This window comes from Trichosurus vulpecula, chromosome 1 (genome assembly GCF_011100635.1).
Source record: "Trichosurus vulpecula isolate mTriVul1 chromosome 1, mTriVul1.pri, whole genome shotgun sequence".
Classification (NCBI taxonomy): Eukaryota; Metazoa; Chordata; class Mammalia; order Diprotodontia; family Phalangeridae; genus Trichosurus; species Trichosurus vulpecula.
In genome coordinates, this window is record NC_050573.1 from 127,674,355 (window position 1) to 127,746,443 (window position 72,089).

The 72,089-nt window shown below is 35.7% G+C and overlaps 1 pseudogene; it reads left to right on the forward strand.

Moving 5' to 3' along the window:
- Positions 1-40,987: 40,987 nt before the first annotated feature.
- On the forward strand, positions 40,988-41,095 carry LOC118835136 (annotated as a pseudogene).
- Positions 41,096-72,089: the final 30,994 nt, after the last annotated feature.

Here is a 72,089-nt window from a genome sequence, read left to right on the forward strand (position 1 = left end):
TGAACGTTTAGTCATGCAAAACATATTACTGTATTAGTCATGTGGTGCAAGAAAACACATACCCAAAGGGGGAAAACATGCTAAAAATGCAGAAAGTAAAAAATAATGTGCTTTGTTCTTCATTCAGACTCCATCACTTCTTTCATCATGAGTCCTTTGGAATTTTCTTGAATCATTGTATGCCGGAGAATACCTAGATCATTAATAATTGATTATTGAACAATATTCTGTTACCATGCACAATTTTCTTCTGGTTCTGCTCACTTGACTTTGCATAAGTTCAAATAAATCTTTCCATTTTTTTTTCTGAAATAACCCTACTCATCATTAATTTCCATTACAAATGTATAATAAAACTTGCTCAACTATTCCCCAAGTGATGGGCATTTGCTCAATTTCCAATTCTTTTCCACCACAAAAAGACTTGCTATAAATAGTTTTGTACAACCTGGGCTTTCCCTCTCCCCCTCTTTAAAATTTCTTTGGGATATAAAACAAGTAGTGGTTTTCCTGAATCAAAGGTTATGCATAGTTTTATACACCTTTGGGCATAGTTCAATTTGCTCTTCAGAATGATTGTATCAGTTCACAACTCCAACAGTGCATTAGTATCCCAATTTTCCCACACCCCTTCCCACATTTATTATTTACCTTTTCTGTCATATTACTAATTTGATATGTGTGATGTAGTACCTCAGAGTTGTTTTAATTTCTCTAATCAACAGTGATTTAGAGCATTATTTTCATATGCCTATAGACAGGTTTTCCTCAACTGAGAACTATCTGTTCATATCCTTTGACCATTTATCAATTGGGGAATGACTTGTATTCTTATAAATAAAATTCTTAGTTCTCTAAATGTTTGTGAAATGAGGCCTTTATCAGAGACACTTGCTATAAAAATTATTTCTTAGCTTTCTGCTTTTGTTCTTATCTTGGTTGCATTGGTTTTGTTTGTGTAAAACCTTTATAAATTTAATATAATCATAATAGTCCATTTAATATCTATTAATGCTCTTTCTCTTATTTGGTCATAAATTCTTCACTCCTCCATAGATCTGCCAGGTAAAATATTCCTTGATCTTCTAATTTACATATGCTAATGCACTTTATGTTTAAATCATGCACCCATTTTGATATTTTCTTGATATATGGAGTAAGATGTTGATATATATGTAATTCCTGCCATGCTGTTTTCCAGTTTTCCCAATAGTTTTTGTTAAATAATGAATTTGTGTTCCAAAATCTTGAGTCTTTGCATTTGTTTTCAAATGACACTATTTTGCACCCCATACTTTATCAATTACTTAATGTCTTTAGGATGAGAGAGTTTTAATAAAATGGAAATGCCCCCATTCACATCCCTGCTTTTATTATCTCTTCCATATTGAAGCAAATATTGTACTAGTGTATTACAGTGCCTCATTGCACATTAAGAGATGATGAGTACAATATATGAATTCATTTGTTTATAATCATTAGGGAAGATGAGAAGGTATAGATGATATGGAATGCACCACATATGATGATCATGGCTTGTAATCACTTTCATTTGCCCAACTCTGCACACTGCCTCCTAAACTAGGTGCAGGTGTTGGCTTTAATATGCCCAAATGAAAAAAGAGTTAATGATAAATCTTTGCATATTCTGAGATGACTCCATAAGCAGTGCTGAGCTTGCCAAATATTTCACTTGTGGTTAAGGGGGAAGAAAATGAAGCTGCAGCAGCTTGCCTTTGATGTCCTTAATAGCAAATGAAAGCATGAAAATAACAAGAAATGAAATAGAATTAAAAATAATTGTAAAATAAAAGAAATCATGAGCTGCCACTGTTATATCTTATTGTTACTGAACATGCAATGTCTTTATTATAGTCACCTATAAGAGCCAGCTCAAGAATGCTGGAACTACAGAAATCCCTGATAAAATAGTAGTCAAGAATATGTCCTACTCTGGCTTATGAAGAAAGAAAGTCATCTCAATGCAGAAAGCACCTGAAAAATGTATTGTGAAAGGCGGTCATCAATGTATACAAATAATGCTGGAGCAGGATCAGGAGACCTGCATTTTAATTTTGAAAGCCACTAATAGCTATGAATACTGGGCAAATTGTTTATATCTACAGGCCTCCATTTCATCAAAAATAGAGTGAATGTAGTTCCACTTGATGTATGAGGAGGACCTTTTAACCTTAATATTTGATGAGCCTATGATCATTTATTTTGTGATTAGAAATGTGAATCTTTTCAAAACACTGCATAAAAAGAGTAACTTAGCTACCACTGTATGCAGTTCCTGTTCAGATGCCTCCCCTCCTTAAGGACTTTTTATTCATAAGGCCAAATGACTTTGCTGCTAAACTTAAGGCCATATGGAGGAGGATTTCAGAGGGTCCATAATAGGCATTCCAAGTCCTTGGAAAGTGATTAACCTAAATAGGTTCCAGATCATCTAAGTTTAATGTTGTACCAGAGTATAGATTTCAGGAAGTACATGTGACCCAACAGTAGTCCATCCAGGCTTTGTAATGAAAATTATACTAAGAAAAACTCAAAGAAATAGACATTTGGTGGCATACATAGTGAGCATTTCTTGGCTCAGCTTCTTTAAATGCCATAATCTTAGAATTAGCCTTCTAAGTCCTTGACAGTTCCTGTGATAATAGTCCCTTTTGATCCATTCTTTTCAATATGACCTCTATAATTAAACTTCTTGGTGGCAACATGAGTAGCTTGAAAGTGAACAGTAAATGAAACTCATCCTTACATCTTGAACCTGAGTCAATGAAATCTCACTTACCTTTCTTTACATACACACATATATACATTTACAAGTAAATGTGGTGCAGTGGATAGAGTACTGGGCTTGGAATCAAGAAGCCTCATCTTCATGTGTTCAAATCCAGCCTCAGATACTTATTAGCTATGGGAACTTTTTTGGGAACAAATTACTTAACCCTCTTTGCTTCAATTCCTCATCTGTAAAATGAGCTGAAGAAGGAAATGGCAAGCTATTTTGGTATCCTTGCCAAGAAAATCCCAAATGGTATCATGAAAAGTTGGACACTACTGAAATTACTGAATTGTAAAAATATGTGTATATACACAGACATATGCATATTTTGCTTTTTTGTTCAGCTTTTTTGAGACTAGCTATCCCTATCTCACTTAGGCTAAAAGTGCAGTGCCAACTAAAGATGCAACCCCAAAACTTAGATCGGCATTAAAATTTTGACAAATGTTGGTTTTCAAATCTGGGTTATTTACCCTTCCTTCCACAGCCTGGCAGATCCCTCTCTCAATGGGTACCAGATTTAGTTTATACACTGAATCATCTTAAGCTTACTTCAACTTAGAACTTCTAAACTCAAATAATCTACCAGTCTCAGCCTTCCTAGCAACAGGTATTATAAGCATGTACCAATATGTCTGTAAGGCAGTTAGGTGGCGCAGTGGATAAAGCGTTGTGCCTGGAGTCAGGAAGACTCATCTTTGTAAGTTCAAATCTGACTTCAGATACTAGCTGTGTGACCCTAAACAAGTCCCTTAACCTTGTTTGACTCAGTTTCTTCATCGGTAAAATGAGCTAGAGAAGGAAATGGCAAACTATTCCAATATCTTTGCAAGGAAATCCCAAATGGGGTCATGAAGAGCCATGGGCAATTAAATAACAACAACATGCCTCAAACTTCTTTATCATAATAAGATCTCAGTATTTTCCTGATACCTATTATTCCAAGTATCTTATAGCCTGCCTTTGAATTATTTTTATTTCTGTCACCAAGATAACCTCACTAATGTCTTGATTACTGAGGATGTTTCCCAGTCTGGTCAGAAACTGACACACGAACAGCATTTTGGGAAGGTTCCAACTTTCCCTTTATCAACAGGCTGCTTTAATTACTTTCTCCACCCAGAGAATTTCTTTACAAATCTGCCTTTTCTTCCTTCCACCTTAATTTCGCTGAGCTCTATTCTTATTATTTAAGTAGATGGCCTCCATTAGAAAATTCCAAGGACATCTATTTTTTTCTACCTGTGATTCTACTTCTAGTAAAACAAACCATATGGCCAGGAAATGGAGCAAGTAAATCTTGGCTTACGTTAATTATTTTGATACAGAAGACACCACTGTAATGTCTTTAGGGAAAGCAGATAGTGGACAGGAAATCAAATCAATTCAATTCAACAAATATGAATTCAGGGCTTACTATTTAAACTGTGAGTGATGTCATGTACCTGTGATCCTTTCTACCAAGGAGGCTGCAGTTGGTGGGGTCTTGAGCTCAGGAGTTCTGAGCTGTGGGGTATAATATTGATTGGCTGCCTGACCAATCTAATTAGCTACTTTATGTTGTTAAGAAATGAAGTCTCTTGAATAAGTTAAAAGCAGATAACATGAGAAGGGAAGGAGTGCTAATAATGGTACTATAAGGAAAGGTTTCATGTAAGGGGTGGCTACTGTTCTGAGTTTTGGACAAACCTGGGAATTGTAAGATGGAAAGATGACTAGGGAGTACACCCTAAGTATGTGTCAATAAATGCAAAGTATAGGTTACATTTACAGGAATTATAGATTTCTAAATACAGGGAATTTGTATATATCATTTCTCCCATGTGTCCTTATCAGTTGAGCATTTACTACAATTTCAACTATGCTTAACATAAACACTATACATTTTAAAATAACCTGAAAGGATTATTTCATTTAGTAGCTGGACCACATATGTAGTAACCGCAGAGCTAGTCTTCTAAACATATTTATGACTGCCATCTCTAATTCAATGACTTTAAAAGATCAGATTTTAAGTGAATTTGCTTCATGATATTCACAACATGATTTAAAAAAAGGAATGAATAATTAATTCTTGGTCAAATCACATGAAGATCTTACAGTATTTTAAAACATTGCTGATTTTTGTAAATATGGCCAATTATTATCACTTCTCTGTCAGAAACAACATGGTAAATAATACGGAAAATTGGAGAGGTCCTAATTTTCTCCAAGTAGTTCAAGTTAGCCTAGTTTATTTCATAATTAAATGAGCCCAGAAAAAAAATAATAAATGCCACACTCCACTAAGTAGAACTATACTTTTATCTACAATGTGTAGTTAATAAGCCCATATGAATATGATTATACACTGCTCTGGGTGTTGTAGATAAAAAAGAGGCTATATAAGTACTAATTATAGATGTGCAGATTGCTGTAAATTTCTAAACCTAGCAATCCTTTTAAAAAATGTAATGAAATCAGTGATTCTTCTTCCACAATTGTGCGGTCTCCCATATCACCACTCCAATTGAAATTGCATTAGCATATTCATTTAAGTCATCTTTTTGAAGAGTTGATAACTTGATTTTATAACTTGGAGGTTAAAATGTGTTATGACCATGCATAATTTGCAGAAATTATATTTTTAGCATTCAGTTAAAAGCACTGTTATTCATCAGAAAAAAGTATTTAAAAATGAAATATTTAGACTCTTTGCCATGTTATTTTGTCAACTTTGTAGAGTAATTACATTAGCATTTTATAGATATTGCATAGCTGAATGACATTATCATGCAGACAAAGAGTTCTATTCATTTCAATGGAAAGTATTTGGAAATCATGGGAGCGTGTTACATTATAATTAATATAAAATGACATAATTTAAAATACAGATCCTAAGCTATATAGGTACCATATCTCATAAAATGATACTGAAAGCTTATCAAATACTTACAATAATTTATTTGTATCATCTTCATTCCATTTTAAAGTCTCATTGATTTTATAGCAATCAGTTGGGTCACACTGTCAGAAACTGATTAAAGGCTTTGGAATGGTAACAAATGTATTTGTACTGAACTCTTTTTAAGTAAATATGATACAGATTTCTTGCCCCTTAGAAAACATCCTATAACCTTTTTTGCCTAGACTATTAGAATTGTAAAATATTAGAGTTGAAATGAATCTTAGAGATCATCTATTTCATTCTTATCATCTTCTGCCTTACTCCATTTACAGATGATCAAATTGAAGGTTGAGAGGCAGCTTGGCACAGCAGGGAAGAGCTGGCTTCAGATAGAGAAAAACCTATGTTTAAATTCAGCATCTGTTATATATTGCCTAAGTAATTATGGGCAAGTCCCTCAAACTCTCACAGTCATAGCCAACTCTAATGGAGAAGGGAATATGCATCTATCTAGTATCCACTTTATGCCAGGTAAGGCAGCTAGGTGGCATAGTGGATAGGACACTGGGCTTGGAATCAGGAAGACTCACCTTCCTGTGTTCAAATACGGCTTCAGATACTTATTATCTGTGTGACCCTGGGCAAGTCATTTGACACTGTTTGCCTCAGTTCCTCATATGTAAAATGAGCTGAAGAAGAAAATGGCAAACTACTCCAGTATCTTTTCCAAGCAAAACCCGAAATGAGGCCAAGAAAAGTCAGTTATGACTGAAACGACTGAACAACAAAAACAATAACAATGTGCCAGCCCTATATACTGAGTGCTATTTCAAAAATAGTATCTTGTTTAATACAACAACCCTATATCATTAGTGTGTTATTTCTCCTATTTTATATTTGAGGGAATTGAAGCAAACAGCTTTAGTGAATTGTTCAGGGTCACAGAGCTAGTCATTATCTGAGGCTAGATATAAACTCAGATTTTCTTGATTCCAGGGTCCAGAGTTCTATCCACTGTGCTAGCTACCTGCCTTACCTCTAAGACTACATTTTGTGAATCTATAGATTATCTCTATTGCTGGAAGGTTTCCGCTTTCAAGGAGTTCCCTACACCAATGTAATCATAGATTGGGATAAAAAAAGTATGAGGCTTGATGACTTGAGAGTGACTTGTGAGAGATCACAGAATTAGTGAAAGGTGTTCCTTTAAGAGGAATGGATGGACAATATCTCATCAATTATATTTTTCTCTTATTCAATGGGACTTTATTTAAAATGAAATTTTATAATGGTTTTCCTCCAAGTATTATAATATGATTCTTTCTTTCAATATCTTAATTGCTTTAATTCAAGAAGTGATTTCCTCTGATGGTATGTCAGCAGATATTTTCCTAGTAAAATTCCCTTGTGATTTATAATTGGTCCTATTAGCTTTTATCTTTGTTTTCTGATGAAAATCTTTGGTGTTGTGATAGCCTGCCCTGCTTTTGTTTTGTTACAGTTTGCCTTGTTTTGTTTCCCTGATAGGTCAGTCATTTTTTATGAATCTCTGGCCCTCACAAAGGGGCTTGTCCCTTATTTTAGACACTAGCGATTCTCAGAGGGTGAGTTTTAGCTCATTACCTCAAGTTTTCCATATATACCACTAAATTTTGTTTATGTAATGCAGGTATATGTGGCTTGGCCCACCAGGAAAATCTTTGAGACAGCAAACCATTTTATATGATCATAGATTTATATCTGGAAAGTGCATAAAAAGTCATTTAGTCTGAATGCACATTCTGTAGATGAGGAAACCAAAACTCAGAAGAATTAAATGACTTAAAATTAATTGTGGTAGAATAGAGATCTGAACTCAGGTCCCATGGATTTGTGTTTAGTGCACTTTCCATAATACCATACTGTCTTTAATTGTATATGTCTTGACAATACCCAACTACAGAATTACCTGCCATACCAAGAGTGTCTCTGTGTCAGTAAACTCATGGGTCAAGATGTTAATTTTTTGTTGTTGTTTTTTTAATGTGTGAGCACCAGTAAGGAATATACACAAACTATATAATACAAAGTGGACATAAGCAAATGAATAAAATTCCCAGCTAAGAAGAAGAATAAATTCTTCAAGGAAAAGAAATATTTGAGTTGAGTATGGGAAGATGGAAAGGTTGTTCATTGGGATTCTAGGTTAAGGGAACATAAATGATGGTGATGTTAGTAGTATGTCAAAATAGAAGAGTATAGTGGAGGGATAAAACATATTGTGGACCCAACTTTCAGGAGTTATTGTATTTTCTCAAGGATGGCAACGCAATATAGTATGAAACAGAAGGGGCCTTATACATAGCCCCAGTTTGGGATCACTTGGGGAAGGAATGACACAGATACTACAAACTAATTTATAATTGTGGACGATGTTAATCTGAAGCTCTTGGCAAATTGTTAGGCTTAATAGAAGCCAAGTCCATCAATGAGCAATGAATACAATTAATAATGCTATTCTCTGTGTTTTTCTCATATCTGCTGTGTAGTACACTAAGTGTACCTGGCAAACTAATGGACATTTTACTGATACAGCATAGAGTGTATATTTGACAATACCCAATGCAAAAAGACTCTGATAAGGGTATTGTGAACAGTTTAGAACAGTATAAAGTGAAAATAATATTGGCCATACATTTTTCACAGGTCTTGTGAAGAAATCTTTAGCAGTAAGAAAAACAGTAGAGGTTCTTAATTGAGTAAGACTATGGACCCCCTTCTATGATGTTCATCACTACCTTTATAATTGATGGAAATGCTATATTTCAGTTAGAACCTGGTAACAACAGAGATGTATTTTTTCCCATCTGTGATCATGTACTCCCTGAAATCTATCTATGATCTGTGACCCAGGTTAAATGATCTAAGAATTTTTATCTAGGAAGATTCAGTGGCCCTTTTTGTAGTTTGTGATAAAATAGCAGCAATAATTATATCAATTGGCAAAACTTAGTTTAAGAAATATTATATAAAATTGTGTTATTGTATTACTAATGTATTATTTTCTTCAAAAATGCCTTTCTACTCTCATAAAATGGCTTCTTTCCTGCCCTTCTTAGCAATGTCAAAGTAAGTAAAAAATATTTATTAAGCTCTTATTATTCAATGCCATACACCAATCTAAACACAGGGAAAGGAAAGGAAAGGAAAGGGACGGGAAGGGAAGGGAAGGGAAGGGAAGGGAAGGGAAGGGAAAGGAAGGGAAAGGGGGAAGGGGAGGGAAGGGAAGGGAAGGGAGGAGAAGGGAATGGAAGGGAAGGCAAGAAGGAAGAAAAAGAAAGAAAGAAAGAAAGAAAGAAAGAAAGAAAGAAAAGAAAGAGAAAAGAAAGAAAGAAAGAAAGAGAAAGAAAGAGGAAAGAAGGAAGAAAAAGGAAGGGAAAAAGGAAGAAAGAAAGAAAAGAAAGAGAAAAGAAAGAAAATGAAGAAAAACTCACCAAAAAACAAAACAAAACAAAACAAAACAAAAATCCTGTCCTTGCTCTCCAGGAGCTCACAATCTAAGGAGGAAACAACATACATTATGTACATATGAATATATTCAAGAGAAATTGATGATAATCTCAGAGGAAAGGCAGTAAGATTGAGGATGATTGGGAAAAACTTGGTTTTAAAGTGAAGCTTGAAGGAGGCCAAGGAAACTGAGAGATAGAGATTTTATAGGAGAGAGTTCCATGCATGGGAGGCAGACAGTTAAAATTCCACTTTTCATCTGATACCTTTCCATGTTTCAAATCCATGGAATAATATGCCTTGCTCAGGATAAGTTCATCTTTTCTAAACTCACCATCATGCTGCTAACTGAACCCTAAATCTATTCTCCCTCCCTCAGCCTCCTCACCCCTGTGATTGGAGGAGTGGAAGGTAAAATACAAAACTCCTACCAATGCTTTCCTTTATAGAGGGAAGAAACTGGATTTTCAGCTTCCTCTTGTTTGCATCTGTTGTAGTAACTGGTTTCAGTTCTATCGAAAAAGATGCACTACTCCCTGCTTTCCTGTCTCCTTTTGTGTGTTTTCTTCACCTTTAAATTGTAAACTCCTTAAGGGCAGGTACTTTTTTATTACTTGTATCCCCATCACAAAGCACAGTGCCTGGCAAATATTAGACACTTAATAAATGTTTATTGAATTGGATTGAATAGGATTAAAAAATGACCAAAATAAGGAGATTGAGTTCTTTTGAAAGGAATAATGAGATCAGTGTCCCTGGACCCCAGAGAATGTGGTTGGAAAAAAAAATTATAAACAAGAAAGTCTTGAGAAGATTGAAAAGTTAGGAAGGGAGAAGGTTGTGGAAGACTAAAAAATTATAGGAAATAACATTTGGTGTTAGAGGCAATAGGGAGCCAAGGGAATACATTGAATAGGGGTGAGGAGGGTGACATGATCAGACCTCATTTTAGGAATAGCACTTTGATAGAATGAACTGGAGGGGAGAACTTGAGTCAGAGAGACCAGTTATCAGATTATTGCAACAGTCCAGGCATAAAGTGAAACAGGCCTTTACCATGGTGGTGACAGTGATATTACAAAGGTAGAAATGGCAGTCACTTAAATGAGAATAGAATGGTAACACAGGATATTGTAATGGCAAGCAGTGTGGGACTTTTTTGTTGTCTTGTTTTGGAGTGCTTCTCAGCACTAAGGCAATTAAGTGCTTTTGATGAATCTTGCCTTTTTTTGAATCAGTCATTGATTGGAAACAATATATACTATGTGGTGCCAGTGATTAAAGATCTTTCCCATACCCTTTTGCTAAGTAGGTGCTAAGCCTTAGGCCTACAACCTTTTGCTAAGTAGGCATTAAGTGCCAGAGCCCTAAACATGGTATATATGCTCTGAGGTTGGCATTTTGCTTTGGGGGGCACACTCATTAAAAGATTGTTGGTGTGGAGATTCTGGGTAGTCATTAAGGAGCCCACCCCCTCGGCTTTGAAAACCCAGATGTTGGTGCTTCTCTCTCTGGTAATTGTGAATGTATTGCTATGGTCAGACAGAGAGAAGCCTGTCTGTTGACTTGTGTTGTTTGCTCTGTTTACATAATTTCTGCTGGTAATTTGTTTGTATTTGATCTGAAGTTGAGGGTGTTGACTTTTTCCCCTGAACTAAGTGAATGATATATTTATGTCTGATTAAAGTGAGATTTTAAACCCCTTTAAGTTGCTTTCCTTAGAAAAGCAAATCAAAGAACTTGAGTTAGCAGCCCTCCTCTATGCTTGTGTTACTGGTCTTATACCCCCACAACAGCTACTATCAACATTGTTGTTGTAGTTATACCTTGCCTACATAATTTCAGATAATAGAGATGGTCTCTGAATGGGTAATAGTACTGAGGGAAAGTTTATGATTATGAAATGGGTAGGGCCCTATTGATTCAATATTGTAGTTATTTGTATACCATAGACTAAGTAATAGAAACAGTTTTCTATTAGGGCCCTCTCAGACCCAGAAAATTGCTTCTTCTTAATAGAGCTTCTAGTTAGGGAGGAAGATGTTTTGGAAGTGGAACTATGTCCTTCCTGTGACTAGTTCTGTTTGACCTAGAGATTACAGAAGAGGAGCAACCCCTTTATGGAGTTCTGAACCTCAAGCATAATGGGCACTACCCACAGGCCTGGTAGTTAATCCCAGTCCTGCTCTTCCTTGGATCTGTTCTAGCTTTGAGCAAAGCTAAATAATGGAGATTTGGCTTTGCATTCCTTTTCCTTTTCACTTTAAAGATTTGACAAATCCATATGGCGTCATGTCCAGGAATAGACTAATAGGCTTAGAAAAGATAATCTACTGTCATTTTATTTACAGGAAAAAAATGCTGCTATATGCACTTAGTATTATTGCCAAGGAGTCTATTTCCATTATTTAGCATTCATTTTCTTAGATTTCTGTGGTCATTGGTCGGCTAATAGTACTGCAACTTTTAATAATTCATGTGCTTTTTATTTCACATTTTACTAGATTTTTAATGTTCATTTTCATAACTTATTTGTTCCTGATAGGAAGTTTATTTTAATTTGGGAATTTTCCTGTTGCTTCAATGACGATGGTTAAGATAGATAGCATTAAACAATATTTTGTGGGGCTTCAGTTTTGCAAGAACACTATAATCTAAAAGTGTCCCAGGTAGTCTGGTCTACAATAGATTTATTCATGTGACAGCCCAACAACTTGTGGAATCTGGGTAATTCTAAACAGGCTACTTAGAAGAATATTTAATCATATATATTTATATGTAGATCCACATCACATGTATCTGTATATACATATATGTTATATTTTTTTTCTGTGATAAAATAGTCATCCTGAGGTCTAAAAGGCTATTTATATGAACAGAATATCATGCAATCCCTCAAGAAGCTTAAAGTATGGCTTTGGTGAAAGACTATGTGCTAGGCATTAAAGAATCAATTTTGTAAAGTTTTGGGGAAAAATCTAATTGTCAGAAAGTTGGGCACAAGAAGTTAATTTTTAAAAAATCCTTTTTGGCCACACTATTTCAATAAAACCATCTTCTAAGATGTGATCAGCTAAAACATATATATGTATAATTATTAGACATTGAAATATAAAAATAAATAATGATTCCTTGTCCTTTTTAGAACTAAAAGTACTTATTAAATTTTAAACAAATAAAAGTTGATTCAGAAGATCTAAAACTTATTTTAAATTCCAATTGAAACTACCGGAATAAAAGAAACATAGTTGAAAAAGTTTATCAACCAGTAATATAAAGCATCAGATAAATTAGAAAGCTTTAACAAATAACATGATAGTTGTCTATTTACAATCTCATCTTTTATGTAATTATTGTGTTTAACCTTTCCTTAGGTTCAAATGATCATGCATACTTTCATATCCTACTTTCCATCACCCATACATGATCTATTCTTCTGGATTAAAAGCTTCCTCTTTTTCAACATTTTTATTGATACCAGTGCTCACACTTAGACTTGCCATTTAGTATATACTAGACTCATTATATGATGTGGTCATCTTCATTTTGAATTTTATATGTATAATGAGGCTTTCATACATCCTGAGATTTTCTAAAATGGAGAAAGGTACAGAGAAAACCTCCTTCTGGGAAAAGAAATTCTGTTTTCCCCTATCATATAGTTGGAGCACATTTTTCCATTGTATATGTATATAAAAATGGCTATGTCTCCAAAATAGTAGACAAGAATCTCTCTCTCTCTGTCTCTCTCTGTCTCTCTCTGTCTCTCTCTCTCTCTGTCTCTCTCTCTCTCTCTCTCTCTCTCTCTCTCTCTCTCTCTCTGTGTGTATGTGTGTGTGTGTCTCCCCTGTCATACTAGAGCATCTTCTAGATATCTTGATTTTGTTTGCATACCAATGGAGTACGTATTCAGTCCACTTGTTATCCCTTGCTCTTTCAATATGACCTGTCTTTCACCTCGTGATTGGGTAGCTTGAGTGAATAATATTGGAGAAATTCAGCCTCTACATGTCCATGCTAACATCATTCTGATGATATACTCAAATGATTCCTCTTGTGTAGCTCTTCATTGTTAATTTGGCACTACCTATTCATCGCCATCTAGAATTTCTACATTGCCCTTTTGTGGATATATTTTCAAGGTCAATAACTATAAAAAATCAACAGAATAGACAGAGAGAAGCTTGAGGTCATTGAAGGCACTGCAGTTTACCAAAGACAATAAAGTCTTCTTTCTTCCACCTTTTCAGTTTTGGGATAATTGAATATTTTATCTATAGACTATGTCCAAGATATATGTATTGGTTGTCCAAAACCATGAGCTGTTTATCTGACTACATATCATAGTTTAGATAATAGTCATATTTTATTTTTTTTTTCCCTATGTTGGCAGTCATGACAAACTTGAGTGATTGGGGAACTTATTTAAGAGGCTCTACAAAGATCTAGGGCTGGATGCAATTACAGACAGGAGCAGCTAGAAGATTATCTATCTATCTATCTATCTATCTATCTATCTATCTATCTATCATCTACCTATCTATTGAGAGAAGTATAGATATAGATATATGTACATATATGTATCTGTATATAAATATATATATATGCATATATGTCTGTATATATACATATATATATATACATATATATATATACTATGTGTGTGTGTGTGTGTGTATGTGTGTGTGTGTATGTATATGTGTGTGTGTGTATAGATAGATAGTTTAGTTCTTTCATTTTGAATCTGTCCTAGACAATCTCTGAGATGGTAGCAAGTAGCTTTGGTGAGAATATATCTCCCTGTTTTATAACTTTTTTGGATATAAATAATCAGAGGGCTACTGTATATATGAATGAAAATCCTATGGCATTTAAAAATAATTGCAGAAGGAAGGACTTGAAGGTGATGCAGGGATAGGGTTGGCTGATATTTTCTCAATCAATTCAACTCACCACATTCAAAGTTAATGAGAAAATGCTCAATCTATCAATCAGTCTTAGACATTTGATGTAGCATAAGAAGCCCTTTAGACTGGGGTGATATTGATTAATAATTAAATTTGGTTAAGCCTCATAATTTTTTCATTTGGTTCAATCTTCTTATAGTCATTTGAGATACTCTTTTATTTCTTTTTTGGAGAGGAATAAGTGGCTGCTGATTTTTACATTTGTTATTTCTCCTAGTATTATATTATCTTAAAATTAAATAAGCATGCTACCAACTCCTTTACTTAAGAGATTAATATTGACTAGCTCCTCATTTCTCACCGGGATTCACTTCCCTGGAACTTCTCTGAATTTTTTTTATCATACCCTAAGAATATCCTTATGAGGAAAAAAGACTTTATCATCTTGCGATGTACCATCAGCCTTGGTATCCCACCAACTTTTGTCTCTCTTAGTTGTGCATGGACCCGTGAACTCCAAAACCTCCATTTAAGAAGAGATCCCAGATGAAAACATTTCATTTCTCATCTTGCTACACAGGGACTTCTCTGACTTTTCCACCATGTATGTGCACCATGTTACTTCCCCACAAAAACCACCCTCCTGGTTTTCAGCTGTGTTTTGCATATTATCTTCCTCTATTAAATTGTAAGCTCCTTGATGGTGGGAATGCTTTTTATATTATTATCCTCCATCTTACTACAATGCCTGGCACATAATATGCGCTTAACAGAAATTTGTTGACTGATTGAAAGCTGAACTTAACCATTTTTTATTCTGTGGTATCCTTTCTATTTTTTTTTTCATGCAGCATGTTGAGGACTGTGATATTACAGAACAAATTTGATGTCATCATTGGCATTGGTGAAGAAAAGAGTTTGCTATAGAAATGTATAGAAGTCTTTTATCTAGCTGATATTGCATTTCTAGTTTTATTTTCAAATGTTTCTGAAATGGTCAGCTTAGTTGCATCTTTCACTAAAGGCTCTGAAAACTGACTTTGTTCTCAAAATTTTCTTTCTGTTTTGTGAATTGACACTGCTAATAATCTTCCATACAAATGTTCAAATGATTGACATTTTGAATTTATGTACTGTGACAGTTAATGAGATCATTTATTTAGGTGAAAATGTCAAGTCACTTCATTTATTATCCATATTTTTGCTTTGGTATAAGCTCATTTATTATTTTAAAGTAAATTGAAATAATTGAGGTATGTTAGAGAAAGCTTTAGGATCAGAATCTCTTTATTTCTCTGGTAGAGGGTAGTTTGAGGACATTGTTCCTAGGATTTAAGTTTATGCTGTATTCATAGCACTGTGTTAGGATCTGAAGAATATAAAATGTCCCTATATTCTTCCAGAAGAATATCCTAGATGAATGCATGAATGATTGAAGAAAATAACTCTTATTAAGTACCTTCTACATGCCAGGCTCTATGCTTACAGGTGGGGATACAAATATAAGAAAGCAAGACAATTCCTTCCCTAAAGGCACTTGGGTTCTAATAATAGAAGACAATGCATATGGAGAGAAGTGGTCAGAGAGAAGTGTTTTGGTATTAATGAGTTGATTACTGCTTGGGAAGCTAGAGTAGGAAGAGAGCCTGAGAAGTTGGGGAAGGTAGCAAGATTTGTATACTTTACCACCAGTAGGAATTCAATAAATGAATATGGGGATGTCTAAGACACATATAAGCAATGACATGTAAGTCATTCATGAGACAGAGAGTAAACCAGTTCAGGCAGAGCACAGAGTAAAAAGACATGAGTAATGTAGCTACCGGGCTACTACCCAAATGTGGGAACTCATTTTTCAGAAAGAACTACTTTCATTTACTAAGCCTTATGGAGACTTGGTCTCCCTCCCTAAAAAAGTCTACATTTACAGCCATCCTCTCTAGCACTCCCTATACCTTCTGTCACACCACCCAAAAAACTAGTACTGGACAGATTATAGGAATATGCTTTGCTGACCACTGCCACTTCCAACTCTCTTTACTTCCATCAGTTAGCAACCTCTCCTTCGACTGAAGTAGTATTAAGTCAAAATTTTCAACCCAATGCAAATCATAGTGGCTTTAAAAATAGCAGCTGCCAAGTAATTGTCTTTTTCTTTCTCTGGGAATATAGCACCTGATTCGCCAATCCTGCCTCCTCCCCAATGTTTGTCCTTGTACCAAAGGACTTCAATATTCACAGTGATGCTTCCTCAAATTCCCCAGCCTCTCAGTTCCTTAGTCCCCTAAATCCCATTCCCTCCTCTTTTAATATACCTCACTCCAAACATAGGAACAAATCTCATCATTACCTAAATGATTCCCTTCCTTAATTAGAAATTCTGATATTCCTCTATCTGTACATAACTTCTTATAATGTGATCCTTTCATGAGCAAAAAAAAAAAAAAACCTGAAGATGGGGCAAGAAGAGAAGGAAGCTATCTGGCTGGTACAGGAAAATAATAGAGAAATCCAGAAGGGTGTAGCCAATCATAGAAAAGGTTGGCCTGGGCTCCAGAAAAGCTATTCTAAACTTCAAGCCTCCCACACTTCCTGCCCCTACCTCCTTCAGCTGAGGCCTATAACTCTTACTTGAGGGTGAAATGTGAGGTCATTTGACCGAGGTTTTTTCTTCTCACATTCCTTTCATCTCAAAACCCTTAGTGTCATTCCCTTCCTTTTCCAGTTTTCCCCCAGCCTCTATCAAATAGATAGACATTTTCCTTGTCAAAGCCAACTTTTCTATTTTTGGACTTGATCTCATCTCTTCCACGTCCTAGCAGATAAAAACTGCAAGATTAATTATTCATTCATTCTCCTGGATCTTCAAATTTTGTTCATTTACTGGTTTGTTCCTCATCATCTCCAATATACACTATCCTAATAAAAAGAACCATATGCTAGCTAGATCCTACAATGTTCTCAAGTTACTGTATGCATCTCTTCCTTTTTTAGCCAAATGACTTGAAAAAACTGTCTGCTCTTGCTGCTTCCATCTCCTCTCCCTCAAATTGCTCAACTACTGGCAGTCTTACTCCTAATCTCATCACAGTATTGAAACTATTCTCTCCAAAATCACAAATAATCTCTCAGTTGCTAACTGCATTTTTCTCAGTCCTCATCCATTTTATCTGCTGAACTGGGTATTATCAACCACCCTCTCCTCCTGAATGCTCTTTCCTCTCTGTTTTCATGATGCTATTTCTCTTCTGTACCTCCTTTAACCTAGTGGACCACTTTTTCTCAATATCCTTTGCTGACAAATCCTTACATATTACCCCCTCAACTGAGAGTGCACCCAAAATCCTGTCCTAGAAGATGGCCGCGTGAAAACAGCATGTTACCAGAGCTTTCTCACAAGTTCTGAAAGATACCTATAAAAAAGTGAATCTGAGCAGATTTGAGAGAGTTAGATGCTGCTCGCAGTCTGAGTGGGGCAAATTTACAATCCAGGAGAGTCCATAAGGTCAACGGGGCATGCGGAGCTGCACTAGACAGCACCAAAGTGGAAGCAGCTGCTAAATCTAGCCAGAGATGGAGGCTAGGAGAAAGCTGGGCACTTGAAACCAGCAGAGATTCCCCAGGTCTCCCAACACAGTATAGGAGTCTGTTGAAGTGACAAGAGGCAGCAGTGCAATGCCACCAGCCATGAGACATCAACTCCTGAGGCTTGCAGCCCAAAGGTATGAAATGCATCTTCTTGAACTTCTGGGAGACACAATGGCCAGGTAAATGGCTCTAATCCCTCCTCCCCTGACCCAAAGAATTCCTCGGGAAAAACCACTGGAAGAGAGGAGACAGAAGTGGGGCTTCAATGGCCAAGCAATGGGAGCTCCTGAGTACCAGAGTGGGGCAGAGCCAGCAGGGGTTAACGCCAGGAGCCCAGACTTACCCTTGCACTACCAGGAGAAGTGCCAGACACCAGCACAAACAACAAATAGCTGAGGTCATTGTTGAAGGGCAACAGTACTGGAGAGCAGCCCCAGGGGAAGAGGAGACTTCAGGTAGCCAGACCCCTCCTACACGCCTCAGGAAACTGAAGGCTATAATACACAAAGCCAGTGACTAGACTCACAATCCTCAGAACAAGAAACCTGGGACAGAGAGCCCTGAGTCCCAAAAGCAGAAATTCACTGTAAAGTCACGGAAAAGCTAACCAACATGAAGAAGAACATGAAAAAACCAAGGACCATTGATTTTTTTTTGAGAAAGGCATGATGAAAATACCAATTTAGAAGAGGATAACATTGACACTATACCCATATCTGATACTTCAAAAGGGTATGTGAACCAGTCTGAAGCCCAAAAAGCATTACTGGAAGAGGTAAAGGAGGATTTTAAAACCAAATTAGAGAGGTAAAAGAAAGAATGGGAAAAAAGGAAAAAAAAACACTGACGAAATAAGTCATTAAAAAATAAGATTGGCAACATAGCTATGGAGATTCAGAATTTAAATAGAGAAAATGACACCCTGAGAGGTAAAATCAACCAATTTGAAAAGGAGACTCAAAAGCAAAAGGAAGACAGCAACTCATTAAAAATTAGAATTGAGCAAGTGAAAGCTATTGACTTGATGAGGCATCAAGAGTTAGTCAAACAAAATATAAAGAATGAAAAAATAGAAGAAAATGTGAAATACCTGATTGGAAAAACAACTAACCTGGAAAATAGATCCAGGAGAGACAATTTAAGAATTATTGGTCTACCAGAAATCCACTATCCAGCCAAAAAGAGCAATATTTTTGCTTTACTTTCATCAGATTTGGTTCAAGAAGGGAGTAACATACCTAGATAAGTATAGAAATCTAATTTGTCCTACAGGCAGTAGGAGGGGAAAGGGGGAAAAAAGGGAGGGGGGTGGTCAGAAGGGAGGGAAGAAGTAACAAGTGGAAAACGCTAAGATAGAGAGGGGAATTAAGAGGGAGGGTAAACTGAGGAAGGTGATGATCAAAAGCAAAACTTTTTGAGAAGTAGAGGGGGAAAGGGAGAAATAAATGTGTAAACATGGGGAAATAGGATGAAGAAAAGGACACAGTTACTAATCATAACTGTGAATGTGAATGGGATGAACTCTCCAATAAAACAGAAGCAGATAGCAGAATGGATTAGAAACCATAATCCTACAATATGCTTTTACAGGAAACACATTTGAAACAGTGGGATACACACAGGGTAAAGGCAAAAGGATAGAGTAAAATATATTGCATTTCAGCTAAAGTAAAAAAAAAAACACTTTGGAAAGGGGACAGGGTCAAGGGAGAAAATTCAATAAAGCGGGATGGGTTGGGAAGGAGCAAAATGTAGTTAGCCTTTCACAACATGAGTATTGTGGAAGGGTTATACATAATAATACATGTGTGGCCTAGGTTGAATTGCTCAACTTCTTAGGGAGGGTGGGTGGGAAGGGAAGAGGGAAGAGAATTTGGAACTCAAAGTTTTAAAATCAGATGTTCAAAAACAAAAAAAGTTTTTGTATGCAACTAAAAAATAAGATACACAGGCAATGAGGCGTAGAAATTTATCTTGCCCTACAAGAAAGGAAGGGAAAAGGGGATGAGAGGGGAGGGGGGTGATAGAGGGGAGGGCTGACTGGGGAACAGGGCAACCAGAATATAAGCCATCTTGGAGTGGGGGGGAGGGTAGAAATGGGGAGAAAATTTGTAATTCAAAATGTTGTGAAAATCAATGCTGAAAACCAAATATGTTAAATAAATAAATTGCATTAAAAAAAAATAAATAAAAAAAAATTGCAAAAAACATAAAAAAAAAAAAACAGGTATAGCAATCCTAATCTCAGACAAAGCAAAAGTAAAGATAGATTTCATTAAAAGAGATAAGAAAGACACTACATCCTGCCAAAAGACATCATAATCAATGAAGCAATATCATTGTTTAACATATAAGCACCAAGTGGTACGGCATGCAGATTCTTAGAGGAGAGGTTAAGGAATTTATAGGAGGAAATAGACAGCAAAACCATAATAATGGGAGACCTCAACCTCCCCCTCTCTGAACTTGATAAATCTAATCTCAAAATAAATAAGAAAGAAGTCTCATGGTTAGGCTGAGCTACTATAATAAAAATGACAATTTTACCTAAATTAATCTATCTATTCAGTGCCATAGAAATCAAACTACCAAAAAATTATTTTACAGAGCTGGACAAAATAATCACAAAATTTATCTAGAAGAACAAGAGGTCTAGAATGTCTAGGGTATTAATGAAAAGTAATGCTAGGGAAGGTGCCCTAGCCATACCAGATATCAAACTGTACTATAAAGCAGCACTTATCAAAACTACCTGGTACTGGGGGCAGAGCCAAGATGGCAGCTGGAAAGCAGGGACTTGCATAAGCTCACCCCTAGGTCACTCCAAAAGCCTATAAAAATGGCTGTAAATAATTTCTAGAACTGCAGTACCCATGAAATAGCAGAGGAAAACAGGGATCCAGTCCAGGACAGCCAGGAACTGGGAGCAGAACAGAGCAGAGCCCAGCATGAGCCGTGCCTGGACCAACCAGACTGGGAACCATGTGGAACGGACCCTAGTGCCCTGAATCAGTGAGCTGTGGCAGTTACCAGACTTCTTAACCCACAAATGCCAAAGATAACAGAGAAGGATAGTGGGAAAAGCTGTAGGGACAGAGTGAAAGGAGTATGCGGTTTGGAAACTACCCTGGGGGCGGTGGAGGTGATGCAGCTCTGAGGCTGCTTACAGAGCTACAGCTGCAGTTGCTTCAGTCCTCAGGCCCACGTGGTGGGAGGAATTAAGTGGTAGATCTGAGCGGGAGAGCAGAGCCAGCCTAGATCTGAGTCTGGTCCAGTGTGGTTGTTCTTGGGGGAAGAGTAGTACTGGTGTGGCAGAGTTTGCTGTGCAGAAATAGCTCTGAAAACAACAGCACAGCCCTCAAGCTTGGGACAATGTACTCTCTACTCTACAAGCAGTCCAACCCGATGAAAAACTCAAGGGTCAAGTAAGTTGACTGGGAACAAGGCCAGGCACCAAAAATGGAATCAGATTCTGACTCAGACTTTGGAATTGTTCTTTGGTGACAGACAAGACCAAAACATACAGTCAGACGTTGTCAACAAAGTCTAAGAGCCTACATGAAAAGCCTCCTAGAAAAAAAGATGAACTGATCTCAGGCCATGGAAGAGCTCAAAAAGGATTTGGAAAAGCAAGTTAGAGAAGTAGAGGAAAAATTGGGAAGAGCAATGAGAGTGATGCTAGAAAGTCAAGAAAAATAAGTCAATGACTGGCTAAAGGAGACCCCAAAAAATACTGAAGAAAATAACACCTTAAAAAATAGACTAACTCAAAGGGCAAAAGAGCTCCAAAAATCCAATGAGGAGAAGAAGCAGAATTAGCCAAACGGAAAAGGAAATCCACATGATCACCAAAAAAAATACTACCTCAAAAATTAGAATGGAGCAAGTGGAAGCTAGTGACTTTATGAGAAATCAAGATATTATAAAACAGAACCAAACGAATGAAAAAATGGAAGACAATATGAAATATCTCATTGGAAAAACCACTGATCTGGAAAATAGATCCAGGAGTGATAATTTAAAAATTATTGGACTACCTGAAAGCCATGACCAAACAAAAGAGCCTAGACATCATCTTTCAAGAAATTATCAGGGGAAATTGTCCTGATATTCTAGAGTCAGAGGGTAAAATAGAAATTGAAAGAATCTACCAATCGCCTCTTGAAAAATTTCCCCAGATAAAAACCCCTAGGAATATTAGCGCTAAATTCCAGAGTTTCCAGATCAAGGAGAAAATACTGCAAGCAGCCAGAAAGAAACAATTTGAGTATTGTGGAAACAGAATCAGGATAATACAAGATCTAGCAGCTTCTACATTAAGGGATCAAAGAGCTTGGAATATGATATTCCGGAGGTCAATGGAGCTAGGATTAAAACCAAGAATCACCTACCCAGCAAAATTGAGTATTGTGCTGCAAGACAAAATATGGATTTTCAATAAAATAGAGGACTTTCAAGCTTTCTCAGTGAAAAGTCCAGAGTTGAATAGAAAATTTGACTTTCAAACACAAGAATCAAGAGAAGCATGAAAAGGTAAACAAGAAAGAGAAATCATAAGGCACTTACTAAAGTTGAACTGCTTTGTTTACATTCCTACATGGAAAGATGATGTGTATAATTCATGAGACCTCAGTTATTAGGGTAGCTGAAGGGAATATACATACATACATACATATATACACACACACACACACATACAGAGGGCACAGGGTGAGTTGAATATGAAGGAATGATATCTAAAAAGTTAAAATCAAATTAAGGAATGAGAGAGTAATATATTGAGAGAGGGAGAAAGGGAGAGATAGAATGGGGTAAATTATCTCACATAAAAGTGACAAGAAAAAGCAGTTCTGTAGGAAGGGAAGAGGAGGCAGTTGAGGGGGAATGAGTGAATCTTGCTCTTATCAGATTTGACATGAGGAGGGAATACCATACACACTCAATTGGGTATCTTACCCCACAGGAAAAAAGGAGGAAGGGGGTAAAGAGGGGATGATAGAAGGGAGGGCAGATAGAGGGAAGAGGTAATCAAAAATGAATGCTTTTGAAAAGGGACAGGGTCAAGGGAGAAAATTGAATAAAGTGGGATAGGATAGGAAGAGGCAAAATATGGTTAGTCATTCATAACATGAGTATTGTGGAAGGGTTTTACATAATGATATGCATGTGGCCCATGTTGAATTGCTTTCCTTCTTAGGGAGGGTGTGTGGGGAGGGAAGAGGGGAGAGAATTTGGAACTGAAAGTTTTAAAACAGATGTTCAAAAAAAAGTATTTGCATGCAACTATGAAATAAGATTTACAGGCAATGGGGCATTGAAAGCTACCTTGCCCTACAAGAAAGGAAGGGAAAAGGCGATGGGTTGGGGAGTGAGGTGACAGAAGGGAGAGCTGACTGTGGAACAGGGCAACCAGAATATATGCCATCATGGAGTGGGGGGCAGGGTAGAAATGGGGAGAAAATTTGTAATTCAAACTCTTGTGAAAATCAATGCTGAAAACTAAAAATATTAAATAAATAAATAAATTTTAAAAATATGGAGTCTGTGAAACATAGACAATTCTCTTAAGACAAACATATTTGTGTTAAAATACTAACAGACTGCTTAATACTGCTATTCAAGACTGAAGAATTTTGAGTCATAAAAAAAAATAAAACTACCTGGTACTAGCTAAGAAACAGGGTCATGGATCAGTGGGATCGGATAGGTACACAAGACAGAGAAGTCAACAAATATAATAATCTACTCTTTGATAAGCCCAAAGAATCCAGCTTCTGTGCTAAGAATTCACTATTTCACAAAATCTGCTGGGAAAATTGGAAAATGGTATGGCAGAAACTGGGCATAGACAAATATCTTATACCACATACTAAAATAAAGTCAAAATGGGTTTGTGATTAAGGAATAAAGACTGATACTAAAAGCAATTTGGGAAAGCAAAGGATGGTTTACCTATCAGATTTATGGAAAAGAAAAGAATTCATGACACGACAAGAGATAGAGAGCATTACAGAATGCAAAATGGATAATTTTGATTATGTTACATTGAAATGTTTTGTATTAAAAAAAAAAAAAAACTAATGCCAGAAAGATTAGGAGGGAAGCAGAAAACTGGGAGAAAATCTTTACAACTAGTATCTCTGATAAAGTCATCATCTCTAAAATATACCAGGAATTGAGCCAAATTTATGGGAATACAAGTCATTCCCCAACTGATAAAAGGTCAAAGGATATGAACAGGCAGTTTTCAGAGAAAGAAATTAAAGATATCTATAGGCATATGAAAAATGCTCGAAATCACTACTGATTAGAGAAATGAAAATCAAAACAATTCTTAGGTACCACACCTCTCCTGTCAGATTGGCTAAAATGACCAAAAAGGAAAATGATAAATGCTGTAGAGGATGTGGGAAAATTGGAACACTCTTACATTGCTGGTGGAGTTGTGAACTGATCCAGCCATTGTGGAGAGCAATTTGGAACTATGCCCAAAAGGCTATAAAAATGTTCATACCTTTTGACCCAGCAATACCACATGTAGGGTTGTATCCAAAAGGGATCACACAAGTGGGAAAAGGACACATACGTACAAAAATATTTATAACAGCTCTTTTTATAGTAGCAAAGAATTGGAAATCAAGGGGATTCCCATCAATTAGGGAATGGCTGAACAAGTTGTAGTATATGAAGGTAATGGAATACTATTGTGCTGTGGGAAATGGGGATGATACGGACTTCATAATAACCTGGAAAAACCTACACGATACAATGCTGAGTGAGCAGAGCAGAACCAGAACATTATATACAACCACAGATATATGGATTCTGTGATGACTAACCATGATAGACTTTGCTCTTCTCAGCAATACAAGGTGCAAAGACAACTCCAAAGGACTCACGATGGTGAATGCTATCTACATCCAGAGAAAGAACTATGGAGTCGGAATGCAGATTGAAGCACACTTTATGCTCGCCTTTTTTTTAACCTTTTTTTTCTCGTTTGTTTCGTCTTTCTCATGATTTATTCCATTGGTCATAATTCTTCTTTATAACTTGATTATTGTGTAAATAAGTTAAATGCAAAGTCATATATAGAAGATATATCGGATTCCATGCTGTCTTGGGGAGGGAGGGGCAAAGGCGGGTAAAGAAAATCTGGAACTCAAAATTATGTAGAACCAAGTGTTGTAAACTATAAATAAAAAAATCTAAAAAAAATCCTGTCTTAAGTTTTCTTCTTTTTCCCCTCTATACTCATCCTTAGTCAACTCAAAAGATCCCACTGAATTAATTATAATCTCTATGTAGATGACTCTTAGTTCTACATATCAATTCCCAGTATGTCCTCTAAATTCAACTCAGTTCACCATTTGCTTATTGTTCCACTCAGACTTCCAGGAAACATCTTGTACTCATCACATATGAATTTTGAGTTTATCTTTTCCCCTAAATGCTCCCCTCATCTGAAAACTTTCTGTTCATATCCTTTGACCATAAGAGATTTTTAATGGAAAATGCTTTATTTTCATCAAAATATTGTATGAATAAATGTTTATTTCATTGTAAATTGTATTCCTTGTAACCTGAGCTTGGCCATGGGTTAGAAATTGGACAATGAGAAAGTCATAAGAATTCTATTGAGTTTTGTGTGATGACATAGCATGGAAGAATTTCAGCTGTTGTCCTGAGGGGAGGTAAAAAAATGCAATAAGAATACTAGAAAATTTGAGTTATCTCTGCTGAACCCAGGTTGATGCTAGAGTTGTAAATACCCTAAAGGGGGCTTTCTCACAGTTTCAAGGAAATCACAGGTAAAACTAGGGCTACTTATATCCCTAAATTGCAATCTTTGATAGTGTCTAAGAACTTCTCCAACCTAAAAGTTAGTCCTTGAAATAAGTATAGTGTATTCAGGAAGAGAGGGGGCCTTTCCCAGACCTCATCCAAATTAGTGGCAGTCTTTGACACCTTTTATTATCCAGAGACATTCTGCATTGGGAGGTTCAGGTCAGGGAACCCCCTACAACCAAAAGGTAGTTAAACTCCTAGGTGTATCTCATAAGAACAAGAGCACAATAACAGAAACATATCCTCACTCATAAAGAATTTATGAGTAGACTGAAGTTACATGCTTTTTCCAGCATCGTTTCTTTATTCACCGAACTATAGGAGGATTTTTTCACCCTTCAGCATTCTAGTTAGAATAATTCAACCCTTTGAATAAGGAAAAAAGTCTTCTTTTTCATCTCAATCCAATTGGTAATGACACATTCTATTCGGATAACTCTGCAAATGATGTTGAGAAAATTCCAATTAAAGAAGACATTATTTCCTCTGCTTGGAGTTAATTTTGGTTACAACAACTGTTTCTCTATTCAAGGCACATTTTTATCTAAAGCATGTAATGCCAAGGGATAATGATTGAGTTAATGATGGAGGGAGAACAGTAGCCAGAAATGTACTTACTTTGCCTAGTTTTGCCTTAGATCTGAAGTGGGTGAAATATTTTTTTTTCATATTTTGTTTGTGTTCTGTCACATGCAATTATTATTTAGGAAAAAATCCCTTTGAGCAAAAAAAAAATTGAGACTTTTACAAGAGAGAAAAGCGTAAGATGATTGATGTCTACTAAGCAAACAGCCAGGATCCCAAATGCAATTTTTTGGAGTGTGTATGTGTGTATGTGTGTGCTTGTGTGCTTGTGTGTGTGTGTGTGTGCATTTAATGGAATCTAATTGATTTCACTTGGGATTTACTATGACAAGGATTGTTCTCAACCATTTAATACTTTGCTCTTTTCGGTGGCTTTTGTCAAAGGTGAATAATGTTAAATCATTAAACACTGATAATTTATTATTTATTCTTGGCATAGAAATTACTACAAAAGCAAAACGAATCAGTAAAAAAGACAATTCTATTTTTCCCTATGGGACCAAGTGTGTTGAATGAGTACTAGTAAACCAGGTATATTTCCTCCCTGGCCTGAAGGGGAGAAGAATAAATCAGCTTGCTTTCCAATGTTCTTATCTCAATGGCAAGCAATAGCTAGAATTTTGAATCCAGAATTAGGAGAGACCTGAGTTAGAATCAAGAGATAGTTGGTTTTAAATTCTGTCTTTGATACTTACTAGCAAAATGACTTTAGGGAAATCATCTAAACTCTCTGAAATTCAGTTTCATTCTTTTGTAAATTATGGGTAATCACACATGCTACATTGTAGGATTATGGCAACAATCAAATCAGATCAATATAAGGTGCTATTGGGGATGCTAATATTTTGTTGAGTAAATGTATAAATATACATAGAGTTGTAAGTAAAGATATTGATAGAAATACATATATGTATATACACATATGTATGTGTGTGTAGACACACACATATACACATATGCATGGGATCAGGAAAACAGCATATAAGCACCCAAATTCAGCATGATATAATGTATAGGAAGCTGACCTCATAATAGGAAAGAACTGCTTTTATTATTGCATCTCATACCCACTGGCTTTGTGATACTGGGCAAAGTCATTTAGTCTTTCTTCTCTGTCCTGTATCTTTCTAACACAATAGTTATAGAGGAAATACTTATTTCTATAAGGACTTTCCTCAATGGAAATTCATATAACAATGCAATATCAGCTGAGTCATTTTATGCCACTAGAAAAGTTCATTATAAGATTAGTCTTATCTCATGCCCTCTTGACATCTAGAGAATGTAGCATTGCAATAAGACTATGAACTACTAATATTCCCACTACAATGACCATTAAAATTGATGATGCATCATTACTCCAATGAATCTTTTATTTTACTAATTTGAGTGTATCCGAGGGTGCCAATCTCCTTCTGAACTACTGTTGTCATGACTTCTTTTTTCATGTAGAGTCTGGCCAAATAGCTCAGAGGAATTTGCCTATGGCTAACATTCAGTGCCAACCATTGTAGATATTTTTAATATGGCTGTGATAATTTAGATATATTTAAACAATTCAAAGCATTCTTTCAAAATGACATTTAGTGAGCAACTACTATGTTCATTCAACTAAACTCCTCCTCTGAGAGCCATCGTTGTGGTGTGGAGGTGACCCTACATTCTGAAAGGTTATGCCAGCAAAACACTATTTCAGGAAGATTCTGCCAAGCTCAAAAGGTTTTTAATATTAACTCAATGAAAGAATGTATATTGTGATCTCAGGATTAGCTTAGAAAAGTTCATGAAATATCAACACCACATGTCCCAAAGGATTTTTTTTTAAATAAATTTCTTTATTTATTTTTAGTTTACCACGCACGGTTCTACATAGTTTTGAGTTCCAGTTTTTCTCCCCTCCCTCCCCCCTCCCTCCCCAAGACGGCATGAAGTCTCATATAACTGTCATGTATAACTTCGCATTGAATTAATTTATGCACTAGTCAAGTCGTAGAGAAGAATTTTGACCAATGGAATGAATCATGAGAAACAAGAAACAGAACCAAAAAAAAAAAAAAAAAAACAAAAACCCAAAAACCAAAACAAAAGAGAAGCAGAAAAGGCGAGCATGTAGTGTGCCTCAGTCTGTATTCAAACTTCGCAATTCTTTGTCTCGATGAAGATAGCATTCTCCATCGTGAGTCCCCTGGAGTTGTCCTTGCCCCTTAGGTTGCTGAGAAAAGCGCAGTTTGTCAGGGTTGGTCCTCACGGAATCCATATATCTGTGGCTGTGCACAACGTTCTCCTGGCTCTGCTCCACTCACTCAGCATTATGTCGTGTAGGTTTTTCCAGGTTGTTATGAAGTCTGCATCATCCCCATTTCTTATGGCACAATAGTATTCCATTACCTTCATGTACCACAGTTTGTTCAGCCATTCCCCAATTAATGGGCATCCCTTTGATTTCCAATTCTTGGCTACCACAAAGAGAGCCGCTATAAATATTCTTGTACATATGGGTCCCTTTCCCGCTTGCGTGATTTCTTTGGGATACAACCCTAGAAGTGGTATTGCTGGGTCAAAGGGTATGAACATTTCTATAGCCCTTTGGGCATAGTTCCAAACCGCCCTCTAAAATGGCTGGATCAGCTCACAACTCCACCAGCAATGCAACAATGTTCCAATTTCCCCACATCCTTTCCAGCATTTATCATTCTCCTGATTTGTTATTTTAGCCAATCTGACAGGAGAGATGTGGTATCTAAGAGTTGTTTTGATTTGCATTTCTCTAATCAGCAGCGATCCAGAGCATTTTTCCATATGCCTGTAGATAGCTTAAATTTCTTCCTCTGAAAACTGCCTGTTCATATCCTTTGACCATTTCTCAATTGGGGAATGGCTTGTATTCCTATATATTTGGCTCAGCTCCCTGTATATTTTAGAGATGAGGCCTTTATCAGAGATACTAGTTGCAAAGATTTTCTCGCGATTTTCTGCTTCCCTCCTAATTCTTGTTGCATTGGCTTTTTTTGTACAAAAACATTTCAATTTGACATAATCAAAATTATCCATTTTGCATTTTGTAATGCTCTCTATCTCTTGTTGGGTCATGAATTCTTTACTTTTCCACAAATCTGATAAGTAAACTATTCCTTGCTTTCCCAAATTACTTAGAGTATCAACTTTTACTCCTAAATCATGAACCCATTTTGACTTTATTTTGGTATATGGTGTAAGATATTGGTCTATGCCCAGTTTTTGCCCTACCAATTTCCAATTTTCCCAACAGTTTTTGTGAAATAGTGAATTATTAGCCCAGAAACTGGCCTCTTTGGGTTTATCAAAGAGTAGATTGCTAAACTTGTTGATTTCACCTATTTGTGTACCTATCCTATTCCACTGATCCACACCCCTGTTTCTTAACCAGTACCAGGCAGTTTTGATGACTGCTGCTGTGTAGTACAGTTTAATATCTGGTGTGGCTAAGCCACCATCTCTAGCATGTGTTTTCATTGATATCCTAGATACTCTAGACCTCTTGTTTTTCCAAATGAATTTTGTTATTATTTTGTCCAGCTCAGTAAAAAAAATTTTTGGTAGTTCGATTGGTATGGCACTGAATAGATAGATTAATTTAGGTAGAATTGTCATTTTTATTATATTAGCTCGGCCTAACCATGAGCAACTGATATTTCTCCATTTATTTAGATCTGATTTTATTCGCGTGAAAAGTGTTTCATAGTTATGTTCATATAGGCCCTGGGTTTGTCTTGGCAAATAGACTCCCAGATATTTTATAGTGCCTTCAGTAACTTTGAATGGAATTTCTCTTTCTATCTCTTGCTGTTGGGCTTTGTCAGTAATGTATAGGAATGCTGAGGATTTATGTGGGTTTATTTTATATCCTGCAACTTTGCTAAAGTTGTTTATTATTTCAAGTAGTTTTTTACTTGATTCTCTAGGATTCTCTAGATAAATCATCATATCATCTGCAAAAAGTGATAATTTAGTTTCTTCTTTTCCTATTCTAATTCCTTCAATTTCTTTTTCTTCTCTTATTGCTACAGCTAATGCTTCCAGTACCAAATTGAATAATAGGGGTGATAATGGACATCCTTGTTTCATCCCTGATCTTATTGGGAATGCATCTAGTTTATCCCCATTACAAATAATGCTTGTTGATGGTTTTAGGTAGATGCTATTTGTAATTTTGAGGAAGGTTCCACTTATTCCTATGCTTTCTAGTGTTTTTAATAGGAATGGGTGTTGTACTTTGTCAAAGGCTTTTTCTGCGTCTATTGAGATGATCATATGGTTTCTGCTAGTTTTGTTGTTGATATGGTCAATTATGCTAATAGTTTTCCTAATATTGAACCAGCCTTGCATTCCTGGAATAAATCCTACCTGGTCATAGTGTATTATTCTCGTGATGAGTTGCTGCAATCTTTTTGCTAATATTTTATTTAAAATTTTTGCATCAATATTCATTAGAGAAATTGGTCTATAATTTTCTTTCTCTGTTTTGACTCTACCTGGTTTGGGTATTAGTACCATATTTGTGTCATAAAAAGAATTTGGTAGGACTCCTTCTTCACCTATTTTCCCAAATAGTCTACAAAGTATTGGAATTAGTTGTTCTTTAAATGTTTGATAGAATTCACATGTAAAACCATCTGGCCCTGGAGATTTTTTCCTAGGGAGTTCGTTGATGGCCTGCTCAATTTCTTTTTCTGATATGGGGTCATTAAGAAATTTCACTTCCTTCTCTGTTAGTCTGGGCAGTTTATATTTTTGTAGATATTCATCCATATCTCTAAGGTTGTCAAATTTATGGGCAAACAGTTGGGCAAAATAATTCCTAATTATTGTTTTGATTTCCTCTTCATTAGAGGTGACCTCACCCTTTTCATTTTTGATACTGGTAATTTGATTTTCTTCTTTCTTTTTTTTAATCAAATTGGCCAAAGGTTTGTCAATTTTATTGTTTTTTTCATAAAACCAGCTCTTTGTTTTATTTATTAATTCAATAGTTTTCTTGGTTTCAATTTTATTAATCTCTCCTTTGATTTTCAGTATTTCTAATTTGGTATTTAATTGGGGGTTTTCAATTTGCTCTTTTTCTAGCTTTTTCAGCTGTATGCCCAGATCATTGATCTCCTCTTTCCCTATTTTATTCATGTAGGCATTTAGAGATATAAAACTCCCCCTAAGAACTGCTTTTGCTGCATCCCATAAGTTTTGGTATGTTGTTTCATTATTGTCATTCTCTTGAATGAAATTATTAATTGTTTCTCTGATTTGTTCTTTGGCCCACTCACTCTTTAGAATTAAATTATTTAGTTTCCAATTAGTTTTTAGCTTATTTTTCCATGGTACTTTATTAAAAATGATTCTTATTGCATCATGATCTGAAAAGGATGCATTGACTACTTCTGCTTTTCTGCACTGGATTGTGAGGTTTTTATGCCCTAGTACATGGTCAATTTTTGAGTATGTGCCATGTACTTTTGAGACCCAAAGGATTTTATAATCAAATTTGGGTAACTGCTACTAAGTTGGAGAGAGGGCAATTTGTGTTGGTATAAGGAGTATATGTATGTGTATGTGCACATGTATGTGTTTGTATGTACATATATGTGCATGTATATGTATACATACACATATATGCACATATATGCATGTTTATATATAAAGCATATAAGACATTTTAGACTGTGTGAGGGTTAAAAACGTGGGGACCTTGCGTATAATTTGCTGATAATAAAATAGTTTACCAGGACAGATCATATGAATATAAATATAACTGAAAGGAAATTTTACAATTGAATAAATTATGGCTACTCCCCCTTCTATGATACAGACAGCAATTACTCTGTAATTACCCATCCTGTGTAACTTTATCACATAACACTCCAAAAATCCATCACAAAAGGATCTATCCAGTATGCTAAAGACCTTCCTCTACTATTCTGGGCATTGTATGGTTATCAATAAATCCTATAGGCTACTTAGAGATTATTCATTGTTCTCACTACATGATGTACCCTTCTTTTTCCCCTTCTGTTTCCCATGTTCAATGCCTTATTTCTAATGTCTGGCAGTCCACTAAATGGATGTGTTTATGATAACACTGAGCTCTCTATTGCCACTTGGGTAATCTGAAACTTCAACTCCTTGAAGAGATTAGTAACCTATGGCTCACAGATGTATCATATCACTAGGAAACAATGGTGTGAAAAGAAATTTGTCTCTTTTCTAGGAAGAAACTAAGGATGATTAAAATATAGTGGAGCTTCCCAATGGGAATCCCACTGAAAATAAGGCAGGGCAGTAAGTACCCTAAGGAAGAAATAGGCAGTGTCATGGAATGTCTAAATGGTCAAAGATGACTTCCCAATGGGGGAATAAGGAAAGCTTCATGAAGCATGCAGCAGATAACTTTTGACCTGGGTCTTAAATGATGAACAGTAGGAGGATCTGGGTAATGAAGTGAGGAAGACAAAGGTTATTCAAGCAGAAGAAACAATATGAGTTAATAGTGTACATGGGTGGCCATTTGGGGGGCGGTGCAGATGGTGAGGCATGGTTAATAATCTAGTTTGAAGATACTTGTAGGAGAGTGAAAAGAGACCACCAAATGACTTCCCAAGGAGCTCATGTGTTAACATATATGTATGTATATGCACATATACATGCATACTTTTACACACTCATATGTGTACACACATATACTATGTATGTATTTATGTGTCTGTGTATATAGAAGGTAGAAGCCAAGACTGATAAAAGATGAGAAATACAAGTTGATAAGATGATCTTATAAGAATAATGTCAAAAGTGCTAAAGCTTATAATTAATTAAGTAGTTAAAAAGGATTATGTCAAAAGCAGGATCTTAAGCCATATTGAAGACAAGGGATAGAATTGCTATTCAGAGTTAATAGAATTATGAAAAAAGATGTAATGAAGGCAGAGTTATAAAAAGCTTTCTTACATTTGGAATCAAAAGGGAGTCATGAAGTATCTTATTCTTATTAAGCTCTCAGAGAACTAAACTCTCTATTATTGGGTTATCAACCTTATGCTACTTAGACATTTCAATTGCACCCTCAGGTAAAAGACATCACATAGAAGCATAAAGACCAGGTTGACCACAAGTGTTTATGATAAATGTTATAAATGTCAAATATGTTCTTTAACAGAACTCTATAAAATATACAATAAAGTGAGAAGAAGCAAGAGCATGTTAGGAATACCAATCACTGGTAGCTGGTTTGCTTTTCTCAGGGCTTCTGTTACTGGAAGAGAGCATCTGTGATAGAAAAATACACATACACTGTTCTCCTTGTCCAATTTGAAGTTATCTCATATTGTAATGAAGAAAGCAATTGCAAATTTTGGCAGACACCAGGCAATTGTACTCCTGCCATGAGGCAGCTATTACCTCTTCTTTCTCTTCTTGCTTGTCAAAATTCCATCCTCTTATCTGAGAACTGATCTTTAATGTTTCTTCTCTTCCCAAGAATCCTAGAATCTTTGTGGCCAGCCATCTCCTTGTAAGAGATTATTACACAGAAAATGGAAAGAAGGCAGAACTACTCAAGTTCTACTTTGATTTAGTGTTCTCTGCCAAGAAGAATGATCTTTAGCCTGGAAATAATGGAACAAAAATATTTCCTAGGGAATGGAAACCCAAGATTAATAAGGAAATGACAAGATAATACATGTATGCCTTTAATGAGTTATATGCTCTCTTTTGAGAAGAACAATTTCACAGGATATTGAAAAATAGCAGATGTAATTATTAAGCCATTTTTTTAAAAAAGATCATTGTGAGGGCCACTAGGTGGCACCATAGATAGAGCACTGGCTCTTGAGTCAGAGGGACCTGAGGTCAAATCCAGCCTCAGACAGTTTGACATCTACTAGCTGTGTGAACCTGCGCAAGTCACTTATCCTTGATTGCCTTGCCAAAAAAAAAAATCATGGAAAGATCATAAGGAATTGGTGAAGTCCTGCAGGACTGGAAAAGGATAGGAATTGAATTGATTTCTAAAATGGGAAGAAAATAGATTCTGCACACCATACATCAGAAAGTTTATCTTTGATTCTTGAAAAAGTTCTAGACTATGTTATTAAAATTTTTGGAAATATCCAGAAAGGCAAGTTAAATATCTTTCTCTGTATGTGTCCCTGTCTGTTTGTCTCTTACGCACACCCACCCACACACACTCATGCATGCACATTTGTCTTGTTAAGAAACAGATCGTCGTTGCCTAAATTAGGATCCCTATTGGACAGAATTATTAAATCAAAAGAATTTTATAGATATAAGCAATCTAACTTAAATCAGAGTTTCTCATGTACTCATCAAGGAAAAGATGGAGAGATCAAAATTAGACGATAGTCTAATTAAAGGGATTTACTTACATTGAATCCCAACACCCACAATGTTTTAAGTAATTCCTTTCAATATGAACTTGGAGAGAAATCTCTAGTGAAGTGTCCTAGATATCTGTCTCTGACCTGTATGAAATATACATTTTACACATGTAATGTATATAACACATGTGTGTATATGTATGCATGTTATATGTATATATGTATGTGTATAAAATCCATGGTTAAGGATGAAGTTCTAGATAGTATGTTTACAAAGCTTTCAGGTGTCATAGTGTGGGAAGAATAGCTAACACTCTGGGAGAAAGAACAATGATTATTAAAAAAATCTCAACAGGCTAAAATATAAAATCAGTCTAAAAAAGTAAATGGCATTAATGAATCAATTTTATATATACAATATAAGGAGGCATATGTACCCCCCAAACTAATAAATTCTAATGTTCTAATGAAATACAATTTCAATTTGTCCAGTGCAGTGACAAGATAGTAAAAAAAAATCTAATAGAATAATTAAGACAAAAATAGATGGAGATGATAGTTTCACTCTACCCTCTCCTGACCATAGTTCATCTGAAGTCTTATGGTTTGAGTCCATGCAAAAAGAAGATTGGTTGAATTAATTAAGATTGTTTAGCATAAAAAGAATAGACTTAATGAAGGGGCATGATAACTATCTTCAGGTACTTAAAATGCTGCCAAATCAAAAAGAGACTGGTTCTGCTTAACCACAGAGAGTAGATCTAGGAAAACATATTTATAAGTTGTAAAGATAAAGATTTTTTTTTGTTTAAAAGCAATACTTTTGAAACATTAGGACAATACCAAATCTTAAAGTGATGCCAAAGAAGTCATGGATTCTTTCTCTCTGTTACTATTTAAGTAAGACATGCATTATTTTTTTGCATATCCTAGAGTTTCAGGAATCCATTGCATGGACATTCTTTCCAACTCTGACATCTTGTGATTATGTAGGGCTGGAAAGATAAGTTGAGCCAGTTGATGGAAGGTCTTGAAAGTACCACTAAGAACATCAAGCTTTATTTGAAACTCAAAGGAAAGCCAAATAATGTGTTTTATTAGAAGAGTTGAATGACTTAACTGTACTATATAAAGATTGACCTAGTGTACCAGATATATTGGTGATAGAGGACCAGACTGGAGGCAGGAAGACAATAGAAGGAACAATTGTTATAATTCATGTAAAGGCTATTGAGAGGGTTTCTGGCAACAAGAATATGATTCAAAGAGTCATGAGCCAAAGATAATAACATGACAATAGTTTAATTCTATTGTTTTAAAGAGGTAAATTAAAATATGGAAAACAGATAAATGCAATTGTATTTCTTTAAATTTTTGTTTTATAGTAGATGAGTGAATTAGTAACCCCATTTCTCTGACGTGGGGAAGACACATTATGTTATTAGGCAATTTATATTTTATTACAAAGAATACCAAGATGTGAAGTTTAATTTATCTTATGAAGAATAGAAAAGTGGTAAAAGTATAAAGTAGAATAAATTTCATATAACAGATATTGAACAATTTAACAAATTAAATCAGTTTCTTTAACTGAAAAACTGGGTGGTTTTTTATTTTGTTTTCCCATTTTGTTGCTGAAGACTTTGGAACTTGTAATATTTCATTTAAGGGACAGTTAGGTGGCAGAGTGAGTAGAAAATTGGCCCTGGAGTCAGGACCTGAATTCAATTCTGACCTCAGACACTTGAAAAACTTACTAGCTGTGTGACCTTGGGCAAGTCACTTAACCCCAGTTGCCTTGCCTTCCCTGCCTCCAAAAATAAATTTCATTTAAAATGAGTATGTCTATAAATAAATAGCAAAAATGGATGATGCCATTCAATTCTCATATTCATGTCATGCAAATAAGTTATGAAATAAATAAAAACAGAGATGATTTAGAAATATGTCTCTTCAAAAGAATATTTCATGGCAGTTCAGGGTAGCAGAAGCATTCTCTTCATTTAAGGTCATAAATTTTTGTTTTTAATTTTTTATAAATTTCTTTATTTATTTTTAGTTTACCACACATGGTTCTACATAGTTTTGAGTTCCAGTTTTTCTCCCCTCCCTCCCCACTCCCTCCCCAAGACGGCATGGAGTCTCATATAACTGTCATGTATGACTTTGCATTGAATTGATTTATGCACTAGTCAAGTCGTGGAGAAAAATTTTGACCAATGGAATGAATCATGAGAAAGAAGAAACAGAACCAAAAAAAAAAAACCCAAAAACAAAAACAAAAGAGAAGCAGAAAAGGCGAGCATGTAGTGTGCCTCAGTCTGTATTCAAACTTCGCCATTCTTTGTCTCGATGAAGATAGCATTCTCCATCTTGAGTCCCCTGGAGTTGTCCTTGCCCCTTATGCTGCTGAGAAAAGCGCAGTATGTCAGGGTTGGTCCTCACGGAATCCACATATCTGTGGCTGTGCACAACGTTCTCCTGGCTCTGCTCCGCTCACTCAGCATTATGTCGTGTAGGTTTTTCCAGGTTGTTATGAAGTCTGCATCATCCCCATTTCTTATGGCACAATAGTATTCCATTACCTTCATATACCACAGCTTGTTCAGCCATTCCCCAATTGATGGGCATCCCTTTGCTTTCCAATTCTTGGCTATCACAAAGAGAGCTGCTATAAATATTCTTGTACATATGGGTCCTTTTCCCACTTGCGTGGTTTCTTTGGGATACAACCCTAGAAGTGGTATTGCTGGGTCAAAGGGTATGAACATTTCTATAGCGGAGCCAAGATGGCCGCATGAAGGCAGCATCTTACCAGAGCTCTCTCACAAGGTCTGTCAGATTCCCATAAAAAAGTGAATTTGAGCAGATTTGAGAGTGTCAGAAACCGCGAGCAGTGTGCGTGGGGCAAATTTCTGAGCCGGGAGAGTCTGAAAGGCTGGAGGAACGAACCTGCAGGCTCGGAGAGTGCTTGGTGCGGAGCTGCTCCAGACCAAGGCGGAATCGGCCGGCTGGGAAATCCACGTGGGAGACGGGCTGGGAGAAAGCTGGGCGCCCGAAACGGCAGAGATCCCCAGGCCTCTCAACACAGGACGGCAGTCTGTTGGAGCGACAAGAGGCAGCGCAACACCACCAGCCATGAAAACACCCAGTCCTGACGTTTGCCAAACCCAGGAACTCGGCTTCTTGAGCTTCCGGAAGACTCAATGGCCAGGTAAAAGGCTCCAATCCCTCCCCCCCTCACCCAGAGAATTCCTTGGGAAAAAAAAAAAGAGAACTGAAACAGAGGAGAGAGTAACGGGGCCTCACAGGACAAATACTAGAAGCTCATTAGTCCCAGAGGGGAAGAGTCAGCAGGGGGCCACGCCAGGAGCCCAGACTTAATCTTGCTCCCCCAGGGGAAGCGCCAGTCATCAGCTCAAACAAAAAACAGCTGAGACCATTGCTGAAAAGCAAGTGCTGAAGAGCACCCACAGGAAGTGAGACGCCAGGGAGCCAGACCCCTCCCCCACACCTCAGGAAACTGAAGGTTATAATTCTAGACTCACAACCCCCAGAATAAGAAAGCTGGGACAGAAAGTCCTGAGGCCCACAGATAGAAATTCGTTGTAATTCCAGGAAAAAGGAAAACAACAAACATGAAGAAGAATACAAAAAAACCGAGGACAATAGATTCTTTTTATGGAGACAGGCAGGATCAAAATATCGATATGGAGGGGGATGGCAATGACACGGTAGATACATCAGATACCTCAAAAGCTAATATGAACTGGTCTCCAGCCCAAAAAGCACTGCTGGAAGAGCTAAAGGAGGATTTTAAAAACCAAATTAGGGAGCTAAAAGAAAATATGGAAAAAAGGGAGAAAAAATCCACTGATGAAATCAAGTCCCTAAAGAATAAGATTGGCGAAATGGCTACGGAGATTCAGAATCTAGAGAGAGAAAAGGACACCCTGAGAGGTGAAATCAACCAATTGAAAATGGAGGCTCAAAAGCAAAATGTAAACACTAACTCATTTAAAATTAGACTTGAGCAAGTGGAAGCTAATGAATCTATGAGGCATCAAGAAGTAATAAAACAAAACATAAAGAATGAAAAAATAGAAAAAAATGTGAAATATCTGATTGGCAAAACAACTGACCTGGAAAATAGATCCAGGAGAGACAATTTGAGAGTTATTGGTCTACCGGAAATCCACGATGAAAAAAGGAGCCTTGACAGTATCTTCGAAGAAATTATCAAAGACAACTGCCCAGAGGTCCTAGAACCAGGGGGCAAAATAGTCATTGAAAGAATTCACTGATCACCCCCTGAAAGAGACCCCAAACTGAAAACACCAAGAAATATTATAGCCAAATTTCAGAGCTATAAACTCAAGGAGAAAATACTACAAGCAGCCAAAAAGAAGCAATTCAAATATCGTGGAAGTACAGTCAGGATCACGCAGGATCTCTCAGCTTCCACATTAAAAGACAGGAGAAATTGGAATATGATATTCCAAAGGGCAAAGGATCTGGGACTACAACCAAGGATCAACTACCCAGCAAAACTAAGCATAATTTTCCATGCAAGGCGATGGACATTCAATGAAATAAGGGAATTCCAGACCTTCCTGATGAAAAGGCCAGAACTCAATGGAAAATTTGATCTCCAAATACAAAACTCAAGAGAGACATAAAAAGGTAACCGGGGGAAAAACCCCACAAACCTCATTAACCAATAAGCTTAGGTTGTTTACATCTTTATGTGGGATTATATCATCTTATGCATGTTTTTTATGTGTGTATATATATATATATACATATATATATATATACACATATATATATATATATATACATATACATATACATATACATATACATATACATATACATATATAAGTCACTCTTGTGAATGGTACAACTATTATGAGAAATGAAAGGGATATACATAGGTTGTGAATGCCTGTATAAATTAACTAATGTAAAGATATAAAATATAAATAAGAGATATAAAAGGAGGGCTATGAGGGAAGTGGTAAGGAGGTAGTAGAAAAGGGTAAATTACACCAAAGGAAGTGGCAAAAAAACATATTATAGTAGAGGGCAAGAAGGGAAGGAGAAGAGCAGTATTTGAGCTTTACTGTCATCTGATCTAGTTCAAGAAGGGAATAACATACTCTGATAAGTTTAGAAATCTAACTTGTCCTACGGGAAGTGGGAGAGTAAGGGGGGAAAAGGGAGGGGGGTGGGCAGAAGGAAGAGGAGAAGTAGCAAGTGGGTAACGGTAAGATAAGGGAGGGGAATAAAGAGGGAGGGTTAACTGAGGAAAGCGGCGGTCAAAAGCAAAACTTTGTTGGGGAGGAGAAGGGGAAAGGGAGAAATAAAAGCATAAACAGGGGGAAATAGGATGGAGAAAAAGACACAGATAGAAATCATAACCCTGAACGTGCAGGGGATGAACATTCTCACAAAACGGAAGCAGATAGCAGAATGGATTAAAAACCATAATCCTACAATATGCTGTTTACAAGAAACACATCTGAAACAGGGGGATACACATAGGGTTAAGGTAAAAGGCTGGAGTAAAATATATTGTGCCTCAGCTAAAGTAAAAAAAGCAGGTGTAGCAATCCTAATCTCAGACAAAGCAAAAGTAAAGATAGATCTAATTAAAAGAGATAAGGAAGGGCATTATATCCTGCTAAAAGGCACCATAAACAATGAAGCAATATCATTGCTTAACATATATGCACCAAGTGGTAAGGCATACAAATTCTTAGAGGAGAGGTTAAGGGATTTACAAGAAGAAATAGACAGCAAAACTATAATATTGGGAGACCTCAACCTCCCCCTTTCTGAACTTGATAAATCTAACCTCAAAATAAATAAGAAAAAAGTGAAGGAGGTAAACAGAATTTTAGAAAAGGCACATATGATAGACCTCTGGAGTAAGCTGAATGGGGATAAAAAGGAATATACTTTCTTCTCAAAAGTACATGGCACATACTCAAAAATTGACCATCTACTAGGGCATAAAAACCTCACAATCCAGTGCAGAAAAGCAGAAGTAGTCAATGCATCCTTTTCAGATCATGATGCAATAAGAATCATTTTTAATAAAGTACCATGGAAAAATAAGCTAAAAACTAATTGGAAACTAAATAATTTAATTCTAAAGAGTGAGTGGGCCAAAGAACAAATCAGAAAAACAATTAATAATTTCATTCAAGAGAATGACAATAATGAAACAACATACCAAAACTTATGGGATGCAGCAAAAGCAGTTCTTAGGGGAAGTTTTATATCTCTAAGGTCATAAATTTTATTAGAATATTTGTTAGTTTCTATCAACTTAGGTAAAATAGCACAGATCCACTGACACCATATCTAGAAGAAATTAGTTTAGGCTTAAATAAAATTAGGTTCTATGCAATAATTAATTTAAAGATTACCAAGCCCCACATATCCCAAAAACAATCCCTAACATCTTCAAAGAAAAAAATCCTGCTCATTATCTATCACCCCTTTGAAAATGCCAAAAAACATTCTCTGGTTTCTCTTCAGATCATATAAATCTTTTGCCTTTTACTAAAGATTTCTGTAAAGAGGAACAACTATGAGTTTTTCAAAATTGAGCATAATTTTTCAGGCAAGGTGATGGACAATCAATGAAATAAGGGAATTCTCGACCTTCCTGTTGAAAAGGCCTGAACTCAATGGAAAATTTTATCTTTAAATACAAAACCCAAGAGAGACATAAAAAGGTGAACAGGGGGAATAACCCCACAAACCTTATTAATCAGTAAGGGCAAATTATTTACACCTTTATGTAGGATTATATCATCTTGTGTATGATATATATATATATATATATATATATATATATATATATATATATACACATATACATATATATGTAAATCTTGAGAATAGTACAATTTAAAGGGATACACATAGACTGTGGATGTCTGTATAAAATAACTGATATAAGGATAAAAACATAATTAAGAGATGTAAAGGGAGGGTTCTGGGGGAAGAGGTAAGAAGGTAGTAAAAAAGGGTAAATTACATCAAATGAAGAGGCACAAAAACACACTATAGTACAGGGAAAGAAGGGAGGGAGAAGAGCAGTATTTGAGCTTTACTGTCATTGTATTTGGTTCAAGAAGGGAATAACATACCCTGATAAATAAAGAAATCAAACTTGTCCTACAGGCAGTAGGAGGGGAAAGGGGAAAAAAGGGAGGGGGTGGTCAGAAGGGAGGGAAGAAGTAGCAAGTGGAAAATGGTAAGATAAGGGAGGAGAATAAAGAGGGAGGGTAAACTGAGGAAGGCAGCAAACAAAAGCAAAACTTTGTTGAGAAGTGGAGGGGCAAAGGGAGAAATAAAAGCATAAACAGGGAGCAAATAGGATGGAGAAAAAGACACAGATAGTAAACATAACTATGAATGTGAATGGGATGAACTCTCCCATAAAACAGAAGCAGATAGCAGAATGAATTAAAAACCATAATCCTACAATGTGCTGTTTACAAGAAACACATTTGAAACAGGGGTAATACACATAGGGTAAAGGCAAAAGGCTGGAGTAAAATATATTGTGCTTCAGCTAAAGTAAAAAAAAAAAAAATGCAGGGGTAGCAATCCTAATCTCAGACAAAGCAAAAATAAAGATAGATCTAATTAAAAGAGATAAGGAAGGACACTATATCCTGCTAAAAGGCACCATAAACTATGAAGCAATATCATTGTTCAACATATATGCACCGAGTGGTATGGCATGCAAATTCTTAGAGGAGAAGTTAAGGGATTTGCAGGAAGAAATAGACAGCAAAACTATAATAATGGGAGACCTCAACCTTCCCCTCTCTGAACTTGATAAATCTAACCTCCAAATAAAGAAGAAAGAATTTAAGGAGGTGAACAGAATTTTAGAAAAGGCAGATATGGTAGACCTCTGGAGAAAACTGAATGGGGATTGTTGCAACAATTGGGCTAGCAGCTGCCATGGGTGTGTAAAACCAACAACAACCAGCTCACAGAATGCTGCAAGCCCAGGTTCCTTTGAACTGCTTTACTAAGGAAAGCAACGTTATGGGGTTAACAATCTCAACTTAATCCAGTATACAAATATCATTCACTTAGTTCAGGGGGAAAAAACCAGCACCGTAAACTTCAGAGGAAATACAAACAAATTACAAACATCAAAAGACAGACCTTGTCTGATTCAAATCTCAATGCATAGTTACCAGTGTTTAACAAAGTCAGAACATCTGGGTTTACAAACTGGAGGGCTCTTAAGTACAGCTGCCCAGAGTCTCCACATCAGCACACCACCAAGAGTAAGAGCCCTAAGCAAATAGCTCTGCCTTCTCTTTTTATCAACTCTTCAGCCTTCATCAAATATCATCTGAGTGACCAGAAGTTAAGCTCTTACTATTGGCCCTGGTCTTAGCACCTCCTTTCATTGGTCCCACCTGGAGCCCCACCTTTGTTACCAATTCACACCCACATAGGCTTAACAACTAATAGATAGGGGTTTGGGCCTGGGGTAGTAAGACTCAATCCAAGACACTAAATTAATCAAAGGAAACAAAGACCAAACTCTTCAAGGGCACTTGGTTGAATAAGTGCTAAGAGCCCACCTTGATCCCCAATACAGGGATAAAAACGAATATACTTTTTCTCTGTGGCACATGACACACACTCAAAAATTGACCACGTGCAAGGGCATAAAAACCTCATAATCCAGTGCAAAAAGGCAAAATTAGTCAAAGCACCCTTTTCAGATCATGATGCAATAAAAATTATTTGTAATAAAGAACCATGGAAAAATAAGCAAAAAATTAATTGGAAACTAAATAATCTAATTCTAAAGAATGAGTGGGCCAAAGAACAAATCAGAGAAATAATTAATAACTTCCTTCAAGAGAATGACAATAATGAGCCAACATACCAAAACTTATGGGATGCAGCAAAAGCAGTTCTCAGGGCAAGTTTTATATCTCTAAATGCTTACATGAATAAAATAGAGAAAAAGGAGATCAATGAATTGGGCATGCAACTGAAAAAGGCAGAAAAAGAAGAAATTGAAAATCCCCAATTAAATACCAAATTAGTAATACTGAAAATCAAGGGAGAGATTAATAAAATTGAAATTAAGAAAACTATTGAATTAATAAATAAAACCAAGAGCTGATTTTGTGATTAAAAAAAAAAACAGTAAAATTGATCAACCGTTGGTCAATTTGATTTAAAAAAAAAGAAAGAAGAAAATCAAATTACCAGTATCAAAAAATGAAAAGGATGAATTCACCTCTAAAGAAGAGGAAATCAAAACAATAATTAGGAATTATTTTGCCCAACTGTATGCCCATGAATTTCATAACCTTAGGGATATAGATGAATATCTACAAAAATATAAACTGCCTGGGTTAAAACAAGAGGAAGTAAAATTCCTAAATAACCGCATCTCAGAAAAAGAAATTGATCAAGCCATCAGTGAACTCCCTAGGAAAAAAATGTCCAGGGCCAGAGGGTATTACATGTGACTTTTATCAAACATTTAAAGAACAATTAATTCCTATACTTTATAGAATATTTGGGAAAAATAGGTGAAGAAGAAGTCCTACAAAATTCTTTTCATGACACAAATATGGTACTAATACCCAAACCAGGAAGAGTCAAAACGAAGAAAAAAAATTATAGACCAATTTCCCTAATGAATATTGATGCAAAAATTCTACACAAAATATAAGCAAAAAGACTGTAGCAACTTATCATGAGATTTATCCCAGGAATGCAAAACTGGTTCAATATCAAGAAAACTATCAGCATAATTGATCATATCAACAACAAAGCTAGCAGAAAACATGATTATCTCAATGAAAGCAATGTTAAGGGGTTAACAAATTCAACACCCATTCGTATTAAAAACACTAGAAAGCATAGGAATAAACGGGGCCTTCCTTAAAATTATTAATATCAATTACATCAAACCATCAACAAGCATTATTTGTAATGGGGATAAGCTAGATGCATTCCCAGTAAGATCAGGGGTGAAACAAGGATGTCCACTATCACCCCTACTATTCAATTTGGTCCTAGAAATTTCAGCTGTAGCAATAAGAGAAGAAAAAGAAATTGAAGGAATTAGAATAGGCAGAGAAGAAACTAAATTATCACTTTTTGCAGATGATATGATGATTTACTTAGAGAATCCTAGAGAATCAAGTAAGAAACTACTTGAAATAATAAACAACTTTAGCAAAGTTTCAGGATATATAATAAACCCACATAAATCCTCGGCATTCCTGTATATTGCTAACAAAGCCCAAAGCAAGAAATAGAAAGAGAAATTCCATTCAAAGTTACTGTAGACACTATAAAATATTTGGGAGTCTATCTGCAAAGACAGACCCTGGGCCTAGATGAACATAATTATGAAACACTTTTCACACGAATAAATAAATGGGAAAATATCAGTTGCTTATGTTTAGGCTGAGGTAATATAAAGAAAAATGATAATTTTTCCTAAATTAATTTATCTATTCAGTGTCATACCAAAAACCTATTTTACAGAGCTGGATAAAATAATAACAAAATTCATCTGGAAAAGCAAGAGGTCTAGAATATCTAGGGAATTAATGAAAAGAAATGCTAGGGATGGTGGCCTAGCCATACATAACTGTATTATAAAGCACCAGTCATCAAAACTACCTGGAACTGGCTAAGATACAGAGTCATGGATCAGTGCAATAGGATAGGTACACAAGATGCAGTGGTCAACAACTATAGCAATCTTCTCTTTGATAAACCCAAAGAATCCAGCTTCTGGGCTAATTCACCATTTCACAAAAACTGCTGGGAAAATTGGAAAATGGTAGGGCAGAAACTGGGAATAGACCAATATCTTACACCATATACCAAAATAAAGTCAAAATGGGTTCATAATTTAGGAATAAAGGCTGATACTGTAAGCAATTTGAGAGAGCAAGGAATAGTTTACCTATCAGATTTATGTAAAAGAAAAGAATTCATGATACAGCAAGAGATAGAGAGCATTACAAAATGCAAAATAGATAATTTTGATTATGTCAAATTGAAATATTTTTGTATAAAAAAAGCCAATGCAACAAAGATTGGGAGGGAAGCAGAAAATTGGGAGAAAATCTTTACAACTAGTGTCTCTGATAAAAGCCTTATCTCTAAAATATGCAGGGAACTGAGACAAATTTATAGGAATACAAGACATTCCCCAATTGAGAAATGGTCAAAGGATATGAACACACAGTTTTTAGAGGAAGAAATTAAAGCTATCTATAGGCATATGAAAAAATGCTCGAAATCACTACTGACTAGAGAAATGCAAATCAAAACAACTCTTAGGTACCACATCTCTCCTGTCAGATTGGCTAAAATGACAAAAAAGGAAAATGATAAATGCTGTAGAGGATGTGGGAAAATTGGAACACTCTTACATTGTTGGTGGAGTTGTGAACTGATCCAGCCATTGTGGAGAGCAATTTGGAACTATGCCCAAAGGGCTATAAAAATGTTCATACCTTTTGACCCAGAAATACCACATGTAGGTTTGTATCTCAAAGAGATCACACAAGTGCAAAAAGGACCCATATGTAAAAAAATATTTATAATGGTTCTTTTTTTAGTAGCAAATAACTGGAAATCAAGGGGATGCCCATCAATTGGGGAATGGCTGAACAAGTTGTGGTATATGACAGTAATGGAATACTATTGTGCTATAAGAAATGGGGATGATATGGACTTCATAATCACCTGGAAAAACCTTCATGATATAATGTGGACCAAGTGTAGCAGAACCAGGAGAACATTATATACAACCACAGATATATGGATTCTGTGATGACTAACCCTGATAGACTTTGCTCTTCTCAGTAATACAAGGTGCACAGACAACTCCAAAGGACTCATGATGGAGAGAGCTATCTACATCCAGAGAAAGAAGTATGCATTCTGAATGCAGATTGAGGCCTACTTCATGCTCACCTTTTTTTTAACTTTTTTTTTTTTTTTTTTCCCTTTTGTTTTTTTTTTTTTTAATTTTTTTTTGGTTTTGTTTCTTCTTTCTCATGATTCATTCCATTGGTCATAATTCCTCTTTACAACTTGACTATTGTATAAATAAGTTTAATGTGAAGTTATACATAGAAGATATATTAGATTCCAGGAGGCCTTGTACAGGTTGGTCGGTGAGGGGAGGAAGAAAATCTGGAACCCAAAATTTTGTGGAATTGAGTGTTGTAAACTAAAAAGAAAAAAAATCTCAAAAAAAGAAAAGAAAATGCCAAGAACCATCTCAGGGGATTGAGCTATTGCAGTTTTTTTTTTTCCACTGCTTTTCCAAATAGGGGAAAAAACAATAATAATATGTTTTCTTGAGGACCCAGGATAGCGTTAAAAACTTAAACTTCTTGGATATGGAGATCAAAGTTGCACCTCAGGCTTCCCTGTTGAGTTGCTTTCAGGGAGGTACCAAGGCATTTCTATTTGTTTCTCATGATTGTGGATGTTTTCTTCAAAGGTGATTATCACACTTCAGCCATATCTACACATTATGTTGTCTAAACCCCCTCTCCCTGCCCCTTTAATTCATGACCAAGGTTTGCATAGTGTGCTAGAAGACTCGCTTGCTTTCTCTTGATATCATGAAGCTACCAGTAGATCATTAGGATGGTCCTTTGTCTTGCCATCACTCTCAGTATATGACAAGCACATCTTGAATTTGATGAGATTAATTATTTTGGGGGGAGGGAGCAGAAACATACATTATTATTATTAAGATATAGAGTCCTAGGGCAGGTAGGTGGCACAGTGAGTAGAGCACCAGCCCTGGAGTCAGGAGGACCTGAGTTCAAATCCAGCCTCAGACACTTGGCACACTTACTAGCTGTGACCTTCGGCAAGTCACTTAACCCCAATTGCCCTGCCTTCTCCCCTCCCAAAGAAAGAGATAGACTCCTTTTCAGTGAAAAGAACATCGCATAGATAAAATTACTGAATCAATGAATGAGACTTTAACAATCAGTTTTCAAGTCTCTACTGTACAAGTCAATTTTCAAGGTGCTGAGATAAAGACAATAAATGGAAGAGTTCTAGCCTTCAAGAAATTGACATTCTCCTGATATTTCACAGTACAATCAGGAAATCATAAATAGGAAATATTTTGAAAACAAAAAGAAAATATTAGCAATCATAAACTTACATTGGAGTGTTTCTAGATTGGGCAAAAACACTTGAGTAGTTGTGTGGAGACCAGTTCAACTATATGTTCAGTTGACCCAGATAAAGAGGTGGGTCTGGGTTGCATATACTTGAAAACAATTGGAGAATTTATGATCTGTGGAAAAAATGCCAAAGCAATGGATTTGACGCTGTGTGAGGATGATGACTTGTGAATAAATACAATGCATAGTGGCATAGATTAGCAGTAGCAATCCAGTAGCTATATAAAGGATGTGAGCCATTCATTCTCCCCACCATTTGGGGACAAAGTCCCATTTGTCCTCTGTTTGACATGGTCCTGCCTACGACTTGGTATGTATAAAATAAAAGTTTTAATCTATATGCAAAACATTTTCAGGGATGTAGTTATGAAGGAAGTGAATTCCAGTCACGACAGCGTCAGCTTATACAATAATTAGTGCAGTACCCTGCACATAGTCATTGCTAAAAAATTTTCATTGATTGAATGGAAAATATAATTTGAAATTTTCTGAACAACTCACAGGCCAATATGGCTGGGACATAGAATGGATGAAAGAGAGTAATATGAAACCACAGTTAGAAAAGTATATGTGAACCTTATTGTAGAGTGCTTAAACAGTCACTGAAGAATTTGCTTTTTCATTATAGAACCAGAAAATATTTTTAAGCAAGTGAGTGACATGCTCATACTAGTGTTTATGTATGTATATGTATATGTGTATGCACACAAAAATATATATGTGTGTATGTAGATTTTGTAGGAATAGGTACTATAGTGAATAAAAATTCAGAAATTGGAGAACATGGAGGGTATTGTAAACCAATTTAGAATTTTTTGAGGGTAGTAATGAGATAACCCTGGAACCAAATTGTAGATTACTTTAAACATCCTCCATTCACCAAGATATAATCCACTGGTTATCACTCTTTCTTTGTGATATTTCTGTTTTCATTTTTGAACTTGTTTTTCTTGAATGACATACTTTATGTCACTTTCCATTGTAATTCCTTATTTATATTTCCCATTTTAAAATACTAATGAACTTTTAGTAATATTTATGGCTGTGACTCATGGAACACTATGGTATTGTGGGCAGTGGTGCTGGAGAAATCAGTTATTGCTAAGGAGACCCCTACCCCACAGTATCTGAAGAACTGAAATTAAAACTCTCTCACAGAACAATGAAGTTGTATGCTGTGGGCATAAAATTGTCTACCGATGGAGGAGAAAAATATTTATTAGGCAAGAGCAAACCATTAGTGATGTTTGAACCAAGCATTGATGTGGCCAGATTTATGTCTTAGAAGTTTATTATGCAAAAGATAGGTTAAAGAACATATCGAATAGAGAGTTGAGTCAAGATGGCAGGGTAGAGGCAGTAACCTAGCTGACTTCTCACAACACTCCTCTCCAAAAAAATAAACTTTAAAATAATGCCTCAAACCAAATTCTGGAGTGGCATGAAGTTAACAAAAGTTCAGAGTGAGACATATTTTTACCTTATGGCAATTTAGGAGGTCAACAGGAAAGGTCTGTGAGAAATAGGCAGGGGGCAGCCTGGAATGCATCCAATGGAAACACAAGTAATGGACCTTGAAGGTGTTCATGATAATGGCAGCAGCAGATTTAGTAGCTCTTATCCCAGAGACAGTAAAAGGGGTCAAACAACTGGTCAAAAAGAGATTACAGGGGACTTTTTCTGGCACTGGGTGCTGCTGTTTTCAAAGTTCTGGTGGTATAAATTTTGGTGCTTCCAAGGTGATGTGCAATCTGTGGAGAGGTGTGGTCACTGGTCTCATGGTCAGCTCTCTGGTTTGTTACCTTGCTCCTCTGCATCTGCAAATGCTAGAGTTCCTTTTGGCCCCGTAACTGTTACCAGGTGCTCTGGTTCCTTACAACAACACAGGCTAATTCTCTTTTCTGCCTTGGAAGTATGTCCAGGTCTCCCACTCCCTTCTGATTGACCATACGTGTTCGTTCCTCTCTGCCCTGGAACTGTGACCCATAACTGCTTGTAATAAATTTGCAAATAATGTCAGACCCTGCACAAAGCTTCTATATGGCAGAATTAGTTCTTTCTCTAACAGTACTTTTCAGAATTGTTTTGAGTTACATAGGGCAAAATTAACAGTTAAATAGACTATTAAATAGTTATTGAGATATAACATGATGAGGACTAGGTAGTAGGAATGAAAAAGAAAGTATACCTATCTCAAGTTTCAGTGTGCTATGGGTGATTCTGGATATTTTTTGTTCTTATTGTTGTTATCACCTTATGCCGTTCCTTCTCTAAAAGAATGTATTTTGTTCACCTCTCATAAGTAAATGGAAAAAGGAGATGTTGCAGAAAGATGATTATAAAGTAATTTGTATTATTTCCTAAATAACATCAAACATTGATATTTTTCTGGTAAATGTTAAAGCATCAGAACTTCAGGTAAATAAGCAAGATGACTGAAAGTCAGCCTCATATATTCATTTTATTTTCGGATTTTTTCCCTTAAAGACTCATGTAATATTTTTTTTCTGTACACCAAGCAATATTCTCTATCTTGTGAAGGGTAGTATGAGATAAAATTCATATAGTCCAATTCTTTCCAAGGCAAAATTCATTGTGTGTTTGTTGATACATTCTATTTAAATCTTTGGGAAAGAGGAACCATTAGAAGAATATAGTTGCTTTGGTATAATGATTCAATTTATCTTTCTATTTGTTTATTTTTTTGTTTCTTAATTAATTCATTTTCAATTGTCAGTCCCACAGTCATGTGTCTTGTCCTCAAATATTCATTCTTGGCATAGAATATTGTCAAGTGTCAGTGGCTAATACATTTTCAGAGGGGAGCATTCTTTTCTCTGTATTATTCCTCCAAGGTGCCAATTTTGTGAAATAAAAAATGGTCAGGTTAGGAATAGTCAGCCTTTTACTTCTTCCCATTATTGCCAGCTCAGTGGCTGAGATTAGATAAATATGAAATTTGAATGGTTACCAGGAACATCCCTGTGTACTCCAGCCATAACTTTGTTCTCTAGCCATATCCTACTCAACTATTTTCAGGCAACTCTCAGATAAACAATATAAAAGGATCACAGGGCCTCCTTTACTCACAGGCTTCCTTTGATGTGTATTTTCCCCAAAATGTAAGGCTTGAGAAGGAATCCACAGGACATCAGGTTCTTCTTCACTATCTTCCTTTTGGATTTGACTCAACAATCTGTAATTCAGATTTCCAACAAGCTCAATATTGATAAAATAATACCATTCTACTCCTTTCAATAAGAAACAGCTTAATGGTCCTACCAGAAGTGGAGATTTCATACCTGGCTCCTGACGGTTAGCAAAAAATCTCTATCATTGATAAAAATGCATTTTGTGATAATACATGCCAGTATTTATTATCAATTTCTTCTTCTAAATAATTCAGAAAAAAATTCAAAAGTTTTTGTCTTGCAAAGTCTCCGCTCCTATGGGTTTGAAGGACATTAAACATTTCTGTGATAAGATTTTCTTTGTTGTTGTTGTTTTGCTTAAATTACAGCATTTTTTTCTCCCAAGAAAGGCTCTATTATATAGTTCAGTAGACTAATTCTGCAGTCTTTCTCCGTAATAGGCTTCAGACTGACTGTTGCTATGACAAATGATTTAAAAATTCTAATCTGTTGGACAACAGGACACTTAGGAATGTGTAGACATTTAATGTTAAAGGGTCTGAAAGTGGAACCCCACAAAACAAAGACATTATTATGCTTGTCAAAAAAAGGTATTTAATAGGAAACAAAATTTTGTGTCAGAGGGAAATATTTACTTAATTTTAAACATACAAATTGATCAAAATAATTTACACATAATGAAAACAGAATTATAATCAATAATCCCCAAAATATAAGATATACTACTTTTCCTGGAAAGAGGATGACAATGGATAAACGTGATACATATCTTTGTCCCATCAAGGCATATTCAGATAGAAAGCCATGTGGAATTCACAATGAGAGCATGAGAGAGAGAGAGAGAAGCAGACAGACTGAGAACAAAGTGAGACACAGAGAGACAGGGACACAGAGACAGAGAGAAAGAGACAGGCAGAGAGCACAGGGATCTTAAGAGCCAAGAAAAAAGATAAACTTCACCCTTTACCTACCAAAAAAACAGCCTCTAAACCACTAAACCTCTAAAATACTCATAAGCTGAGTGTATCAAGCAAACTTTGTTGGTTCATTCTCCAAAAAGAAAAAGAGGCAATAGAGAAAGACATGCAGAGAGAAACTTGCTCCCCTTTCCAACCACAGAGAAAGAGGTAAATAGAAACATAAAGAGACAGAGATGATACCCAGCACCTTTAAGTTTTAGGTTCTTTCTTATCACTACTTATGTTCTTATTGTTGCTCCTTCTTTCAAGGATGAAAGATTGATTGCCAGATCCACTTCAAAGATGAGGAAATATGTCTTACCTACATGTGAAGGTTTGCCAGCTCTGAACATGATTGAATGTGATATCACTATTCTAAAGAAAAACTCCATTTTAAATCAAGATTATCTATCTATCCTATTCAAAATTCAAAATGATCCCTTCTACCCATGCCAAATGAATCATTTCATTTGGATCCTTCTTCTGTAATACCTGTAGCCAACTATGAAAGAATTGAGTAGTTCTATATCCCCCACCTCCATTTTCAAATATGTGAAAAGGAATTTGGTATAAATTGTTGATTATGAAATTTCCATGATGGGTATGATTCAGAGGCCTTGTAATAATAGTCTACCTAGAGACAAAATTTATGATAGCTCTTTCATCCCAATGTCCATTTCATGAAAAATTTAACAGAAAATTTGGAACTAGTTAACATTCTATCTACTTAACTAATCTGCTACTCCTCTTTCCAAAAGTAATGGTACTCTCATCCTGCAAAGCCCATACTACCACATATAATCTTTATGTCTCTCCTATTTCTTTCTAAGTTCCACTCCATACAAATAACCTGCTGTACACTGTTTCCATTTCTGTCCACCATAGCTTCAATTTAGTCTTATTCACAGAAAATTCAAGGATTCCAAAGCCATTTGGGTTTAATATGAAATTGGTGAAACTCATTTTTTTATATATTATTTTTTATAACATTGTGTGAACAATTTTCTAACATTTTTTTAAACTTGAATTCCTAATTTCATCTCTTCTACTCCTCCCCTTCTTTGAGAAGGCAAACAATCTGATATAGGTTATACATGTGTAATCATGGAAAACATATTTCCATATTTCATATGTTAGTGTGAAAGAAAACACAGAAACTCCCCCCAAAATAAATAAAAAACCAAGAAAAAGAAAGAAGGAAAAAAATAAGCATTGATCTGCATTCAGACTCCAAGAGTTCATTCTCTGAAAGTGGATAGCATTTTTCATCCTAAGACCTTATGAACTGTTTTGGATCATTGTATTGCTCAGAATAGCTAAGTCATTCACAGCTGATTCTGACCTCCATCTCCTCCCAATCTGTCCTCCCTTCTATAAGCCCCTCCACCTTCTTTTATCCCTTTCTTCTTCTACTTCCCTGTAGGGTAAGATAGTTTTCTATACCCAACTAAGTGTGCATATTATTTCCTCTTTCAGCACAATTCTGATGAGAGTAAGGTTCAAGGGTTATGTGTAACCACCCTCCATCTTCCTTTCCATGGTATAAGTTCTTTTGTACCAAATATGAGATAATTTACCTCATTCTATCTCTCCCTTTCGCTTTCTCCCACTATATTCCTCTTTCTCACCTCTTTTTTAGATGTTATCCTATAATTGTCAACTTGCATCTGTACCTTTTATCTATGCATAGTCCTTCTAACTGAACTAATAACGATAAATTTCTTTAGAAATCTTCCAATGTGAAATACAAACAGTTTAATCTTATTGAATACCTTATGATTTCTCTTTCCTGCTTATTTTTTAAGGCTTGTCTTGGTCTTTTGTTTGAAAGTCAAATTTTCTATTCAGCTCTGATCTTTTCATCAGGAATGCTTGAAAGTACTCTATTGCATTAAATATCTATTTTGCCCATTCAAGAGTTATACTCTTTTGCTGGATAGATGATTCTTGGTGGTAATCCTAGCTTCTTTGCCCTTGAGAATATCATATTCCTAACCCTCCAGTCCTTTAATATAGAAACTGATAAATCTTGTGGATTTCAGGTAGTTCAATAAGTATTAAATTATCTCCCAATCCATTTTCAATCTATGTTCCAGGTCAGTTTTTTTTCTAATAAGATATTTCACATTTTCTTCTATCAGTCTTTTGATTTGTTTTTATTGTTTCTTGATGTCTGGTTAGATAATTAATTTCTACTTATCCAGAAATTATTTTCTTCAGTGAGTTTTTGTAACTCCTTTTCCATTTGGCCAATTATACTTTTTAAGGAGATCTCTTCAACAAATATTTATACATCTTTTTCTATTTGTACAATTTCACATTTCAATTAATTTTCCTCTTCAATGAATTTTTTGAACAATTTTTTCCCATTTAGTCAATTCTGTTTTTTAAGGAATTCCTATTTGCAGTGGATTTTTGTCCCTATTTTACCATTTGTTCTCTTCTAGTTTTTTAAAGTATATTCTTCCATATGTTTTTGTGGTTCCTTACTAAGCTTTAACCTACTTTTCATGATTTTCATACCTCACTCTCATTTCTTTTCCCAATCTTCCCTCTACTATACTTATTAGATTTTAAAATCCTTTTTGTGTTCTTACATGAATCCTTTTAAGGCTTGAGACAAAATCATGTTTTTCTTTGATGCTTTGAATGTAGTTGCTTTGATTTTGCTATCTTTTTCTGAGCTTGTTTTTTGATCTTCTCTGTCATCTTAGTAACTTTCTATGGTCAGGTATGTTGTTGTTTTCTCATATTTCTTGACTTTTAATTTAATATTAAAGTTGATCTCTACCACCTGTATGGAAGAGTCACAGTACTAAGCTTCAGGTATTCCATGTTGCTGTTATCAGAGCTAGTTCAGGTCTTTAATTTTCAGCTCTTCCAAAGTGGTATGATGTAAGAAGTGTGATCACTGCCCTACTGGCCTGTGCATTACTCTGGGGGTTACCAAAAACACTCTTTTCTACTCTAGGACTGTGACCAGGGTCCTTGCTCTGGTTAGCACTTCTCCTCCCTCTCACTCTGTGACCTGGAACTGCCTATGGGCAATACAACAGAGTCTTGCCCCCAGTGCCAGCAAAAAGTCCCCTGTAACTTTCTTCTGACTGGTTTTCTAACCCCCTTACCATCTGTGGACTGTTAGCTCCAGAAGCCTGGCCACTTGGGTGGACATGCCCCCAAGGCCTGCTGCTGTCTTACTGGCTAAAGCCAGTGCTAGACTGTGCTTCACTCTCACCCCAGAGAGGTCAACCTTTCCTTCCAACCTTCTAAGCTTTTTTGGGCTGGAAAATTCTTTCACCCTGTCCTCTTATTGATTCTGCTACTTCAGAATTCATTTTGAGGTGTTATTTTAAAGTTGTTTGGAGGAGAATTGGGAAGATATCAGGTGACTCTCTGCCTTTATTCCACTGTCTTGCTTCTATTTTTTTTAAACAGTCCACCTATGAGTAGTTGATTCACCCTTTTTTAATGTTTGAGAACACTTGAATCCAAGAGCCAAATCAATGCATCTAATTAAAAAAGAATAAAAATATTCATTTACCACCCCATATGAAACTACTAACAATATCCAAATGCAACCAAATCTGTTTTACAAGTTCAATCCCTTGTTGATTTATCCTTGAACTCTGTGAAAGGATTCTGACTGATTTGAACTTGTTTCCCTTCTTTGTACTGGAATCAGAAGCTATAATAAAAAAGACTGAAATTTTAGTGGGTGAGGAAATAAAGACAAAGAGCATGGAAAAACCATTCGAGGATGAATTATGATGTACATTCATGGATAAAGTATTCATCCTAGGGAGATCATGGATCCATAGGAGCAAAAAACATACCCAAGCTTTTTAAAAATTTTTATTATTTTAAAATATCTTAACAATAACTTTCAATTGTTACAACTTCTTTCAGTATTACTAACAACACTACCAAATACGCATGAAGGTTTCTCCACTCAGTGCTGTAAGCAATCAATATAAATCAGAGCAAATTTATTTAAAATTCTCTATTCCTCCTGATTTTCAAACATACTTCTTCAATCATAATACTTAGAAGAAATACCGTACTTTGTTTTGGGTTTGCTAATTATTAATATCCACAAATGAAAACACTTTGAAAATTCTGAATGTAGTCTCTGTAACACAACTCATCATTAAGAAAGAATTATCTCTACTAGGAAATATAGCGACATCATATTGTCATAAGGCTATAAGTTATCCCTGAACATCTTCCCAAATCCTGTATTTCCCATATGTCTTTCTATTGTTTTACATGTTCTAATTTATGTAGGATATAAGCTACAATCCAAAAGATGGCTCAGGGAAACAATTGGCAACTTTGCTTTGCTTTATACTTGACAAACAAAACATTGTAAATTAACCAAAACTACATTAGGAAGCCCATAAAAAAGAACCATTTTATGGGAATGTTTACACTCTTTTAGAGAATGGTTATGATCTACCATACAGGGGCCAGTAAACTACCAGATTATTTAAAAAAAAAAACCTTGAAAAGTGTGGCAGTTTAGCGTGGTTGATACAGTCTAGCAGAGAAGACACATATTTCTAATTTTTTTTCTGATTGCAAAATAGTTGAAAGAAGATTTTAATGATTCAACACAAATAAAACAATACAAATATCCTTTTTATTTTATTAGAAAATATGAATGTAATAGCCTAATTTCAAAGTTATATGTTTCAATATATTTTTAAATTAAAAAATGTGACAGCTTCTCCTTGTTTCTGGTGAGTGAATGTTAGAAGATTTCTGTGTGAAAGAAGAGAAAACATAATAAAAAATTCCAGTATTTTCATATTTTTGGACAAAACTAAAGACTGGGCTGCAATTCATATTTTTTAATAAAATAAAGAGTTTGGCAAGAAATATTCCTTCTCGGTGTTCTGTTATGTGCAAGCTTACATCATACATTTTTGTCTAAGATGCCAATCTTGTCCTCAAAACATGAAGGTATAGAAAATGTATTCCCAAACTATAAAAAGTAATGAAATAGATGTAAATGCTCCTGGTTTTTCAAAAAGGGCCATTTTTAGATATTAGTTTTCCTGTATTAAATTGCACAGTATATTGCTTATGATGATCACTGTTATTTTTTATATTTTCCTATTTTTATTGTTCAAAATCTTATTTAGCTAAAAGCTAGCATATGATATTGATATGCAAAATATAATTGAGAGTACCATTTGAGGGGAATTATGGTTTGGTAAAATTTTATTCAGAAAGAAGTCAAAAGTGAAATTATATTTAAGGAAATACTATATACTTCTTTTCCAATTACTAGAATTAAACTGCATGGTTGTGATAAAGGGAAATAAAATAAGGTTTCCCTAACACAGAGTTTAGAGTGATAACAGACTACTTTTACAGAATATCAAGACATCAGAATGAGGCACCCAAAGTAATATTTCAATGTTATGTCTTCCTTTCATACATTGAAGGAGATCTGATTTATCTGTCTTTTTATATGGTTAAGAAGTATATATCAACAACCCCAAAACCTTTTCTTTCTATACAATTCTTATAATTTTAATCTATGTCTTTCCAAAATTCCTTGAAAGATGATCCACCCTATATAGTAGTATTATTCCTTTGATTTTTTTTAAAACATCCATTATTATGCCAATAGTAATACCATGTTAATTGTAAATGTGTTAAAGGATATGACAAATTCATCTTCATTCATACGTATTGTCTTTTGTGCCACTTATCTTATATTGTTTATTATATATTACATGATAAAAAGAACTCATACTTATTATCAATATTAATTTTTTGTATCAGGGACCAAATTGGAATTGTTGGAAGCATTTCAATTTTGGGGAAAAAAATCAAGCCCTATAGATATTTTCTGGTCCTTTCTATACCCGAACCTTTTTTCATTGTATCACATATCCAAGATAAATATGTTGATTGTCTCAAAATACTACACTTTCAAGCCTATGACATAGTATGAGGTAAAGGTATTTTTTGTCAACTTTGCCTTTCCGTTGTTCATGATGATAACCTCATTCATTTTGACAAAAACTTTATTTTAAACTATTGCAGAGCTTGATACAATTAATTTGATGTCAAATACAATAAGGGATATTTTGTTAGCCACGCTCACTAGGTGCAATATTTATTTTGTTTGAACTTTGTGGAAAATATTTCCCATGATATTAGCAAAGACCTTAAGTGAATATATGAATTCCTGGTCAAGAGTATACTTGATTTCATAACTTTGAAAATAGATAACAAATTTATCTGCAAGATTTTACTTTTTTGAGAAATTTTGCATATTTTAAATTTATGCATAGATAATATCTCATTTGAAGGGAAACTTCACAGATGCATTGGCTTTACTGTCAAATGTTTATTCTTAAACAATTAAAAAAATAGACAGTGGAGCATTTTATATTCTCTCTACCTTTCAATCAGCTGAATGGCAGTATAAAATCTGGTCCTTTGTAGAATGTGATTTGTGAAAGTCTGTCTATTCTTACCTTACCATTTATGTTTCATTAAAGAAAACATCACTTGTTATATAGATCATTCTCATTTGTATACCTTTAATTGGAGGCAACAAATATTAGTATCAGTAGTTGCTGATATCTTTTTGTTGCCTTCTGTGATAAAATAATTTTCTTTTCCATTCTTAGGCATTATTGCTTCTTTGAGACATCAACAAAATTAATTCCTGAGTCCCTTTAAAATTATGTCACTCACCTCACATATAAATCACCATTTATATTTGTTTGGGACTAAGTTTTTATTCCAAAATTTCATTTCATTATATATTATTTATTACTTCCTGGAGTGATACATAATGTATTGATTTGTGAGAACCTAACTGTATTTGTTAAATAAGACAATGGAAATACATAACTAATTTTAGAGTTCAGAAAAAATTCATATTATAACCTCACTCTTTTTTTCCCCCATTTCTCAAATGGCTGAAATGAGGATTTCTTTTGCACAAATACATATTGGGAATGGGCCTTTTTTCTTCTTTCTCAATAGATGAGGAGGGGAGGAGAGCAATTTGGATTTGAAAATAAAATACAAGTTGCAAGAAAAAGTACAAGAAAATGCATAAAGTTCTCTTCTATTTCTTACCAGTTCATTATTTTTTCTGATTTTATCTATATAACTGTTTGATTCATCATTGCTACAATCCATGTCATCATTTTTGCTTATGTTTCCTCCTGAAATGTTTCTACCTGATTTCTGACTTTACTATTTATAATATCTATCATCTTCCTTTCTCATTTTATAAATGAGCATGTCTTCTAATCTAATGCTGCCTTTGGCAACCGTTTGTTTCTGTTTGACAAATACACTAAATGTTTATTGGCTGAGACATTGACCTCCTGTTTGGCTTCCTCCTTTTTGTGACTATTTTGAATTAGTTAATTTATGTAATAAATAGTGATTAAGCCAATATCTTCATTTTATTTCATTCTCCCACCTTCATAATTGAAAGTTTGTTTGAATAGATCAGAATGGAGCTGTTATAATTACAAAAAAATCTTTTCATTTTTTTTTTATTTTTAGTTTACAACACTTCATTCCACAAGTTTTTAAGTTAGAAATTTTCTTCCCCTCCTCCCAGGACAGCATGGAATACGATATATGTTCTATATATACATATATATATATGTATATATATATATATCTTCACATTAAATATATTTATACAATAGTGAAGTCATACAGAAGAATCATGATCAATGAAGTGAATCATGAGAAAAAAAGAAACAAAACCATAAAAAGAATTTGGTAGGACTCCTTCTTTGCCTATTTTCCCAGATATTCTATAAAGTATGGGAATTAGTTGTTCTTTAAATGTTTGATAAAATTCATACGTAAAACCATTTGACCCTGGGGATTTTTTACTGGGGCATTCATTAATGGCTTGCTCAATTTCTTTTTCTGACATGGGATTATTAACGTATTTTACTTCCTCTTCTGTTAACCTGGGCAATTTGTATTTTTTGTAAATATTTATCCATTTTCCTGAGGTTATCAAATTTATGAGTATACAATTGGGCAAAATAATTCCTAATTATTGTTCAATTTGCTCTTCATTGAAGGTGAATTCACCCTTTTAATTTTTGATACTGATAATTTGGTTTTCTTCTTTCTTTTTTTAATCACATTGAGAAAAGGTTTATCAATTTTATTGTTTTTTTTTTTTTCATAAAACCAGCTCTTAGCGGAGCCAAGATGGCGGCTGGTAAGCACGGACTAGAGTGAGCTCCGTACCCGAGTCCCTCCAAAAACCTATAAAAATGGCTCTGAACCAATTCTAGAATGGCAGAACCCACAGAACAGCAGAGGGAAGCAGGGCTCCAGCCCAGGACAGCCTGGATGGTCTCTGGGTGAGGTCTATTCCACATGGAGCTGGGAGCTGGGAGCTGGGAGCTGGGAACGGAGTGGAGCAGAGCCCAGCCTGAGCGGCGTGGACGATCCAGACCAGAAGCCGGGCGGAGGGGGCCCTAGCGCCCTGAATATGTGAGCTGGGGCAGTTACCAGACCCCTCGACCCACAAACACCAAAGACTGCAGAGAAGGTTAGTGGAAAAAGCTGCGGGAGTGGAAGGAGTTCAGGGTTAGGCTTCCAGCCCCGGGGGCAGCGGAGGTGGGGCAGCTACAGCTGTTGTTACTTCCTGCTCCAGGCCCACCTGGTGGGAGGAATTAAGTGGCGGATCAGAGCAGGAGTGCAACAGCCTGCTGAAGATCTAAGCCCAGTCTGGACTGGGGGTCCTTGGGGAAGGAGGAGTGTGGCTCTGACAGAACTGGCACCTCCCCCCCAAACGTAGAACATAGAACTCGTTAGTCTACAAGCAGTCATACCCCACTGAAAAACTCAAGGGTCAAGTTAGTTGGCTGGGAATATGGCCAGGCAGCGAAAACGTGCCCAGATTCAGTCTCAGACTTTGGATTCTTTCTTTGGTGACAAAGAAGACCAAAACATACAGCCTAAAGAAGACAACAAAGTCATAGAGCCTACAACCAAAGCCTCCAAGAAAAACATGAACTGGCCCCAGGCCATAGAAGAACTCAAAAAGGATTTGGAAAAGCAAGTTAGAAAAGTAGAGGAAAAATTGGGAAGAGAAATGAGAAGGATGCGAGAAAACCATGAAAAACAAGTCAATGACTTGCTAAAGGAGAACCAAAAAAATACTGAAAAATACACTGAAGAAAATAACACCTTAAAAAACAGACTAACTCAAATGGCAAAAGAGCTCCAAAAAGCCAATGAGGAGAAGAATGCCTTGAAAGGCAGAATTAGCCAAATGGAAAAGGAGGTCCAAAAGACCACTGAAGAAAATACTACTTTAAAAATTAGATTGGAGCAAGTGGAAGCTAGTGACTTTATGAGAAATCAGGATATTATAAAACAGAACCAGAGGAATGAAAAAATGGAAGACAATGTGAAATATCTCCTTGGAAAAACCACTGACCTGGAAAATAGATCCAGGAGAGATAATTTAAAAATTATTGGACTACCTGAAAGCCATGACCAAAAAAAGAGCCTAGATACCATCTTTCAGGAAATTATCAAGGAGAACTGCCCTGATATTCTACAGCCACAGGGCAAAATAGAAATTGAAAGAATCCATCGATCGCCTCCTCAAGTAGATCCCAAAAAGAAATCTCCTAGGAATATTGTTGCCAAATTCCAGAGCTCCCAGATCAAGGAGAAAATACTGCAAGCAGCCAGAAAGAAACAATTTGAGTATTGTGGAAACCCAATCAGAATAATCCAACATCTGGCAGCTTCTACATTAAGAGATCGAAGGGCTTGGAATGGGATATTCCGGAGGTCAATGGAGCTAGGATTAAAACCTAGAATCACCTACCCAGCAAAACTGAGTATCATGTTCCAAGGCAAAATATGGATTTTCAATAAAATAGAGGACTTTCAAGCTTTCTCAGTGAAAAGACCAGAACTGAATAGAAAATTTGACTTTCAAACACAAGAATCAAGAGAAGCATGAAAAGGTAATCAAGAAACGGAAATTGCAAGGGACTTACTAAAGTTGAACTGTTTGGTTTACATTCCTACATGGAAAGATGATGAGTATGATTCATGAGACCTCAGTATTAGGGTAGTTGAAGGGAATATGCATATATATATATATGCATATATATATGTTTATGTATATATATAAGTGAATGTGTATGTATGCATGTATCTATGTGTATATGTATGTATGTGTATGTATGTGTATATATATGTATATGTGTTTATATACATATATGTAAAAGAGAGAGAGCAGACACAGGGTGAGTTGAAGATGAAGGGAAGATATCTAAATGAAATAAAAAGAAACTAAGGGATGAGGAAGTAACATACTGAGAGAGGGAGATAGGGAGAGATAGAATGGGGTGGATTATCTCACATAAAGGTGGCAAGAGGAAGCAGTTCTATGGGAGGATGGGAGAGGGCAGGTGAGGGGGGAATGAGTGAACCTTGCTCTCATCAGATTTGGCCTGAGGGGGAATACCATACATACTCAGTTGTGTATCTTACCCCACAAGAAAGAAGAGAGAGGAAGATAAAAAAAAAATAAAAGGCGGGGGATGATGGAGGGGAGGGCAGATGGAGGTGGAGGTAATCAAAACAAACACTTTGGAAAGGGGACAGGGTCAAGGGAGAAAATTCAATAAAGCGGGATGGGTTGGGAAGGAGCAAAATGTAGTTAGCCTTTCACAACATGAGTATTGTGGAAGGGTTATACATAATAATACATGTGTAGCCTAGGTTGAATTGCTCAACTTCTTAGGGAGGGTGGGTGGGAAGGGAAGAGGGAAGAGAATTTGGAACTCAAAGTTTTAAAATCAGATGTTCAAAAACAAAAAAAAGTTTTTTTATGCAACTAAAAAATAAGATACACAGGCAATGGGGCGTAGAAATTTATCTTGCCCTACAAGAAAGGAATGGAAAAGAGGATGAGAGGGGAGGGGGGTGATAGAGGGGAGGGCTGACTGGGGAACAGGGCAACCAGAATATAAGCCATCTTGGAGTGGGGGGGAGGGTAGAAATGGGGAGAAAATTTGTAATTCAAAATGTTGTGAAAATCAATGCTGAAAACCAAATATGTTAAATAAATAAATTGCATTTAAAAAAAAATAAAACCAGCTCTTAGTTTTATATATTAGTTTAATTGTTTTCTTGATATCAATTTTATTAAATTGTCTTTTGGTTTTCAGTATTTCTAATTTGTTATTTAATTGGGGATTTTCAATTTGTTCTTTTTCTAGCTTTTTCAGTTACATACCCAATTCATTGAACTCCTTTTTATCTGTTTTATTCATGTATGAATTTAGAGATATAAAACTTCCCCTAAGAACAGCTTTTGTTGCATCCCATAAATTTTGGCATGTTGTCTCATTATTGTCATTCTCCTGAGTTATGTCATTAATTTTCTCTATGATTTGTTTTTTGGCCGATACATTCTTTAGCATTAGATTATTTAGTCTCCAATTAATTTTTAGTTTATCTTTCCATGGTCCTTTATTACAAATAATTTTTATTGCATTATGATCTGAAAAGGATGAATTGACCATTCATGCCTTTCTGCACTGGATTGTGAGGTTTTTATGTCCTAGTACATGGCCAATTTTTGTGTATGTGCCATATACCACTGAGGAAAAAAGTATATTCCTTTTTATCCTCATTCAGTTTTCTCCAGAGGTCTATCATATCTGCCTGTTCTAGAATTCTATTCACCTCCTTAACTTCTTTCTTGTTTAGTTTTGGGTTAGATTTATCAAGTTCAGAGAGGGAAAGGTTGAGATCCCTCACTAGTATCGTTTTGCTGACTATTTCTTCCTGTAATTCCCTTTACTTCTCCTCTAAGCATCTGCATGCTGTATTACTTGATGTATATATGGTAAGTAATGATGTTGCTTCATTGTTTATGGTGCTTTTTAGCAGGATATAGTGTCCTTCATTATCTCTTTTAATGAGATTTATCTTTGCTTTTGCTTTGTCTGAGATTAGGATTGCCACCCTTGCTTTTTTTTTTAACTTTAGCTAAAGCACAATATATTCTCTTCCAGCCTTTTCCCTTTACCTTATGTGAGTCCCCCTGTTTTAAATGTGTTTCTTGCAAACAACATATTGTAAGATTGTGGTTTTTAATCTATTCTGCTATCCACCTCTGTTTTGAGGGAGAGAGTTCATCCCATTTATATAAACAGTTATGATTATTATCTGTTTCTTTTTCTCTATACTATTTTCCCCATTTATTCTTTTTTTCTCCCATCTCCCTTCCATTCCTCAAAAGAGTTTTACTTTTAACTGCCACCTTCCTCAGTTGACCTTCCCTATTGATTCCCCTTCCTTATCTTACCTTTTTCCCCTTGCTACTTCTTCCCTCTCTTTTGACCACCATCCTCTTTCTTTCCCCTTTCCTCTCCTACTGCCTGTATTTCAAGTTTGATTTCTATACTTATCAGATTATGTTATTCCCTTCTTGTACCAAATCCAATGAGAGTAAATCTCAAATACTGCTCTTCTCCCTCCCTTCTTTCCCTCTACTATACTATGTTTTTGTGCCTCTTCATGTGATGTAGTTTACCCTTTTCTACTACCTCCTTACCTCCTCTCCCAGATCCATCCCTTTACATCCTTTATCATTATATCAGTTATTTTATACTGACATCCTCAGTCTATATATATATATATATGCATATATATTATATATATCACTTTCAGTTGTCATAATAACTGTCCTTTTCTCAAGATTGACACACATGTATATATATATATATATATATATATATATATATATATATATATATCATATCTGAGACAATGTAATTCTGTATATGGATATAAACAATTTTCCCTTATTGATTAACAAGGTTTTTTTCCACTTGTTTACATTTTCATGTTAAATTTTCCATTGAGCTCTGGCATTTTCATCAAGAAGATCTGGAATTCTCTTATTTCATTGAATGTCCATCTCCTTCCCTGAAAAATTATGCTAAATTTTTCTGGGTAGTTGATCCTTGGTTGTAGTCTAAGCTCCTTTGCCTTTTGGAATACCATATTCCAATTCCTCCTGTCTTTTAATGCAGAAATTTATTGTAGTTCTGCGATATTTGAGTTGTTTCTTTCTGGCTGCTTGCAGTATTTTCTCCTAATTCTGGAATTTAGCTGTAATATTTCTTGGAGTTTTCAATTTGGGATCTCTTTTAGGGGTGACGGCGGATTATTTTCATGACTATTTTGCCCTCCAGTTCTAGGAAGTTATCCTTGATGATTTCTTGGAAGATACTGTCCAGGCTTTTTTTTTCCATCATGGCTTTCTGGTAGACCAATAATTCTTAGATTGTTTCTCATGTATCTATTTTACAGGTCAGTTGTTTTTCCAATCAGATATTACACATTTTCTTCTTTTTTTCATTCTTTAGATTTTGTTTGACTGACTCTTGATGCCTCATCAAGTCAACAGCTTCCACTTGCTTGATTCTAATTTTTAATGAATTGTTGTCTTCATTTTGCTTCTGAGCCTCTTTTTTCCATTTGATTGGTTTTACTTTTCAGGGCATCATTTTCTCTTACTAGATTCTGAATCTCCTTAGCCATTTCACCTATTTTACTTTTTTGAAGATTGGTTCTCATCAGTGATTTTTTTTCAATTTCCTTTTAACTCTATAATTTGTTTTTTGTTGTTTTTTTTTTGGATGGGGAAGGCAGGGCGATTGGGGTTCATTGACTTGCCCAAGGTCACAAAACTAGCAAGTGTATCAAGTGTCTGAGGCTGGATTTGAACTCAGGTTCTCCTGACTCCAGGACTGTTTCTCTACTCACTAAGCCACCTAGCTGCCCCTCTAATTTTTTTTTAAAACCTCCCTCAGCTCTTCCAGAAATGATTTTTGGGCTTGAGACCAGTTCACATTCCCTTCTGAAGTTTCAGACGTGGGCATAGTGTCAATTCTCTCCTCTTCCTAATTGATATTTTGATCTTCCCTGTCTCCATAAAAAGAATCAATAGTCCTCAGTTTTCTAGAGTTCTTCTTGTTGGTTAACTTGATCCTGGCTTTAAAGTGGATTTCTGCTTCTGGGGCCCTGGGGTCTCTGTTTGAGGCTTTTGTTCTGGGAATTGTGGGTGTACTTACTGGATTTGTGTGTTATGGCCTCTGGTTCCATGAGGTGTGGGGGAGGGGTGGTATAGCTGCTGGAAGTGTCTTCCTTTAGTGCTGTGACACACCCTTTTTCTGCATTGATGTCCACCATTTCCCTTGGCTGTGCAAAGGCACAGTATTGATGATTGCTGGCTCTGCCCCCCCTGAGGCTTAGGAACTGCTGTTCTGCTGAGGTGGGGTCTGCTGGAACACCTTTCTTCCTGCACTACTCTCCTTCTGCCACCATGAGATGGGTCCTGTCCACAACTTCTCAAGCTAAAAGGCTCCTGAAGCCCCACTTCTGGCTCCTCTATTTCAGAGTTTCCCTCAAGGGCATATTATCTGTGTTAGGGAGGGATGAGATCCATTTTAGCTGCCCATTATGGCTCCCGGAAGTTCAAGAGATAAATTTCAAACCTTTAGACTGTTGGCTGCAAGCTTCAAGAGTAGTTGTTCTTGTGGCCTCAGGTGCTGTGCTACTTCCTCCTGTAGCTCCAACAGACTCCCATCCTGGGCTGGGAGGCCTGGTGGTCACCACCAGTTTTGCCCACCCAGTGTTCTCTCATCCTGGATTGCAGGCTGAGTTCTGAAGCTGCTTCAGCTTTGCTGTGGTCTGGTGCAGCTCTTCATGCCTGGCACTCTTCCCTCCTACAGATCCATCCTCTCATCCTGTGGACTTTCCTGGCTTGGAAATTTGCCACACTCAGTCTACTAGTGGCTTCTAACTCCCTCAGATCTGTTCAGATTCATTTTTTTAGGTGTATCTGATGGAATTTTTGTGAGAGCTCCTGTAAGACACTGTTTTCACATGGCCATCTTGCCCCCTGCAAAAAAATCTTGTCATCTTTATTCTGTTGCTGATGATTTCAGTCATTTTCGATCTTGTCTGACTCATTGTAACCCCATTTGGGGTTTTCTTGGCAAGGATACTGGAATGATTTTTATTTCCTTCTCCAGCTCATTTTACAGATGAGGAACTGAGGCAAAAAGGTTAAGCGACTTGCCCAGGGTCACATAACTGGTAAGTGTTTGAGGCTGGATTTGAAATCATGAAATTGAGTCTTTCTGACTTCAGGCCTGATACTCTATCTACTCTGCCACCTAGATGCTCCTCTGTCTTTATCCTAGTAATGTGTGTTTCCTAGTAATTTCAAGTAATTTGGTATTTATTTTGACCTTTGCTCTAATCAATGACATAACTACATTGAAATAATGTATACTAAAATTTTTGTTCTATCTTTTTTTGTTCTTTTCTTTTTGTGAAATAAATTTATTTTTAGTTTTCAACATACCATATTTTGGGTTTCAAATTTTCACCCCATCTCTTCCTTCCCCCCACCCCAAGACAGCATGCATTCTGATTACCCCTTTGCCTGGTCTGTTCTCAAAGGTCACATGAGTTACAAATATTATGGTTCCATGTAGGAATATAGACAGTTCAACTTCAATAAGTCCCTTATGATATCTCTTTCCTATTTACCTTTTCATGCTTCTCTTGATTCTTGTATTTGCAAGTCAAATTTTCTATTTAGCTCTGGTCTTTTCATCAAAAATGGTTGAAAGCCCTCTATTTCTTTAAAATCATTTTTTTTTCCTTTGAAAGAGTATAATCAGTTTTGCTGAATAGGTGATTCTTGGTTTTAATCCTAGTTCCTTAGACCTTTCTTTTTGACCTTCCTGTTTATCTTGGGGCTGGAAATGAGTCTCCTTGGTATTTATTACATTCAACATTTTATACAACAACAAAAGCAACAACAACAATTTACACAGTACTCAAAGTCGGTAAAATTTTTTTTCATTACATTCTCTCACCTGAGGCTTAAAACATTCCTAAAAGGCAGGCATATATGAAGAAAAATAGTCTCAAAGAGGTTCAATAGTTTACATATTGTAATATAGGATAAATATCAGTGGGGGTTAGGTCAAGATATTCTTCACTCCAAATCCAGCTGCACACACCACACAAAATTCTTCATGCTATTTAGTATGAACATTATGAGCACCATGGAAGCCAACAGAATATCTGATCTCCTGATTTTAAAATATATTTTCCAATATAGTGCTCATTGTCCTCTTTTGACTGTTTTTCAGTGAATTCACTAAGTCCAAGAGGATAAATTGATTAAATTTGAGTAATCTTATAAAACTCTTTATGCAATGTCTCTGCTTACGTGTGTGTGTGTGTGTGTGTGTGTGTGTGTGTGTGTGTGAGTGTGTTTCCACATTGCTGGAATTTTAATGGCAATGGTCTTCAAGATCTTCAGTCTGTTTTCTGATACTACTCAGGAACATTGAAAGACAATGTTTCACAGTTACTGATGATAGGATATTTCTTTCTTAAACAAAATGAAACCAACTCACCAACTCATTTTTCTGCCCTTGAAGGGGAACCTCGATGCCTTCTTTTTGCATGTAGTTTTTTATTTTTTTAGTGTGATTCTTTCAGTTATGGTGAAATTTCCAGTTTTGATCCTATTCAAATCAATTCATTAAGCATTCATTAAATACCTACTATGTACCAAATAAATATTGTCACTGGGGATAAAAGACAAAAACAAAACTATCTCTGCCTTGAAGGAGATTATCTTCTATTCATTTTGGTCCATTACTTAATAACTTGTCAGCTGATTGGTTTTTGGACAAAGTCTTTTTTTCTTTCCTTTCCTTTTCTTGTTTTTTTTTCCTTTCCTTTCTTTTCCTTTTCTTGTTTCTTTTTCCTTTCCTTTCCCTTCCTTTTCTTGTTTCTTTTTCCTTTCCTTTCCTTTCCTTTTCTTGTTTCTTTTTCCTTTCCTTTCCTTTCCTTTTCTTGTTTCTTTTTCCTTTCCTTTCCTTTCCTTTTCTTGTTTCTTTTTCCTTTCCTTTCCTTTCCTTTCTTGTTTTCTTTTTCTTTCCTTTCCCTTCCTTTCTTGTTTCTTTTCCTTTCCTTCTTCCTTTTCTTGTTTCTTTTTCCTTTCCTTTCCCTTCCTTTTCTTGTTTCTTTTTTTCCTTTCCTTTCCTTCTTTTCTTTTTCTTCCTTCCCTTTCTTTTCTTGTTTCTTTTTCCTTTCCTTTCCTTTCCTTTTCTTGTTTCTTTTTCCTTTCCTTTCCCTTCCTTTTCTTGTTTCTTTTTCCTTTCCTTTCCTTTCCTTTTCTTGTTTCTTTTTCCTTTCCTTTCCCTTCCTTTTCTTGTTTCTTTTTCCTTTCCTTTCCCTTTTTCTTTTCTTTTTCTTTCCTTTCCCTTCCTTTCTTGTTTCTTTTCCTTCCTTTCTTCCCCTTTCTGTTTCTTTTTCCTTTCCTTTCCCTTCCTTCTTTTTCTTTCCTTTCCTTTCCTTCCTTTTCTTGTTTTTTTTCCTTTCCTTTCCTTTCCTTCCTTTCTTTCCTTTCCTTTCCTTTCCTTTCCTTTCCTTTCCTTTCTTTTCCTTCCTTCTTTCCTTTCCTTTCCTTTCCTTTCCTTTCTTTCCTTTCCTTTCCTTTCCTTTCCTTTCCTTTCCTTTCCTTTCCTTTCCTTTCCTTTCCTTTCCTTTCCTTTCCTTTCCTTTCCTTTCCTTTTTTTTCTTTTTTCTTTTTTTGAACAGGTCCTATGAGTACCTTGGCATAGAACACTTTTGCGGGAAAAGTTTCTCAGCAATGCATATAAGCTCCTGTTCTGCAACCTACATTGTTGGAGATTCTTCAGAAATACCGGCATGTAAAACACCTTTCCAAGGATCATACACCTCCTATGTCATTTAGATAGGTCTTTAACATGTTTAATTTTGACTCTGAAGTAGACTTTCAATCCACTCATTAAAATAAACAAATGCAATTATATTTATAGATGGATTAAGGAGTATATAATTCTTGTTTTCTGCTAATAAAATTTCATTACATAATTGGAATGAATCTTCATAGAATGAAGAAATTTGTTACATCTTATCTGCAAAAAAATAAGAAGTATTTTAAAAAAAAGTTATCTGGTGATGGAATTTCTTGTGATAGTAATTTTAGTAATTAGGTATAATTATTATTGGTTGTGCTTGTCACTAAGACTATTTCAAGAGTCTCTCCATATTCATAGATACTTTCTGAACAGTTTTTATACTTCTTTCAGAGCCTAGCATGTGACTCACAGTTACGTCCATGGTAAGATGAGACACTGAAGGAGTATTGGGCTATTATTCTAACTTAACTATACAAACAAAATCATTTCATACTTCCACATATTGATGAACTAGATTTTGGTAATATACTTTTATTTTAAAATGTGAATTTATGAATTATAATTTTATCAAATATTCTGTTTATAAATTATAAAACTGCTCTGCCTAATACGGAAAACTTCATCTAACAAGATCCACTCTTTTTTTCTTCAACATGGGTATTCCATTCATTTAATGACACTGTCTCAACTTTAAAAATGTTTTTCATTTAAAATAGTTGCCCGATTAGTCTAGAATCTATACATTCATTATTTATATCAGTTGTAGTGGCAGAGACACTTGTTTCTATAATCTGAGAAAGTGAGTTTAAATCCTTCCTCTAATGCTTATTATGTCTGTGATAATGAACAAATTAGTTAACTTCCCTAAATTCCAACTTCTGCAAAATGAGAGATTTGCATAGGCATAGTCATTTCACTTTGATTTTGCTACTATGAAATTCAGGGCTAGATTACCTGAATTTAGCAGTTTTGAGTTACGGTGTGATAAACCACTTGGTTGTCTGCACCAAGTCCAGCACAAATACAGTCAGACACTTAAAGCAGTGGTTGAACAGACTGCCTAATGAGGAACAAACTAATCCAGGTCAAAATTGAAGCAGGTCAAATATACTATATTGGTCAGTACTGGGATAGGAACTGTGACTGGCCAATAAACTTCCAGCCTAGTTGAGATAGAGAGAAAAAAAAAATGAGGGTTGAATCAGATGGCCCCTGAAGTCCTTTTCAGCTTTAAATCTATAATTATTTTATGCATAAATCGTGGGAGCTACAGAAAAGAGAGACGTCATGGTGTTGTGAAAAATGTGCTATGCTCAGAGTTCAACTAGGTTTTGAATTTCCACCTCAATTATTAATGTCCTAAGTGTTCTTGAGCCTATCATTTAAATTTATTGAGATTTTTTTTATCCTTCACAAAATGTGGGCAGTCTCTGAAGGAATGCCCATGGAAAAATCTCCTTGTTTCTTTCCTATTCATCACATATCACTGGCTTCGAAAATGATATACACAGAATATATATGAACTTTTCTGATGAGAAGCATCTGGAAATGACAGCTGACAATTTGGATATGTTGTTAAAGATTTCCAAAAAGCTATATGGATGAATAAAGTATGGAATTTAGCACAATTAAATGTAAAGTCCTATACTTGTAGCCAAAATATCAACACCCAAGTACAGAATAGGAGAGTTATAAAATGACAAAAGTTTTTATGAAAAAAAATATCTGGCACCCTTAGTAGATTACAAGTTCAAAATTAATAGTCAATGGTGTATTATTAGAAGCAAACTTTTATGAACAGAACAGTGTACATAATGGGAAATAATCTCATTGTGCTCTTCCCAAAACAGACCAAATCTCAAGTATTATGTTCAGTTCCTTGAATAATATTTTAGAAAGGACAATAAAAATATAATTTTAACAGAAAAGAATGGCCAGAAAGAATTTCAAAGGGATCTAGGATGAAATTTTGAAATTATAGGTTGAAGAACTAGAGATGTTAACCTGGAAAAAGAAAGGTTCTCATCAAATATTTGACAGACTGTCATATAAAGCTAGCATTAGATTAATTCTGCTTGCCTTCAAGGTCACATAAGCAAGAAGATGGTAGATTATACATTTTCTTTAATCCCCATGATTTCAAGTTCCCAAAACTTGAAATATTCATGAAAGATAAAGCAATTTCAGCTATTTCCATGATCTAGGACACCAGTAATCCAAAACAAAATTTAAAAAGAATCCCCAAACCCAGGAACTAATACTCATTGACCTTGAGCTCACTGAACATCCCTCTCTCACCTTTCATACAACTAGCAGCAAGACTGTTCCAGTCATCTAAAGGGCATGACATGAGCTTACATGAAAATGCAGTCCTAAACCCCAGTCCTCCCTCCCTCTTTTCAGTGCTACAGAGACCCCCAGCTCAAGACTGTAGAAGTTTTCTTAGGCCTCACCATC